At 33.0% G+C, this 72,089-nt stretch overlaps 4 protein-coding genes across 4 annotated transcripts; 3 read left to right on the top strand and 1 right to left on the bottom strand.

The window, feature by feature from the left end:
• Positions 1 to 30,198: 30,198 nt before the first annotated feature.
• On the bottom strand, positions 30,199 to 31,395 carry LOC139853573 (uncharacterized). Its single transcript, XM_071842958.1, has one exon. The coding sequence runs from the start codon at positions 31,393 to 31,395 to the stop codon at positions 30,199 to 30,201; it is 1,197 nt and encodes a 398-aa protein (XP_071699059.1).
• Positions 31,396 to 31,645: 250 nt separating this feature from the next.
• On the top strand, positions 31,646 to 35,621 carry LOC139852316 (cleavage and polyadenylation specificity factor subunit 3-I). Its single transcript, XM_071841588.1, has 5 exons — positions 31,646 to 31,872; positions 31,995 to 32,092; positions 32,760 to 32,805; positions 32,909 to 33,058; positions 33,936 to 35,621. The coding sequence occupies exons 1-5, from the start codon at positions 31,729 to 31,731 to the stop codon at positions 34,686 to 34,688; spliced, it is 1,191 nt and encodes a 396-aa protein (XP_071697689.1). The 5' UTR covers positions 31,646 to 31,728; the 3' UTR covers positions 34,689 to 35,621.
• On the top strand, positions 34,797 to 35,588 carry LOC139853572 (cleavage and polyadenylation specificity factor subunit 3-I-like). The gene has a single exon (XM_071842957.1). It carries the CDS (start codon positions 34,797 to 34,799, stop codon positions 35,586 to 35,588), a length of 792 nt encoding a protein of 263 aa, XP_071699058.1.
• A 9,589-nt stretch (positions 35,622 to 45,210) lies between the features above and the next one.
• On the top strand, positions 45,211 to 46,233 carry LOC139853571 (uncharacterized). The gene has a single exon (XM_071842956.1). It carries the CDS (start codon positions 45,211 to 45,213, stop codon positions 46,231 to 46,233), a length of 1,023 nt encoding a protein of 340 aa, XP_071699057.1.
• The last annotated feature ends 25,856 nt before the right edge of the window (positions 46,234 to 72,089 follow it).

The raw sequence follows: 72,089 nt of genomic DNA, 5'->3' as shown, positions 1-72,089 counted from the left end.
ATTGTAAAGGTTTTCCAATTATATGTAAGAATTTAAAACACTTTTTAAACCATGCATTTTAAAAAGCAATAGTAAATTAAATTGAGAAGCTTATAACTATAAATAATCTTTTCATATTCTTGGTAAAGTATTAAATAGATACTATAAATTCATTAAATTAATGGTATGTGTAATCTCTAAATACTACGGTAAATTTTATTCTCATATGCATGAACCATACAATTCAATCATATCAATCTTCATCTCAATAAGCAACAATTTGGATAGCTTTCGGATTTTATCAATCAATCATATATATTGAGGTAATTTTGAGTTGGCATTTCATTTTAATATGAATCTCTTTAATGTATTCACAGGTATAATGATTTTTTGTATCATTTTATTTTTTTACCATTTTAATCTTTTCGTGCTTGTTATACATAAAATGTTTCATATTACATAATAAAATTGCAAAACTTTTATTTGGGGAAAAATATTGCGTGAGCCAACAAGTGATCTTGGGACGGTCAGAAAACAATGGCCACCAAGGAATCATTCAAGCAGAGTACATGTTTATTAAGAATATAAACCAAAATATTATATAACTCATCTAAAAAAGGTTTTCAAAACAAAAGTCAAAATTGAAGAAAAAATGAATATATATAATATATATAATTATTTTAGCTTCTATTAATATTTGTATTGTTATGTAAAAAGTAGATCAAAAATTGGTATAATTATTATTTATATTGCGTGATTGAAAAAAAAAATGAGTAACTCATCTTACTTTTTTTTTTTCCTAACTCTCAAAGTGCATATTTTCTTGGTTTAATTGTGCGTAGCTATAAATCTAAACACCCTATCTACTTTCAAGTAAAAAATGCATTGTTAATTAACGGTTATATGTTATGAGTAGTATAGTAAAAATATTGTGTAGTTAGAGAAGTCCAAGTCTTTTAGTAAAAACTTCACTTTCTTATTTCTACACCTACTATGGCGAAAACAAATTGAGCCCCCAAATGATAAAAATGTAGTGACCCGAACTTTTCCATGTTTACATATATTAACTAAATTTGATATTTACATGATTAAGTGTTTCTAACATGTTAAACAATCAAACTTGTTAAGACTTGATAAATTGAAATAGGTTTCATATAGACAATTGACCACCCAAGTTGACCGGTGATTCACGAACGTTAAAACTTGTAAAAACTATATGATGTTATATATATGGACATATATATAGTTAACATGTTATTATGATAAGTAAATATATCATTAAGTATATTAACAATGAACTACACATGTAAAACAAGACTACTAACTTAAGGATTTCGAAACGAGACATATATGTAACAATTATCGTTGTAACAACATTTAACTGTATATATATCATACTAAGATATATTAATATATCATAATATCATGATAATGTAATAATTTAACATCTCTTTAGATATAATAAACAATGGGTTAACAACATTTAACAAGATCGTTAACCTAAAGGTTTCAAAACAACATTTACATGTAACGACTAACGATGACTTAACGACTCAGTTAAAATGAATATACATGTAGTGTTTTAATATGTATTCATACACTTTTGAAAGACTTCAAGACACTTATCAAAATACTTCTACTTAACAAAAATACTTACAATTACATCCTCGTTCAGTTTCATCAACAATTCTACTCGTATGCACCCGTATTCGTACTTGTACAATACACAGCTTTTAGACGTATGTACTATTAGTATATACACTCCAATGATCAGCTCTTAGCAGCCCATGTGAGTCACCTAACACATGTGGGAACCATCATTTGGCAACTAGCATGAAATATCTCATAAAATTACAAAAATATTAGTAATCATTCATGACTTATTTACATGTAAACAAAATTACACATCCTTTATATCTAATCCATATACCAATGACCAAAAACACCTACAAACACTTTCATTCTTCAATTTTCTTCATCTAATTGATCTCTCTCAAGTTCTATCTTCAAGTTCTAAGTGTTCTTCATAAATTCTATAAGTTCTAGTTTCATAAAATCAAGAATACTTCCAAGTTTGCTAGCTTACTTCCAATCTTGTAAAGTGATCATCCAACCTCAAGAAATCTTTCTTATTTACAGTAAGATATCTTTCTAATACAAGGTAATACTCATATTCAAACTTTGATTCAATTTCTATAACTATAACAATCTTATTTCGAGTGGAAATCTTACTTGAACTTGTTTTCGTGTCATGATTCTGCTTCAAGAACTTTCAAACCATCCAAGGATCCTTTGAAGCTAGATCTATTTTTTTCATTTACAGTAGGTTTATCTAGAAAACTTGAGGTAGTAATGATGTTCATAACATCATTCGATTCATATATATAAAACTACCTTATTCGAAGGTTTAAACTTGAAATCACTAGAACATAGTTTAGTTAATTCTAAACTTGTTCGCAAACAAAAGTTAATCCTTCTAACTTGACTTTTAAAATCAACTAAACACATGTTCTATATCTATATGATATGCTAACTTAATGATTTAAAACCTGGAAACACGAAAAACACCGTAAAACCGGACATACGCCGTCGTAGCAACACCGCGGGCTGTTTTGAATTTGATAATTAAAAACTATGATAAACTTTGATTTAAAAGTTGTTCTTCTGGGAAAATGATTTTTCTTATGAACATGAAACTATATCCAAAAATCATGGTTAAACTCAAAGTGAAAGTATGTTTTTCAAAATGGTCATCAAGACGCCGTTCTTTCGACTGAAATGACTACCTCTTACAAAAATGACTTGTAACTTATATTTCCGAATATAAACCTATACTTTTTCTGTTTAGATTCATAAAATAGAGCTCAATATGAAACCATAGCAATTTGATTCACTCAAAATGGATTTAAAACGAAGAAGTTATGGGTAAAACAAGATTGGATATTTTTTGATTGTTGTAACTACGGGAATTATTGTAACAATTCTATACAAATCATATCCTAGCTAACTTATATTATATTATACATGTATTCTAATATATTATGTAATCTTGGGATACCATAGACACGTATACAAATGTTTTGACATATCATATCGACCCATCTATATATATTATTTGGAACAACCATAGACACTCTATATGCAGTAATGTTGGAGTTAGCTATACAGGGTTGAGGTTGATTCCAAAAATATATATACTTTGAGTTGTGATCTAGCCTGAGACGTGTATACACTGGGTCGTGGATTAATTCAAGATAATATATATATCAATTTATTTTTGTACATCAAACTATGGACAACTAGTTGTAGGTTACTAACGAGGACATCTGACTTAATAAAATTAAAACATCAAAATGTATTAAAAGTGTTGTAAATATATTTTTGAACATACTTTGATATATATATATATATATATATATATATATATATATATATATATATATATATATATATATATATATATATATATATATATATATATATATATATATATATATATATATATATATATATATATATATATATATATATACATATTTGTTATAGGTTCGTGAATCGACCAGTGGTCAAGTCTTACTTCCCGATGAAGTAAAAATCTGTGAAAGTGAGTTATAGTCCCACTTTTAAAATCTAATATTTTGGGATGAGAATACATGCAATTTTATAAATGTTTTACGAAATAGACACAAGTAAATGAAACTACATTATATGGGTGAATGATCGAAGCCGAATATGCCCCTTTTGCTTGGTAACCTATGAAAGGACCCGTCCTAATCCATCCGGACGAAATCCATATCGATTATAAATGATTCATAACAGTTGATTACATCGCGAGGTACTTGACCTCTATATGATACATTTTTACAAACATTGCATTCGTTTTTGAAAAGACAATCTTCCATTACATCGAAAGTTGACGACATGCATACCATCTCATAATATATCCAATTATAATTGACTTAATAATAATCTTGATGAACTCAACGACTCGAATGCAACGTCTTTTGAAATATGTCATGAATGACTCCAACTAATATCTTTAAAATGAGCAATTACACAGCGGAAGACTTCTTTCATACCTGAGAATAAACATGCTTTAAAGTGTCAACCAAAAGGTTGGTGAGTTCATTAGTTTAACATAAATAATCATTTCCATCATTTTAATAGACCACAAGATTTTCATTTTTCATAAATATACGTCCCATGCATAGAGACAAAAATATCATTCATATGGATTGAACACCTGGTAACCGACATTCACAATATGCATATAAGAATATCCCCATCATTCCGGGATCCTCCTTCGGACATGATATAAATTTCGAAGTACTAAAGCATCCGGTACTTTGGATGGGGCTTGTTGGGCCCGATAGATCTATCTTTATAGTTCGCGTCAATTAGGGTGTCTGTTCCCTAATTCTTAGATTACCAGACTTAATAACAAGGGGCATATTCGATTTCGATCATTCAACCATATAATGTAGTTTCGATTACTTGTGTCTATTTCGTAAAACATTTATAAAAAAACAGCGCATGTATTCTCAGTCCCAAAAATATATATTGCGAAAGCATTTAAAAAGGGAATAATGAAACTCACGCATATAAATATTGTAAAACAGATAATAAAGCATTTGCATGTATTCTCAGCCCCAAAAATGTAAAGAGTAAAAGGGGATCAATGAAACTCACCATACTGTATTTTGTAGTAAAAATACATAGAACGACATTGAACAAGTATAGGGTTGGCCTAGGATTCACGAACCTATATCATTCGTATATATATTAACACACGTTATTGTAATTGAATAATTATATATATATATATATATATATATATATATATATATATATATATATATATATATATATATATATATATATATATTATTAGTTGTGATGTTTTTTTTTTTATATTACTAATTTAGCTACTTCATTATATATTCATGTTATATATGAAAATATTTATATATTTAAAATATGAGCCTTAAATATATTTTTATATAATTAATCAGTTATTTACAAAGTACCAGTTATAATAATACTAAAATAAGTATAATAATAATAAAAATAACTTTAATAGCACTAGTAAAAATAATGATAGTATTAGTAGTTTTAACAAACTGATAGATTATACGTAATGATACTTTTAATATTATTAGTAGTTTTTAATAAAAAGATAAGTTTAATAACAAGGATAATAAAAATAAAAATTTTGATAATAATACTTAATACTTACTAGTAATAATACTAATCATAATAACAATAATGATGATAATATTATTTAATCGTGACATAATAATATTCATAACTATATCCTTATATTATCTTAATCGTAATCGTGCACATAATTAATCTTCTAGGTTGTAATTTCCTAACCATGATTACAACCATAATTATTTTTATATTAATGTTTCTTATCATAAATTATATTTATTCTTTTTATTTTTCTCACAATCATACTAGTAATTAATATTAATAATAATAATAATAATAATAAAAATAATAAGGATAATAATAATTATGGACTACCTTGAAAAGCTTTTCCTAAACAAAATGGCATGAAGCGGGCTCGAACCCAGACCTCTCAGTTAAACACAACACACTCTAACCATCCCTCTATTTCCCTTTTTCTGATCAAATCCCCAAACAAATTTTATTTAACTCAACTAATTCGATTTCCTTCTTTCCTCTTTTTCTAAAAATAATATGTCACCACCTGGGATCGAACTCGCGACCTCTTGCTTAACCAAGAACACCCATAACCATTCGTCTATCTCAGTTTTTCTGAATTAATACTAACCTAATATCTATTTACCCCGTATAATACTATCTCCAGTTTATCAATGAATCAATATCGTACACCATGCATCTTTATCATCATATACGTACATATGGCCCAACAGGAAAAAAGGAAGGCCCGATTAGTAGTCTGACTTCGGCCCAACCTCACAAGCCCAACATAAATTCGAAATGGATCTCGGCCCAATACCAAAATGTAAAGGCCTACGGCCTGGGTTCCAGTAAGTAGAAAAAGAAACATTAACTAAAATTTGGCAATGAATTAGAGGGTATAATATTGGTTTTGCAATTAAACCGATAGTAGCCAACATTAGACAAGTTCACAGCTCTATCCTCAATACAAATTACGGCCCAATCATCATTAAGATTTCACGGTGCTTTTAATTTAAATGGCCTGTTAATATCTCGACTTAGATCTAGTGGAATGTATCGGTTTATTTTAATGACAAGTGGGTTAGTATGGTCATCAAGTGGCTGAAACTTGTAACCAAAATGTAGCATGCGAAAAAGAAACTCAAGTGGGGTTCGGCTAGGATAAAAGAAAACATAAAGGAGAAAGTAGGTGGAGCATAATTCATCTCATCATTATCAAGTCATGTTCCATTATCAAAAAAATTTCGGTTGTTAATTGAATATTTAAGGAGTGTGATCGAGTTGTAAAGAAAGTATCATGCTTTATCATTATTGGCTCCATTATCCCTTTCTTTATCACTACAACATGATGATAAAACAGACGAGTATCAGGAGTAATACAGCGTGAAGAAGAAGAGGAAAAATACAATAAAATTGATGGTGGTTAATCATACATGTAGCAGTAGTTATTTAGTTGATGAAGGTGGCAATTTCTCACTGGAAGACAGTAGCAACGATCCAGCGGTGTGTATAGTTTTGTGTTCGACCAGAGTCAGGAGAGTTAAGTTGAAGTTGCAGGTGGATTTCATTAAAGGAGGTAGTGGTTATAATTGTGGTGAGTTAGTAAAGAAGGAAAACAATCATAAAGGTGGTGGAAGATGAGTAGGTTGTCGATGGTTGTGGTACCCGAGAGTGATGATGGTTTAATGGTGAGTGTGGTATGGGTCGTCGAACATAGTAGGTGGGATCATGGGTTTGTGTTAGTTTCTATGATGCATATGTATCTTTGTATATCTAGATGCAGATATAAAAATATAATAAATATAATATTAATAATATTAATAATATAATATAACAATAAATTATGAATCACAAAATGATTTGAAAGATAACAGAAATAAAGTAGCCAATAGAAATCAATTAGTACTCAATCATGAATCCAATATCACGGGTAATTCGTTTTACAAAGTAATTGACAAAATAATGTTTATAATATATACTAAAATAATTATTATAATAACCAATAATAGTAATAATAATCCAAATGGAGATTTGATAGGAAACAGAACGAATAGTAAGCCATCGAGGTTTTAGTTCTTTCTACCACCGACAGTGCACAGACTACTATATCGTGTCCATTGCTAAACAGTTAATGTATAAAAGCGTTCCTAAAAATCCCAAACTTTTAGATTAAATATATTTAATTATTTCACTCATTAACTGTTTGAAACCTGATCAAAAAAGGTTCGATAATTATTTATTTTCTGTTCCAATTTATATGTACGGAGTACTAGTATTTAAACTAAAAAGGATAAAAATATTTTTAACAAATCTAGAATCTTCTAAATCAATTTACACTCCAACTTTTATTTCAATTCATCATGAACATGTACAATATCTTTATTAAAACTAACAAAACATCAACTGAGTGTTACCGACGTTTACCAATTAAGCTAAAAATCATTTATCTCTAATATATGCTCTTTCTATATATATAACCAATCTTAATTATAAAGTTTAAGTAAATAATTGTATTAATTATATCTTTTTAAATAAATAAATATAATATTATATATTTACAAGTATTATTATATATAAATATAAATATCTATATATACATATATATATTCAATAACATAATAGTTTTTATTACATCGCATATTATTTTACATATTTATTTCTACCATTAAATCATGTAATATTTCAAATAATATTTCAAATTATTATTTATATATATATATTTAATTATATATGTATTTATTTACAAATAGTTGTTCGTGAATCGTTGGGCATAGTCAAAGGGTAAATGATTACATGAATATAGATTTCAAAACTTTCGAGACTCACATTACAGATTTTTTCTTATCGTGTCGAAAACATATAAAGATTAAAGTTTAAATTTGGTCGAAAATTCCCGGGTCATCACAGTACCTACCCGTTAAAGAAATTTCGTCCCGAAATTTGAGTGAGGTGGTCATGGTTAACAATAATAATGTTTTCATGACGAATATGAGTTGATAAATAGAGTTTTATTATCATTGAGTAATATGGATAAAACGATTTGATTAATCGAAGCGTATGAATGAAGTTATCACAAAAGACCGAGATGAAGAAATGGAGATTTTCCATAACTTTTGACGTAGTCGTGATTGAATTCCGGAATTCAAGGGATTTAAAGAAAATCTTCGAAATCTAAAAGATTTGATTCTTCGGCGAATAAGGAAATTAAGATCTCTATAATTAATGCGGAAATCTGTCTTGATTTCTTTGTCTGGTATTTCCATTATAAATTTACCTTTTTCATTCCATTAGTTTCCACCACTTCTATACCTTCTTTCTCAGTTCATATATCCAAAAGATTATAATAATGCTTAATCCGATTCTAATCCTTGTTCTTATTCTGACTATCGCAATGATCGTTCTTCTTTTCCTACTCCCACCGGAAGAATCTGTTTATTTCTACTATGCTCTAGGGATTATTGTATTTATAATCCTCCCGTGTCTTTATATTGCCATACGTACTGATATCCACGGTTTGTAATTTTTGGTGTTGTCATTGGGCTTTATATTTCCTCTTATATTTTGGATCTCTTTGCCTTGTTATTATCCTCTCGAACTCTAGTAAAGCGAGCAACGGTCCAGAATTCATAGATATGAATTTCGGAATGATCATAGTTAATGTTTTAAGAAGGAAATTGTAATGGTACGATCTTGACTTGTCAAGTTACCAGAATATCACGGAAAAGATAGAACTATCAAGAAAAATATTTTCTTAATATGTTTATATATCAGATAAGATGTAAGAGTCGTGTAACATGGCACATGATGATGTCATAATCTATGAATCATCATGTCCCATTTAAAAACTCAGCATGACTTACTGTAATATAATCACGTTGATCAAGTGTCATTATATTATACTAACTCATGCATCAGTTCCCAACATTATTTCAACAACATTCATATTTTTAAGCTCGAAAGTGTACAGAATATAGAAACTAACAGTTTCTATATGATGTAACACTGATAGCACTAATAGATTAATGATTTCAGATAAGAATAGTTACGAAAATATCTTCAGAAATATGGAGGATATTTATAATGAAAGATACGATGATATCTTGAAATTTCTAAGATCGGAGGATGATGAAGAATATTGTCCGCAAGGGTTTAGAGTAAGGAGCAAGATATTCACTAAAGACTTTAGCAGACATTGAATCATTTGGATTCTTTGAAGTCAAACTTATTCTTTGTGATTTGTCTACGGCTTTCTTTATAGTTTCGCATAATCCGCTTTTCGGTACTAAATTTTCTATTGAGTGCTTTCAATATAATGATACACAGGAAGCACGAAGAGGTATATAATTTCGGACGAGAATATTTATGAAAATATCCTCAGAAATATCGAAGATATTGATGATGATATTTTGGAATTTCTAGGTTCGATGATTGATGGAGAAAGATTTTCCGCAAGATTTTAACATGACTTCGGAGCATGATATTTTCTAAAGATTTCAACGGATCCAGAATTATCTGGATTCTTTAAATATAGGGTATGGTCCTTGTATTTGTCCTTGGTCTCCTTCATAGTTAACTTTAACCGTTTTCCAGTTCCAACGTTTCCGAGCTTTTCCAACATACTATTCTTTATCATTACTCTTCCGACGATTAAGGTCGTTTACAGTTGTCTACAGTTTCTGCTACTTCATTCAGCTTTTTCAACATTCAGAGTATTGGTTTGTAGGCTGAGTGCTGTTCAGAATTTCAGAATGAAGGATCATACTTCTAAGAGACGAATGTCATACATACAACTGTTGATATAGATATGCTGTGAGTTTTTAAAGTACTGATTACTGATTCCCAGTAATTGGTATGTCAGTTCTCGTTACAAGATGCGGATGAGTATATGATAGGGTTTCAATGAATAAATATAATGATTTATTAGAGAGATTTAAGTCAAGAAGTAACGAGGTTGCTGGTACGTCTGCTGGTAATATAGTGGAATATAAATGGTTCTCCGGTAACAATAAAAAAACACACATATAAATCAAGGTTATAATATGGTTGTTTCGAATGAAAAGTCGAAGTTGTCTTGTTGGAGCTGTGACAAAATTGGCTATTTTGAAGAAGAACTGCAAAGTTATTTTGGGTAATGATAACACTAAAGGAATTAGCACAGCTACGTGTTAAACGTTTACTTAGTTGTCGAGAGTTTCTCAGGTGTATGACTATATGTATCAACCTTTTCTTCCCGTAGATGATGTGCGGTTAGTTTATCCTCTCGATTGAGGTGTTTTCAAGAATCATGAAAGGTTTGAACGCAGATTGGAATCGTCAAGATACAAATGAGGTTTAAGATGAAATCAAGTGGCAAACTTGAAGAATTGTTTAGTTTCATATATTATAATCAATATTTTAATTCATTTTAATTGTCCAATGTTATTAGCCCACAGTCGATAGTCCACAGTCGACAGTCTAATAATTCATATATAGTTTAATATAATATTCGAATTAATTAATACGTGTCGTGACCCGTATACGTCTCAGACTCGATCACAACTCAAAGTATATATATTATTATAGAATCAACCTCAACCCTGTATAGAGAACTCGATCATTACTGCATATAGAGTGTCTATGGTGATTCCAAATAATATATATAGATGCGTCGATATGATATGTCAAAACCTTGTATACGTGTCCCGGTATTTAAAGTGCGTAAAATAAATAACAGAAATTAAATAACGATAAATAAAGTGCGTAAAGTAAATGACAGAAATTAAATAACAATAAATAAAATTGCGAGAATTAAATTGCGATAATTAAATTGCGATAAATAAAATGTAATACGGAATTAACAGTTAGCTAGGAACAGTTAGCTAGGATTTTGTTAGCGTGGATTCTTAACAAAATTTCATATTGTTAATTAGTCTGTTTCTAATCAATTTTTATTGTGTCCATTTTTCTTCATTATGCCACTTGTTGGATTCTGATATGTCAAAATCCTAATAGGAAATTGAATTTGAATGAAAATAGTTATTCTTTGGTGAACGGATACGTATATCGGTGGATGTAAGTTAGGATAGTATATGACTGTTGAAACAGATTCGAAGAATGTACAGTAGAACCTATTAAAGTGAAATCTAAATATTCCTCAGGTATTACCTACCCGTTAAAATATTTTCACCATTAACAGTTTATACGAAAGCAAATTTTTTTTTTAATTACAATCTTTATGAAAATATACTTACAGATATATTTTCTTCAGATGTAATCATAGATTTAATGAGTTAGTATAATATTAATCTCATTTGATTTACCGTTAGAACTAGAATATATAATCTCTAAAACATTGAAGATTATATAATCGTCATGTCGAACGAAGATAACTGATGTAGAACGATTCGCTGATTGACGAATATGCTCGAGGTACATAATTAGATGTTGAGGTGTATGATGTGAACTTGAGTTGTTGGTGGTACTGGTATTGATGTTGGTGCTGGTGATGTTGCTGAAGCTGGAACGTTTTGCACCATATTCTCCAAATTGATTACTAGAGCGCGAAGTTCATTGACTTCTTATATTACTCCAGGATGATTGTCGGTCGGAACGAGCGGATGAATAAGGTTTAGAATCTGAGTTATGATATAGTCGTGGCGAGATATTCGAGAAATGAGGGTGAAAATGGTGTTACGAACAGGTTCGCCGGTAAATGCTTCAGGTTCTTCGCCAAAAGGCGAATTCGGTTAGTGGATGGGATCGCCTTCTGCGCGTTTCCATTAATTAAGTCGACTACAAATCCATCAAATGAATTGATAATGGCTGATTGGTTGATTCATGACGATGACGCTGTTTTCGAAGTTTAGGTGGACATCTATTTCGGAATAGCTGTCGGAATAACTATCAGAATAGCTATCGGAATCTGAGGGACTCGAACTGGTTACAGGATTCATCTCGTACGATCAGATGAAGAATTTTCGATAAGAAATAGATTATAGTATGTAGATTAGTACCCTGCAATACATAATTTACATATGCATATATAATACTAAAATCCCATAAGTTACGGAGGAATCTACGGGAGTTGTCAGACAAAGTTATAGTAACAGATACGCTAAGATATGAAGTAGCAGATACGCTAAGATATGAATTTTGTCTATACACTATTCATGCAGTCAATGCAGTAAAACGTGTGTAGACTAAGAATGATAAGCAAGTGATTCTCTAAGAATGATAAGCAGGTAATTTTTGACACAAAATGATAAGCAAAACTTTTGACATGCAGACACGGTCGAAGTCCAGACTCACTAATGCATCCTAACAACTTATCAGTTAGACACACTAATGCAGACATGGTTCGCTAAGACCACCGCTCTGATACCAACTGAAAGGACCCGTCCTAATCCATCCGGACGAAGTCCATATCGATTATAAACGATTCATAACAGTTGATTACATCGCGAGGTACTTGACCTCTATATGATACATTTTTACAAACATTGCATTCGTTTTTAAAAAGACAATCTTCCATTACATCGAAAGTTGACGACATGCATACCATCTCATAATATATCCAATTATAATTGACTTAATAATAATCTTGATGAACTCAACGACTCGAATGCAACGTCTTTTGAAATATGTCATGAATGACTCCAACTAATATCTTTAAAATGAGCAATTACACAGCGGAAGACTTCTTTCATACCTGAGAATAAACATGCTTTAAAGTGTCAACCAAAAGGTTGGTGAGTTCATTAGTTTAACATAAATAATCATTTCCATCATTTTAGTAGACCACAAGATTTTCATTTCTCATAAATATACGTCCCATGCATAGAGACAAAAATATCATTCATATAGATTGAACACCTGGTAACCGACATTCACAATATGCATATAAGAATATCCCCATCATTCCGGGATCCTCCTTCAGACATGATATAAATTTCGAAGTACTAAAGCATTCGGTACTTTGGATGGGGCTTGTTGGGCCCGATAGATCTATCTTTAGAGTTCGCGTCAATTAGGGTGTCTGTTCCCTAATTCTTAGATTACCAGACTTAATAACAAGGGGCATATTCGATTTCGATCATTCAACCATATAATGTAGTTTCGATTACTTGTGTCTATTTCGTAAAACATTTATAAAAAAACAGCGCATGTATTCTCAGTCCCAAAAATATATATTGCGAAAGCATTTAAAAAGGGAATAATGAAACTCACGCATATAAATATTGTAAAACAGATAATAAAGCATTTGCATGTATTCTCAGCCCCAAAAATGTAAAGAGTAAAAGGGGATCAATGAAACTCACCATACTGTATTTTGTAGTAAAAATAAATAGAACGACATTGAACAAGTATAGGGTTAGCCTCGGATTCACGAACCTATATCATTCGTATATATATTAACACACGTTATTGTAATTGAATAATTATATATATATATATATATATATATATATATATATATATATATATATATATATATATATATATATATATATTATTAGTTGTGATGCTTTTTTTTTTATATTACTAATTTAGCTACTTCATTATATATTCATGTTATATATGAAAATATTTATATATTTAAAATATGAGCCTTAAATATATTTTTATATAATTAATCGGTTATTTACAAAGTACCAGTTATAATAATACTAAAATAAGTATAATAATAATAAAAATAACTTTAATAGCACTAGTAAAAATAATGATAGTATTAGTAGTTTTAACAAACTGATAGATTATACGTAATGATACTTTTAATATTATTAGTAGTTTTTAATAAAAAGATAAGTTTAATAACAAGGATAATAAAAATAAAATTTTTGATAATAATACTTAATACTTACTAGTAATAATACTAATCATAATAACAATAATGATGATAATATTATTTAATCGTGACATAATAATATTCATAACTATATCCTTATATTATCTTAATCGTAATCGTGCACATAATTAATCTTCTAGGTTGTAATTTCCTAACCATGATTACAACCATAATTATTTTTATATTAATGTTTCTTATCATAAATTATATTTATTCTTTTTATTTTTCTCACAATCATACTAGTAATTAATATTAATAATAATAAAAATAATAATAAAAATAATAAGGATAATAATAATTATGGACTACCTTGAAAAGCTTTTCCTAAACAAAATGGCATGAAGCGGGCTCGAACCCAAGACCTCTCAGTTAAACACAACACACTCTAACCATCCCTCTATTTCCCTTTTTCTGATCAAATCCCCAAACAAATTTTATTTAACTCAACTAATTCGGTTTCCTTCTTTCCTCTTTTTCTAAAAATAATATGTCACCACCTGGGATCGAACTCGCGACCTCTTGCTTAACCTAGAACACCCATAACCATTCGTCTATCTCAGTTTTTTTGAATTAATACTAACCTAATATCTATTTACCCCGTATAATTCTATCTCCAGTTTATCAATGAATCAATATCGTACACCATGCATCTTTATCATCATATACGTACATATGGCCCAACAGGAAAAAAGGAAGGCCCGATTAGTAGTCTGACTTCGGCCCAACCTCACAAGCCCAACATAAATTTGAAATGGATCTCGGCCCAATACCAAAATGTAAAGGCCTACGGCCTGGGTTCCAGTAAGTAGAAAAAGAAACATTAACTAAAATTTGGCAATGAATTAGAGGGTATAATATTGGTTTTGCAATTAAACCGATAGTAGCCAACATTAGACAAGATCACAGCTCTATCCTCAATACAAATTACGGCCCAATCATCATTAAGATTTCACGGTGCTTTTAATTTAAATGGCCTGTTAATATCTCGACTTAGATCTAGTGGAATGTATCAGTTTATTTTAATGACAAGTGGGTTAGTATGGTCATCAAGTGGCTGAAACTTGTAACCAAAATGTAGCATGCGAAAAAGAAACTCAAGTGGGGTTCGGCTAGGATAAAAGAAAACATAAAGGAGAAAGTAGGTGGAGCATAATTCATCTCATCATTATCAAGTCATGTTCCATTATCAAAAAAATTTCGGTTGTTAATTGAATATTTAAGGAGTGTGATCGAGTTGTAAAGAAAGTATCATGCTTTATCATTATTGGCTCCATTATCCCTTTCTTTATCACTACAACATGATGATAAAATAGACGAGTATCAGGAGTAATACAGCGTGAAGAAGAAGAGGAAAAATACAATAAAATTGATGGTGGTTAATCATACATGTAGCAGCAGTTATTTAGTTGATGAAGGTGGCGATTTCTCACTGCAAGACAGTAGCAACGATCCAGCAGTGTGTATAGTTTTGTGTTCGACCAGAGTCAGGAGAGTTAAGTTGAAGTTGCAGGTGGATTTCATTAAAGGAGGTAGTGGTTATAATTGTGGTGAGTTAGTAAAGAAGGAAAACAATCATAAAGGTGGTAGAAGATGAGTAGGTTGTCGGTGGTTGTGGTACCCGAGAGTGATGATGGTTTAATGGTGAGTGTGGTATGGGTCGTCGAACATAGTAGGTGGGATCATGGGTTTGTGTTAGTTTCTATGATGCATATGTATCTTTGTATATCTAGATGCAGATATAAAAATATAATAAATATAATATTAATAATATTAATAATATAATATAACAATAAATTATGAATCACAAAATGATTTGAAAGATAACATAAATAAAGTAGCTAATAGAAATCAATTAGTACTCAATCATGAATCCAATATCACGGGTAATTCGTTTTACAAAGTAATTGACAAGATAATGTTTATAATATATACTATAATAATAATTATAATAACAAATAATAGTAATAATAATCCAAATGGAGATTTGATAGGAAACAGAATGAATAGTAAGCCATCGAGGTTTTAATTCTTTCTACCACCGACAGTGCACAGACTACTATATAGTGTCCATTGCTAAACAGTTAATGTATAAAAGCGTTCCTAAAAATCCCAAACTTTTAGATTAAATATATTTAATTATTTCACTCATTAACTGTTTGAAACCTGATCAAAAAAGGTTCGATAATTATTTATTTTCTGTTCCAATTTATATGTACGGAGTACTAGTATTTAAACTAAAAAGGATAAAAATATTTTTAACAAATCTAGAATCTTCGAAATCAATTTACACTCCAACTTTTATTTCAATTCATCATGAACATGTACAATATCTTTATTAAAACTAACAAAACGTCAACCGAGTGTTACCGACGTTTACCAATTAAGCTAAAAATCATTTATCTCTAATATATGCTCTTTCTATATATATAACCAATCTTAATTATAAAGTTTAAGTAAATAATTGTATTAATTATATCTTTTTAAATAAATAAATATAATATTATATATTTACAAGTATTATTATATATAAATATAAATATCTATATATACATATATATATTCAATAACATAATAGTTTTTATTACATCGCATATTATTTTACATATTTATTTCTACCATTAAATCATGTAATATTTCAAGTAATATTTTAAATTATTATTTATATATATATTTAATTATATATGTATTTATTTACAAATAGTTGTTCGTGAATCGTTGGGCATAGTCAAAGGGTAAATGATTACATGAATATAGATTTCAAAACTTTCGAGACTCACATTACAGATTTTTGCTTATCGTGTCGAAAACATATAAAGATTAAAGTTTAAATTTGGTCGGAAATTCCCGGGTCATCACAACCTAAGAATTAGTAAACCGATCTACTAATTGACGCGAATCCTAAAGATAGATCTATTGGGCCTAACGAACCTCATCCAAAGTACCGGATGCATTAGTACTTCGAATTCGTTTTTATCATGTCCGAAGGATTTTCCGGAATGATAGGAGATATTCTTATATGCATCTTGTTAATGTCGGTTACCAGGTGTTCACCATATGAATGAATTTTATCTCTATGTATGGGATGTATATTGAAATATGAAATCTTGTGGTCTATTATTATGATTTGATAATATATAGGTTAAACCTATAACTCACCAACATTTTTGTTGACGTTTTAAGCATGTTTATTCTCAGGTGATTATTAAGAGCTTCCGCTGTTGCATACTAAAATAAGGACAAGATTTGGAGTCCATGCTTGTATGATATTATGTAAAAACTGCATTCAAGAAACGTATTTTGATGTAATACATTCTTATTGTAAACCATTATGTAATGGTCGTGTGTAAATGGTATATTTTAGATTATCATTATTTGATAATCTACGTAATGCTTTTTAAACCTTTATCGATAAAATAAAGGTTATGGTTGTTTTAAAAATGAATGCAGTCTTTGAAAAACGTCTCATATAGAGGTCAAAACCTCGCGATGAAATCAATTAATATGGAACGTTTATAATCAATATGAATGGGACATTTCAGTTGGTATCCGAGCGTTGGTCTTAGAGAACCATAAATTTGCATTAGTGTGTCTTATCGAGTTTGTTAGGATACATTAGTGAGTCTGGACTTCGACCGTATTTTCTTTAAAAACGATTGCTTAACACTTTTGTTGGAAACTATATATTATTAACATGTAAATATTATGTGATATATTAACCTCTTAATGTGTTTGATATTGTGTGATAGATGTCTACCACTAGTACAAATCCCATCGACTCACCTAATAATAATGAAGAGTCGAATATAATTTGGGAAGATTCACAAATTCCAGAAGAGGAACCGGAAGAAGAGGAACCGATAGAAGAGGAATCAGAAGAGGAGGAACCGGAAGAGGAGGAACCAGAAGAAGAAGAGGTTCCGGAGGAAGAAATATTGATACCTATAGTAAATCGATTAAATAAAAGAAAATCCTCAACCAACGGACCAAAGTTAATAATGGTCAATGATGTTTCCGCCGAGGAAGCAAAATATTGGGAAGATTACCAATTTTGCGATGAATCGGATCCCGGTGAGGATTTCGATGATGTTATAGAAATTACCTCGACCCAATTTAATATGGCAAAAGAAAATAATAAGGGAAAAGGTATAAAAATAGAGAAACCTGATTCCAACCCTGATGAACTTTATATGTATCGACAACGTTCGTATTTCCTAAATTGTAACAATAACCCGGGAACCTCTAAACCACCAGATTTTTCTAAACCATTGTGAAAAACGACGACTCGTATTAGAGGAGCACCATATATCCCTAGAAAATTACGAAAACGAACCAAGTTCGAAGAAGAAGAAACCAGTGATTCAGATTAGAGGGTTGTAATCATGTTGTATATTATATGTATTGTAGTGTACTTGTACTTTTATGTTCTATGTAAAAATTGCTTGTATTGTTTGTTAATTATCTTTTACGAATCTAATCCTTGTCTATTTTACAGTATAAAAACAAAATAGACGTTAAGGGTAGACAACCGAATATTTTAGAAGACCTACCAGAGGATATGATTGAGGAAATTTTGTCTAGAGTCGGTCGGAATTCATCAGCACATTTAGTTATGGCGAAATTAACTTGTCAAACATTTGAAAGACTTTCCAGAAATGACTTAGTTTATAAATGGCTTTCCTTTGATAGGTGGGGTATATCACATTGGGGAGACTGTAAGTTACGCCGTGTTTTCTTTAAAGCGTTAAATGCAGGGGAACCCAAATGCAATTTTACGCTACTGGTTAAGAACCTATTTTGACTCAACATATCCCAACATAGGATTTCGTGAGTTAAAAAGAGCTTCTAATATGCAACATAAAGAAGCATGTTATACTTATAGGTTAGTGATGTTCGCTTCTTACCAAAGTGAGAAAAAGAATATCGGGTTACAACTTTTAAATAAAACCTTCCCACAAATGACGGATTTAGCAGTTGGGTGAGAAACAAGGTTTTTAGATTATTGCGAGGCTGTTGGACATTACGAAACCCTCGTCCTTTTGACGACATTACAACATGCTGCCTAGTCAATGGTCATAACGGTTATTTTCCACAAGACCAAGGATGGTAAGTCGTCTTAGTAAAACCAGAATGCATGACTTGTTTCTGGACTTATGAATTACGTGTCTTTATTTCCTTTGCTGAACAACTTGCGTATTAACTAGGTTTATCTTCAAAACTGTCATGTATCAAAATGTACTATATTTCATGTTATATGTAATATAGCGAAGTTGTAAGTTTGAAGAATATTTGTATGTGATATATTATTATAATCAGTTTTTCATATGGAATTATAGTAGTTAATTGTATATTAGCTACTAAGTATGAACTTAACGGGTAGGTAGTACCCGAATTTAAACTTATAAAACGCTAATATGAAGAAAAAGCTTTTATAAATGAGTTCATATTATGCTACGAAATACTATTGACTACTCTTAATATTCTGTATGATTAACTCGATTCAGTTGGCTATTTTGAAGGAAATGGCACGGACTACTCAACACACCATGAATATGAGCGAAGAGGAATTTTGTACCTTTCTTGCTGCAAACATAGCCACAGTACAGGCTGCGCTACATACCAACAATAACTCTGAATCTAGCAATGCAGCTAACGGCGCAAGAAATCGTGTATGATGCTCCTACAAAGAATTCACTGCCTGCAAACCTTTGGAATTTGATGGAACCGAAGGACCAATTGGATTGAAACTGTGGACCGAGAAAGTCGAATCGGTGTTTGCCATAAGTAAGTGTACTGAAGAGGACAAAGTTAAGTACGCTATGCATACCTTCACAGGTACTGCGTTAACGTGGTGGAACACCTATCTTGAACAGGTAGGACAAAATGCTGCTTACGCACTACGGTGGTCGGCATTCAAGCAATTGATGAACGAGCAGTACCGTCCTAGAAACGAAGTCAATAAACTCAAGGCAGAACTTAGAGATTTACCAACACAAGGGTTCGACATTACCACATATGAACGACGATTCACAGAGTTGTGCCTATTGTGTCCGGGAGCATTCGAAGATGAAGAAGAGAAGATCGGCGCATTTGTAAAAGGGTTACCAGTAAGAATTCAAGAAGATGTGAGTTCACACGAGCCCGCTTCTATACAGAAGGCAAGTCGAATGGCTCATAAACTCATAAATCAGATTGAGGGAAGAATTAAAGAGCAGGCGGCCGAAGAAAACAACATGAAACAACTCAAGAGGAAGTGGGAGGAAAACAGTGACAAGAGTCACCAATACAACAACAACAACAACAACAACAATTACAACCACAATCGCAATAACAATCCCAACAACAATCGCAACAATAACCGCAATCCTAACAATAACTACAACAAATGTCCCAACAACAACAACAACTACAACAACCGTTCCAACAACAATAACAATCCCAACAACAACCTCAATAACAACAACATCAACAAAAACCAAAAATGCCAAAGGTGTGAAGAGTACCACCAGAATGGGTTCTGCACAACATTTTGCACCAATTGTAAAAGAACTGGTCATGGTGCGAAAAAGTGTGAGGTCTACGGACCAAAGTTTAACAGAACTAAAGGAACAAATAGTGGCGAAACAAGTAATGCCGCCTTTATTTGTTATGGATGTGGAAAACTGGGCCACATTAGAAGTAATTGCCCGAATCAGGGGAATACTAATGGGTATGGCTACGGAAGAGTTTTCAATATTAATACGGCAGAAGCGCAGGAAGACCCGGAGCTTGTTACGGGTACGTTTCTTATTGATAATAAATCTGCTTATGTTTTATTTGATTCGGGTGCGGATATAAGCTATATGAGTAGAGATTTTTGTGCTAAGTTAAGTTGCCCATTGACGCCTTTATATAGTAAATTTTTACTCGAATTAGCAAATGGTAAATTAATTTCAGCAGATAATATTTGTCGGGAGAGAGAAATTAAACTGGGGGATGAAACGTTTAAAATTGATTTAATACCAGTCGAGTTATGGAGTTTTGACGTAATAATTGGCATGGACTGGTTGAAAAAGGTGAGAGCAGAGGTCGTTTGTTACAAAAATACGATTCGCATTATGCGTGAAAAAGGAAAACCTTTAATGGTGTACGGAGAAAAGAACAACGCGAAATTAAATCTTATTAGTAGTTTGAAGGGCAAAAACTAATAAGAAAAGGTTGTTACGTAATTCTAGCACACATCGAGGAAGTTAAACCAGAAGAAAAGAATATCAGTGATGTTCCCGTCGCAAAAGAATTTCCCGATGTATTTCCGAAAGAATTACCGGGATTACCCCCACATCGATCCGTTGAAATTCAAATAGACCTTGTACCAGGAGCTGCACCAATAGCTCGTGCTCCATACAGACTCGCACCCAGCGAAATGAAAGAATTACAAAGTCAGTTACAGGAACTTTTAGAGCGTAGTTTCATTCGACCAAGCACATCACCATGGGGAGCTCCTGTTTTGTTTGTCAAGAAGAAAGATGGTACATTCAGGTTGTGTATCGACTATGGAGAGTTGAACAAACTTACCATCAAAAACCGCTACCCACTACCGAGAATCGACGACTTATTTGATCAACTACAAGGCTCGTCTATTTATTCGAAGATCGATTTACGTTCTAAATATCATCAAATGCGGGTGAAGGAGGATGATATTCCAAAGACTGCTTTTAGGACGCGTTACGGTCATTACGAGTTTATGGTTATGCCGTTTGGATTGACTAACGCACCAGCTGTGTTCATGGACCTCATGAACCGAGTGTGTGGGCCATATCTTGACAAGTTTGTCATTGTTTTCATTAATGACATACTTATTTACTTGAAGAATGATCAAGAGTACGAAGAACATTTGAGAAAAGTGCTAGAGTTGCTGAGAAAAGAAAAACTATACGCTAAGTTTTCAAAGTGTGCATTTTGGTTGGAAGAAGTTCAATTCCTCGGTCACATAGTGAACAAAGAAGGTATTCAAGTGGATCCAGCAAAGATTGAAACCGTTAAAAAGTGGGAAACCCCGAAAACTCCGAAACACATACTCCAATTTTTAGGGCTAGCTGGTTATTACAGGAGATTCATCCAAGATTTATTCAAAATAGCAAAACTCTTGACTGCATTAACGCATAAAGGGAGGAAATTTGAATGGAAGAATGAACAAGAAAAAGCGTTTCAATTGTTGAAGAAAAAGTTAACTACGGCACCTATATTGTCATTACCTGAAGGGAATGATGATTTTGTGATATATTGTGACGCCTCAAAGCAAGATCTTGATTGTGTATTAATGCAACGAACGAAAGCAATTGCTTATGCGTCTAGACAATTGAAGATTCACGAGCAAAATTATACGACGCATGATTTGGAATTAGGTGCGGTTGTTTTTGCATTAAAGACTTGGAGGCACTACTTATATGGGGTCAAAAGTATTATATATACCGACCACAAAAGTCTTCAACACATATTTAATCAGAAACAACTGAACATGAGGCAGCGCAGATGGATTGAATTGTTGAATGATTACGACTTTGAGATTCGTTATCACCCGGGGAAGGCAAATGTGGTAGCCGACGCCTTGAGCTGAAAGGACAGAGAACATATTCGAGTAAAAGCTATGAATATAATGATTCAAACTAACCTTACTACTCAAATAAAGGAGGCGCAACAAGGAGTTTTAAAATAGGGAAACTTAAGGGATGAAATACCCAAAGGATCGGAGAAGCATCTTAATATTCAAGAAGACGGAATCCGGTATAGGGCTGAAAGAATTTGGGTACCAAAATTTGGAGATATGAGAGAAATGGTACTTAGAGAAGCTCATAAAACCAGATACTCAATACACCCTGGAACGGGAAAGACGTATAAGGATCTTAAGAAACATTTTTAGTGGCCAGGTATGAAAGCCGATGTTGCTAAATTTGTAGGAGAATGTTTGACGTGTTCTAAGGTCAAAGCTGAGCATCAGAAACCATCAGGTCTACTTCAACAACCCGAAATCCCGGAATGGAAATGGGAAAACATTACCATGGATTTCATCACTAAATTGTCAAGGACTGCAAGTGGTTTTGATACTATTTGGGTAATAGTTGATCGTCTCACCAAATCAGCACACTTCTTGCTAATAAGAGAAGATGACAAGATGGAGAAGTTAGCATGACTGTATTTGAAGGAAGTCGTCTCCAGACATGGAATACCAATCTCTATTATCTCTGATAGGGATGGCAGATTTATTTCAAGATTCTGGCAAACATTACATCAAGCATTAGGAACTCGTCTAGACATGAGTACTGCCTATCATCCACAAACTGATGGGCAGACCGAAAGGACGATACAAATACTTGAAGACATGCTACGAGCATGTGTTATTGATTTCGGAAACAGTTGGGATCGACATCTACCGTTAGCAGAATTTTCCTACAACAACAGCTACCATTCAAGCATTGAGATGGCGCCGTTTGAAGCACTTTATGGTAGAAAGTGCAGGTCTCCGATTTGTTGGAGTGAAGTGGGGGATAGACAGATTACGGGTCCGAAGATAGTACAAAAAACTACCAAGAAGATTATCCAAATTCAACAACGGTTGAAAATCGCCCAAAGTCGACAAAAGAGCTACGCCGACATTAAAAGAAAAGATATAGAATTTGAAATTGGAGAGATGGTCATGCTTAAAGTTGCACCTTGGAAAGGCGTTGTTCGATTTGGTAAACGAGTGAAATTAAATCCCAGGTATATTGGACCATTCAAGATTATTGATCGTGTCGGACCAGTAGCTTACCGACTTGAATTACCTCAACAACTCGCGGCTGTACATAACACTTTCCACGTCTCGAATTTGAAGAAATGTTTTGCTAAAGAAGATCTCACTATTTCGTTAGACGAAATCCAAATCAACGAAAAACTTCAATTCATCGAAGAACCCGTCGAAATAATGGATCGTGAGGTTAAAAGACTTAAGCAAAACAAGATACCAATTGTTAAAGTTCGATGGAATGCTCGTAGAGGACCCGAGTTCACCTGGGAACGAGAAGATCAGATGAAGAAGAAATACCCGCACTTATTTCCAGAAGATACGTCAACACCTTCAACTGCTTAAAATTTCGGGACGAAATTTATTTAACGGGTAGGTACTGTAGTGACCCAAACTTTTCCATGTTTACATATATTAACTAAATTTGATATTTACATGATTAAGTGTTTCTAACATGTTAAGCAATCAAACTTGTTAAGACTTGATTAATTGAAATAGGTTTCATATAGACAATTGACCACCCAAGTTGACCGGTGATTCACGAACGTTAAAACTTGTAAAAACTATATGATATTATATATATGGACATATATATAGTTAACATGTTATTATGATAAGTAAATATATCATTAAGTATATTAACAATGAACTACACATGTAAAACAAGACTACTAACTTAAGGATTTCGAAACGAGACATATATGTAACAATTATCGTTGTAACAACATTTAACTGTATATATATCATACTAAGATATATTACTATATCATAATATCATGATAAGGTAATAATTTAACATCTCTTTAGATATAATAAACAATGGGTTAACAACATTTAACAAGATCGTTAACCTAAAGGTTTCAAAACAACATTTACATGTAACGACTAACGATGACTTAACGACTCAGTTAAAATGAATATACATGTAGTGTTTTAATATGTATTCATACACTTTTGAAAGACTTCAAGACACTTATCAAAATACTTCTACTTAACAAAAATACTTACAATTACATCCTCGTTCAGTTTCATCAACAATTCTACTCGTATGCACCCGTATTCGTACTTGTACAATATACAGCTTTTAGACGTATGTACTATTAGTATATACACTCCAATGATCAGCTCTTAGCAGCCCATGTGAGTCACCTAACACATGTGGAAACCATCATTTGGCAACTAGCATGAAATATCTCATAAAATTACAAAAATATTAGTAATCATTCATGACTTATTTACATGTAAACAAAATTACACATCCTTTATATCTAATCCATATACCAATGACCAAAAACACCTACAAACACTTTCATTCTTCAATTTTCTTCATCTAATTGATCTCTCTCAAGTTCTATCTTCAAGTTCTAAGTGTTCTTCATAAATTCTATAAGTTCTAGTTTCTGAAAATCAAGAATACTTCCAAGTTTGCTATCTTACTTCCAATCTTGTAAAGTGATCATCCAACCTCAAGAAATCTTTCTTATTTACAGTAAGATATATTTCTAATACAAGGTAATACTCATATTCAAACTTTGATTCAATTTCTATAACTATAACAATCTTATTTCGAGTGGAAATCTTACTTGAACTTGTTTTCGTGTCATGATTCTGCTTCAAGAACTTTCAAGCCATCCAAGGATCCTTTGAAGCTAGATCTATTTTTTTCATTTACAGTAGGTTTATCTAGAAAACTTGAGGTAGTAATGATGTTCATAACATCATTCGATTCATATATATAAAACTACCTTATTCGAAGGTTTAAACTTGAAATCACTAGAACATAGTTTAGTTAATTCTAAACTTGTTCGCAAACAAAAGTTAATCCTTCTAACTTGACTTTTAAAATCAACTAAACACATGTTCTATATCTATATGATATGCTAACTTAATGATTTAAAACCTGGAAACACGAAAAACACCGTAAAACCGGACATACGCCGTCGTAGCAACAACGCGGGCTGTTTTGGGTTTGATAATTAAAAACTATGATAAACTTTGATTTAAAAGTTGTTCTTTTGGGAAAATGATTTTTCTTATGAACATGAAACTATATCCAAAAATCATGGCTAAACTCAAAGTGGAAGTATGTTTTTCAAAATGGTCATCAAGACGTCGTTCTTTCGACTGAAATGACTACCTCTTACAAAAACGACTTGTAACTTATATTTCTGACTATAAACCTATACCTTTTATGTTTATATTAATAAAATAGAGCTCAATATGAAACCATAGCAATTTGATTCACTCAAAATGGATTTAAAACGAAGAAGTTATGGGTAAAACAAGATTGGATATTTTTTTATTGTTGTAACTACGGGAATTATTGTAACAATTATATACAAATCATATCCTAGCTAACTTATATTGTATTATACATGTATTCTAATATATTATGTAATCTTGGGATACCATAGACATGTATACAAATGTTTTGACATATCATATCGACCCATCTATATATATTATTTGGAACAACCATAGAGACTCTATATGCAGTAATGTTGGAGTTAGCTATACAGGGTTGAGGTTGATTTCAAAAATATATATACTTTGAGTTGTGATCTAGCATGAGACGTGTATACAATGGGTCGTAGATTGGTTCAAGATAATATATATCAATTTATTTCTGTACATCTAACTATGGACAACTAGTTGTAGGTTACTAACGAGGACAGCTGACTTAATAAAATTAAAACATCAAAATGTATTTAAAGTGTTGTAAATATATTTTTGAACATACTTTGATATATATGTACATATTTGTTATAGGTTCGTGAATCGACCAGTGGCCAAGTCTTACTTCCCGACGAAGTAAAAATCTGTGAAAGTGAGTTATAGTCCCACTTTTAAAATCTAATATTTTGGGATGAGAATACATGAAATTTTATAAATGTTTTACGAAATAGACACAAGTAAATGAAACTACATTATATGGGTGAATGATCGAAGCCGAATATGCCCCTTTTACTTGGTAACCTAAGAATTAGTAAACCGATCTACTAATTGATGCGAATCCTAAAGATAGATCTATTGGGCCTAACGAACCCCATCCAAAGTACCGGATGCTTTAGTACTTCGAATTCATTTTTATCATGTCCGAAGGATTTTCCGGAATGATAGGGGATATTCTTATATGCATCTTGTTAATGTCGGTTACCAGGTGTTCACCATATGAATGAATTTTATCTCTATGTATGGGATGTATATTGAAATATGAAATCTTGTGGTCTATTATTATGATTTGATAATATATAGGTTAAACCTATAACTCACCAACATTTTTGTTGACATTTTAAGCATGTTTATTCTCAGGTGATTATTAAGAGCTTCCGCTGTTGCATACTAAAATAAGGACAAGATTTGGAGTCCATGCTTGTATGATATTATGTAAAAACTGCATTCAAGAAACGTATTTTGATGTAATACATTCTTATTGTAAACCATTATGTAATGGTCGTGTGTAAACGGTATATTTTAGATTATCATTATTTGATAATCTACGTAATATTTTTTAAACCTTTATCGATAAAATAAAGGTTATGGTTGTTTTAAAAATGAATGCAGTCTTTGAAAAACGTCTCATATAGAGGTCAAAACCTCGCGACGAAATCAATTAATATGGAAGATTTATAATCAGTATGAACGGGACATTTCAAAAAGATACTAATAGATGTTAAAAATGTCAAGAATTGATGTTTTAGATAATAGATTCAAAGATACTTGATTTTAAACAAGGCATTCAAAACAATAAAGGGGACCTTCACTTCAATTCGTATTTAGTGCTACACAAATTTCCTTAAATCTACAAAGTATTCGACATAAGCCTTTTAGTATTGTATAGATGTAGCCATGTAGGATTAAGATACACTTACAAGGAAAGTTAAGAAATGATTTAATATAAAGAGATTTCAATAGTTGTCCGTGAATTATTTTTCTAAATATTGCATTTAACATTTTATGTATAAAGTGTAAGTTCAACTAAGAATTATATTTTAAATAACCCGATATAAATTTAAATATTATATAAGTGTATACAACACATATTTCATACCCTAACCAATACAAGTACTTCAAAAACATATGACTCTTTATATGAATATGGTAATCGAATCTAATTACATGTTTATGTAACTTTTGAAATGTCGACGGTGTTGTTAATTTTAAACGTGAGTTCAAAAATAAATTTGTTCTTTTACTGATATTATGTATAATGAGAATGGAATTTTAGTAGCAAATTGACCAAATTTTTGAAAAAAAAATGATTTATAATATACATGCTTTTATGTGATTATTTACATTTGCAAATTGATTTTAGTGTTCGTAATAGTCTAACTGTTGGTGTTGTGCTTACAAAATGTTTCTCATCCATTTCCACGATGAGTATACGCATTGCAACTTTTTTTTTTTAACGGCAAAAAGTATATATTATATATATTAATACGAATATTACAATATTGTCATAGATACAAAACAAAAGCGAAAGAGACAAATAAATATAACAAAACGGTAATTTAAGAAAATGATATGGTAATACTCCACAAGTGTGCAGGAAAACGCCTTAGTCCGTTCATTATCGATAAGACCGAGATTGGACTTGAGAAGAATTAACTAAACAAGCTGGAGCGGGGACGGAGCACAGTGTTGGCAATTCAACGACAAAGCACCCCGAACCACCCCAAATTCTCTCGACCAAAACGACTACTCCTGGAGTGGGGCAAAAAACCTGCATGGTGGACAAATTAACCAATCCCGGTTCTTGTAGAAGATAACGCAAGTGAATCATAAAATCTAGGATTTGTTAGCCAAACATCCCATTCGATATTGAAACCTTTGACTCTATTTGAGAACCATTCAAAACATTTGAGTTGGATGTCCTTAAAGACCATGGCACATGTCGGTTTTGACTTGGTAAAGGTAAAAGCATTCCTACTTTTCCAAATCAGGTAACCTGTAACCCATTCCGTGGCTTGCCACAGCTTCTTTCCCAAATCAGAGTTGAAATTAAAACCATTCCCAATAAAACATTCATTAATGCTCAAATTTGTGAAAGGCCCTAGTTTCCACCAATCAAAAACCCGATTCCAAATTTCCAAAGCGAACGAACATAAGATTATCGAGTGTTCAACTGATTCCAAACTATTATCACAGACCGGACAACGAACAGTACCCAAGTCCAATCCTCTCTTATCAAGTTCAACTCTAGTAGATAATCTTTTATGTCGAGTACGCCAAATAAATAATTCGACCTTGAGGGGGACCATGTTGTTACGGATCGTCTTTAAACCTCCGTTAACCATGGGAAGGTTGCTCCTAACCAAAATATCCGTAAGCTTATGAACCGAAAACGAGCCATCATTGCTCCACGACCATGACCATTTTTCTCGACCTGTGCTGCATGGGATAAAACTCGATAAAAGATTAGTAAGGGTGGTGAGGTCCCCGACCAATCTCCCCGAGATCGTGCGGGACCAACACCAAGTCGCAAGAAAGTATCCACCCACCCATCGAGCCCGGTCAAAAATATTGGCCCCACTATTAGAGTCAAGTCTATAAAGTCTATTGAATTTGTCCTTAAGAGCCATATCCCCAATCCAAAGATCCTCCCAAAAATGTGTTTTAGACCCGTCAACAATCCTTTTTTTGAAAGAATTAGAAAAATTGGAGTCAGTATTAAACATGTTTTTACCCACCTTAAGGATACCCGCCCAAGTGGAAGAAGTCCGTGAGGTAGGGATAGAAAACGATGAACTAAACCCCCCATCCTCACCGTAAATGTTTTTAACAATAGAGACCCAAAGAGAATCATTTTCATGTTTAAAACGCCACCACCATTTTGCCAGAAGGGCACGGTTTTTTAAAACAAGAGGGGCAATGTCTAACCCACCAAGCTCGCGAGGCATAAGACAAGTATCTCATTTAATCCATACCATTTTTGAGACCTCGAAGGACCCGCCCAAAAAAAAAACGACGTCTCAATCCCTCAAGTTTTTCAATAACACACGACGGGGATAAATAAAGCGAAAAGAAATAAAGAGGTAGACTAGATAGTACCGATTTAATTAGTGTAAGTCTACAGCCGTAAGAGAGAGATCTAGCTTTCCAATCCGCCAACCTTTTGCCAAACTTTTCGAACACCGGATCCCATGATTTCGAAAATTTCATTGACGACCCGAGTGGGAGCCCAAGATAGGTGATAGGAAGTGTACCTGTTACGCACCCAAGCCATGCCGCCATATTTTCTGTTTCTACTTTTGAGACCCCAAGTCCATAGACACAACTTTTATGAAAGTTTATTTTTAACCCCGATGTTGATTCAAAACATTTAAGAATTTTTGTGAGATTTTGTAGGTTACGTCTATTCCATTCCCCGAAAAATAAAGTTTCATCCGCATATTGCAAGTGCGTGACACGAACATCCCCCCGCCCGATTGGAATTCCCGAAAACCGGTTATGAGAAACGGCTAATTTAGTAAGGTGGTTCAAGACCTGACGCCTCAGAGTCGCAAAGCCGGTTGCTCAAGGGACCACGAATTTTGAGGGTGCGATGGTTGCTTTCACTAAAACGATTTTTGAAGTAAGTAAAAGCCGCCATTTTAATCTCATCCGGGTTCTCGATCCATAAACCGTTCAAATTAACACCCCTTATGTTATTTTTGTTTTGTCTTCTTTTAATGCACGAATGAAAGAACTTACTATTTTCATCCCCGTCCGTTACCCATTTGATTCTAGCTTTTTGTTTCAATATGTCAGCTTTCTCCTTATCTTTTTGGAGCCACTTTTTTTTCGAGTCTATCCAAGAGGTAATTTCAGCGTCCGTAAGATCACGAGTCCCAATGATGTTTTCCCAATCGGAAATTTCTTTGTGAAGCAAGTCGATTTCAGCATTTAGAGCGTTGTATTTAGGATTACACATTTCTTTCAACACCGTTTTAACATTCTTTAACTTGTCACGAAATATACAATCAACCCTTGGATTACGAATGGTGACATTCCATGCATCTCTTATCAAATCGGCACGTTTTTCATCCTCTAACCAATTATTAAAAATTCTAGTTGGTTTCGGCCCAAAATCATTATTCGTATTTTTCAAGACAATAGGGCAATGGTCTGAGTAATCTCTATCTAGAGTACATGCGGATATTCCTTCCCAAGATGCATAACACGTTTCTGAGACCAAGAACCTGTCAAGTTTACTATATTTCAAACCGTCGTCACTAATTCTAGTAAACTTCATCCCGCCTAATGGAATTTCAATGAGATTTGCCTTGTCAATGAAATCGTTGAACATCTTAGCTCTACTTTCGATAAATTCACAATTTTTCCTTTCCGATCTGCGCCTTACTTCATTTAAATCGCCGCAAATAACCCAATCATCGATATCCACCTGCATAATATTTTCAAGACTCTCCCAAAAATTATGTTTCAAATGATCATTATGCGGTCCATATACATTTAGAATAATAGAATCACCCGTTTTGCCCGCCCAACGACCACGCAAACCCAAAAAGAAGTCTCTTTCAACCGCCCCGGAGACACAAAATTTAGAAGGATCCCAGATTAAAATTAACCCACCCGATTGCCCTACCGAAGGTTTAAAGATGTATTCAAAATTTTTATTTCCCCATAACAACTCAATCATAAAGTCGGTAACCATCCCAAACATGATTAGCAAAAAATTAAAATTTAGGACAAGTCGTGCAACGCACGGCTTTGCCCACTAGTTGAATTTAGTTTTCGATTTTGGCAAAAAAAAAAATTAGCACCGAAAAAACCGAACTGAAAAAATTGAAAACCGGACCATGAACGCAAATATCGATAGTGACTTGAATTTAAACGGAGTCGACCACGAGTCACGTCTGGGATTTTCACTCCAACCTCACCATCCCATCCGAGCGCGCGCACAATTGGTTCTCACATCCCCAAAACCCATCGTCTCTGTACAAACAAAACCCTAGGTTTTCAATCACTTTAGATTACGTAGGTCATTAACTGCAAAATGGCTTCACAACAATCGTCATTAAAGAGACGCGATTCAACTCTAACTCGAGAATCAGACGTAATGACTATCACTCCTTTAGGCGCTGGTAGTGAAGTCGGTAGGTCGTGTGTTTTCATGACCTTCAAAAGCAAAACTATTATGGTATGTTCACTCCAGTTATTAATCATTTGATTAATTATTTGTGTTTTATTATTCTGTTTGCAGTCTAGGGTTTGATTTGTGTATTAATATATATATTCTATATTTTATTTGAATGTTGTTAGTTTGACTGTGGAATTCATCCTGCGTTTTCTGGAATGGCTGCTTTGCCTTATTTTGATGAAATCGATCCGTCTACAATTGATGTTCTTCTCATCACTCAGTAAGCTAATTACTTAGAATTTGTGTATTTCTTTCATCAATGAATAGTCACAATTATACACAAATTAGTATCCCACAGCTATCGTACTCAAAAGTTACCTCACCGTTTTTATGTGGTTATGCACTAATTAGCAGTCCTTAGTTATCAGTGTATAGTTACTGCAAAGTGTTTATATGATTACACAAATGCCAGTAGATCATATATGTCATAGTGCACAGTACCTTTTATTTAGTTATATACTCCAGTTAGTAGTCCGTATATCAGTATTGTAACGGCATTGTGGTTATATATTTGATCATGAATCAGTAGAGAGTACCTAGTAATTATGTTAGTGCAGTCGCTGCATTATGTTTATATAGTGATTCACAAATTAGTTGTCCGTTAGTCCTTAGGTATTTTACCGAACAGTTCTTGCGTCGTGGTTATATAATTTAAATGGTTAATTAATATTGCTTTGTTAATGATTGTATTTTTTGCATTAGGGGAAAGTCATTTCATTGTGTGTATATTATTATTTAGCAGTCAATATATATCATTTTCCGAATGAAAGGGCTAGAGGTTTTTGGTGCTGCAAATTGTTGGTCCAGCTTCTGTGGCTTTTAGGAATTCTTTTTATTTATCCATCTTTTATTAATAACTATATAAATAAATTGTAATGTATGTACAGTTTTCACTTGGATCATGCTGCGTCCCTACCCTACTTTTTGGAAAAGGTTTCTTACTTTTAACGAGCTTCAATTACTTTTATCTGTTATTTTATTGTTCTGTAAATATATATGCTTTAGTATTGGTTAAATGCAATTGGTTTCGTTTCAGACTACATTCAAAGGAAGGGTCTTCATGACGCATGCAACAAAGGCTATATACAAATTGCTTTTGTCAGATTACGTGAAAGTGAGCAAAGTTTCAGTTGAAGACATGTTATTTGATGAACAAGACATACTTAGTTCCATGGATAAAATTGAGGTTCATATTCATCTCCTTGCTGTCTCTAGTAGATACTAAGATGCCGGATTTGGACAAATGGGAAACAGTCAGAATTATATAATTAGTGAACAAAAAGCACACAAACTAAACAAAACTTATTAATTGGTGAACTACCTTTATCTGCGAGATGGATCCAATATTTTTTATCAGAGTTTTTCGAGAGGAAAACCAACTGTCTGGAAATTACACACACTTATTTTCATAATAATAAAAGGCATGTCAATCTAATCCCATGTCAACTATCAATCTAATTATTGACCTAGTAAAAAATATGAACATATAATTACCACTTTACTATAAAAAAAAATGGAGTACAATTTTGGTGCAGTTGAGTTTGTTTTGTAGGTGACTACTTCTGTTGTTCCATTTGTAATAATAATATTATTATTATTATTATTATTATTATTATTTTTAAAAGCACTTGTAATATTACTAAGAATAGACCTAAATGATTACCTTCTAGTTGAAAAAGGTTAAGCAATTACTCCATGCTTTCCAACTCTAATCCTAGCTTTTTTATGATCTTCCATTTTATTAACATTATATTGCTTGTCATTGAACCAGGTATTTAGTATACCATATGTACATGCTCTATAATGTCTCATTAATAAAGCTGTGTTTCGTGTTTGAGTGTACTCATTGTTTTGCGATTGAGTTCCAAGGTTCGTTTATGTGCTCCATATGCTCTTTTCTCTCAGAAAAGGTTCTCCCTAAACAAAGATACCATTCTAGGAGATGCTTACATCATCATTAGTTTGGACTATGAATCTAGAGCTACAAATTGATTTAGGCTGTATTTTTTTTATGCATTTACATAATTATGGTATATTGGTATTAATAAACTAAATTATTGCAGGTAATTGACTTTCATCAAACCCTAGAAGTCAACGGCATCCGCTTCTGGTGTTACACAGCTGGACACGTTCTTGGTGCCGCTATGTTCATGGTAGACATCGCCGGTGTTCGTGTACTCTACACCGGTGATTACTCACGCGAAGAAGACCGCCATCTTCGTGCCGCAGAGCTACCTCAATTCTCACCAGACGTTTGCATAATCGAGTCAACATACGGAGTCCAACTTCACCAACCAAGATACATTCGCGAAAAACGTTTCACCGACGTCATCCATTCAACCGTCTCCAATGGCGGCCGTGTCTTAATTCCCGCTTTTGCCCTTGGCCGTGCCCAAGAATTACTCTTAATCCTTGATGAATACTGGTCAAACCACCCCGAATTACATAACGTTCCAATTTACTACGCGTCCCCTTTAGCTAAACGTTGTATGACTGTTTACCAAACATATATAAACGCTATGAATGAAATAATTCGAAACCAGTTCGCGAGTTCAAACCCGTTTGACTTCAAACATATATCACCTTTGAAAAGTATCGATGAGTTTAACGATGTGGGCCCGTCTGTTGTAATGGCTAGCCCAAGTAGCCTTCAAAGTGGGCTCTCTCGACAATTATTTGACAAGTGGTGTGCTGATAAGAAAAATGCTTGCGTGATACCTGGTTATGTAATTGAAGGCACATTAGCAAAAACGATTATTAACGAGCCTAAAGAAGTAACTCTTATGAACGGGTTAATGGCCCCACTTAACATGTAAGTCCACTATATTTCATTTTCAGCCCATGCTGACTGTGCGCAGACGACTACGTTCCTCGAAGAACTTATGCCCCCGAATATTATTCTTGTCCATGGAGAAGCTAATGAAATGGGCCGGCTTAAACAAAAGCTCGTTTCCTCGTTTGCTGATCGAAACACAAAATTGTACACACCGAAAAACTGTCAATCTGCTGAGATGCCGTTTAACGTAGAAAAGATGGCGAAAACGATCGGGAGATTAGCTGAACGGGTCCCGGAAGATGAAGGTGAATGTGTAAGTGGATTATTAGTGAAAAAAGGGTTCTCGTATCAGATAATTGCACCCGATGATCTTCACGTTTTCTCTCAACTTTCAACTGCTAATGTTACTCAAAGGATCACCATCCCGTATTCCGGTGCGTTTGGTGTAATCAAACATAGGCTGAAACAGATTTACGAAAGTGTTGAGTCATCAACTGATGAAGAATCGGGGGTGCCAAGTTTGAAGGTCCATGATAAGGTTACGGTGAGGCAGGATTCAGAGAATCATCTCTCGTTGCAATGGACAGCTGACCCGATAAGTGACATGGTGTCTGATTCAGTTGTGGCACTGGTGTTGAATGCCAGTCGAGAAATGCCAAAAGTGGTTGTGGAAACTGAGCCGGCGAAAGATGAAGCAGAAGAGCAAAAGAAAACAGGGAAGATTGTGGACACGTTGCTTTGGAATATGTTTGGAAATGTTAAGCATGGAGAAGATGGTCGGTTGGTAATTAGTGTGGATGATAACGTTGCATATCTTGATAAACAGAAAGGGGAAGTTGAGAGTGAACATGAGGGACTGAAAGAACGAGTGAAGTTAGCGTTTACGAGAATTCAAACTGCAGTGAAGCCAATACCTCTTTCTGCTAACGGATCATCGTAGTCTGCTGCTGTTATGTTTTTTTTGCTGTTTAGATGTTGGTTGTATCATGTATGTATTAAGTAGCTGTTTCGAGTGTCGAAAATGTGGACCGGACTCTACAACCATGTCTTGTTACATTGAGTTGTATGAATGCTATGTGGTTCTTACTTTTACTAGTTAAGCAATTGTTTTAGTTTCAAATTTTGGTTTAAATTCTTATTCTAATTACGAGTATGCTACCTTGAAATTTTGTGATATCTAATAGTATCTGATTATTAACAGCATTTTTATAATTCTAGCTTACCCTTAAATGAAAAACTTCTTTATTTGGAATAAAGTAGTACTGGTATTTATAAGTCCCAACACATTTATATAAATTTTATTATCAAATATTCCAACAACAACAACAATAATCCCACGAATGTAGGGTATGGGGAGGTGGAGTGTAGACAATCATTCCTCGAACCCTAGATTAGAAGGAAGTCACTACTCCACTCGCGGGTATAGAACCCGTGAATAGATAAGATCGTCCCTCCCTCTACTCGAGAGCCAAGAGATTGCTTCCTAAAGGACCTCCGGCCAGAAAATGCTCCTCAAAACGAAATAGTGCGGGCATACGTACCTGTAAGAGTTATGAGCAGAAAAAGCAACCATACAAAGTATCCATAAAAGAAAACACAAATAGCAGTAATGCACCACAGTATGACAAATAGCATGGATAATATAATGCGCAGAAATATGTAAAATCAAGTAGACATGCAAACAATCAAAATGCACAGCCACAACCCCCCTCCCCCACACCCCACACACACACACCCACCCCCACCCACCCACCCCCACCCAATATATATGTATATAAATATCTATAAAAACACCCACACACACATAAGCATGTATAAATAACTATACATACACAAGTATACATAGATCAAAACGACGTTTCAACTTCGTGCGGAATTATATTATGTTTAATTTAATCTAGATCGTGAGGATCCGATTATAGTTTGCTTGAACGTTGAATAAGATTGTTACATATGAATTCATGTATGAGTAAATTGATGTGCCTAACTTTTGATGATGACATATGCCTAACTTTAATGGACGATTGATATAATGAAGGATTTGTGTGCTAAACGTATACTGAGATTATGAATATATATAATGCTTAGATAGGTGTCGCTATTCAGAATCGGTTAAGACTCAACGACGGTGTCGCTATTCAGAATCAGTTAGGACTCAACGACGGGGGCTCTGCTATTCAGAATCTAAAAGACTCAACAGAAAGAAACCAGTGAGGTTTATTATCAAACTTAACCTGATTACAAATGACAACCGAGGCTTCCTTTTATAGGCGAGCCATAATACTATTTACAGATGCTCTGGGACCCACGCACTACGATCGATTACATTATTGATCGTTTACATTATTGCTGTAGCCCGCGCACTTATTTAACTTTAAACATAAACCATACACGTTACCTTACATGATTGGTTCTTATGGCCCACATGGCCAGTACATTAAACACACGTATTTACATACAATAATTACAAGGACACATTACATAATGTTACACTATTGATGAGGTCCACTGGGGTCCACTTATATATTCGTTGTTATCTTTAGTCTACATCCTTCCCACGCTGAAAAAAGACGAATGTTGAAAATTATGATGCTAGGAATGTGTCTTCTTCTTGACAGTATTCGCAACTTTGCCTTGGTGCCCTGGATATCTGTTTAAATAAACGCCTTTTTATATCTTCTGGAAGAGCAGAAAGTTGTCCTGTGAATGCTTCAAAGGGTTCTTCAAAATTGTTGATTAGATTGAGACCTTTTTCATCAATTTTTTCATTAGTGCTTGAGTAGATTAAGACATTTTTGTGAACGTAATTGATTCTCACATTTTCTTGCTGTTCTTGGCCATTTCCTATTTTTGAGGATCCGAAATAAACTCCTGCTAGTGATGACACCAGATGGTCGATTGTTGGAGTTATTTTTAATGCTTCGTCTCTTGTTGGATAATTACCATTGCTTACTCCGAGATATGTTATTGTAAATGATGGGACAAGTAACTGTTGGTCTTCGTTAAATATTGGATAGCTTGAATGCATTCTAAGAAATATTTCTCTTTCTTTTGCAAAATTGTCTCTGTATCTGGTTATTGCTTCTTGCATTCTTTGAGGGAGTTCCTTGATTTCATGAAGTGTTCTTCCATCGATATATAAGGTATCAATTAATCCATGGACGAAATATTCTGATATTGTTAATGGTGATGCTTCTGGTAAGAAAACTGCTTTAGGGCCAGTTTTCCTATTTTTGGGATAGAACATCATTGTTGCGTAATTTTCGTTGTAATTCACAAGGTTATCCCATAACCTTTGAAAACTGTGTGTGGATGGTTTCTTCTTATCTTCTTTTTCTGTTGTAGAGAGAATACTTTTCATCCTATTCATGGCATTTAAACTTGCTGTTTGACCATAAAGATAATGGTTAAGATTAACCATTCCCGATCCTAAATGTTTTGCTTCATTGGCTGGTTGAGTTGCTATTGTTTTATATGCTTCATTGAATGCTACCTTTGCTGCTTCTAGAGTTTTGTAACTTTTATGCGTTACGCTTCTGCCTAATATAAACTGATTTGCTGTTGCCCAGTTGTTGTATATTCCTTTGGATGGTCCGTCAAAAATGACATACCATTTTTTCTTTGGTTCTTCTGGATACGATGTTTGTTGAGATTGTTCTTCTTCTTCAGTCATTTCATACCAGCTTTGTTTTTTGGGTGTTTCTGGTTCTTCTAAGTTAATGATAGTTGGTTTATGTGGTGTTTGTGAATTTGGTGTTTGTGTTGATGTGGATGATGAGGGTGTTGTTAACGAAGGTGATTCTTCCTTGATTTTTTCTGGGGTTTCTTTTTTGACTGCTTTTTGTTGGGTTAAAATGTTTAAGGTTTCTAGTAATTCCTCCTCCTCCCTCTGAAAAATTGATAGTTGTCGTTGCTGTGTTTGAATCTGTTCTCTTTTTTGTTGTAATTGGTGTTGAATCTGCTTGATGACTGCTTCCATTGTTGAAATACCTGCAGAAATATTTTGTATGCTTTTGGTGCTTTTTACTTTAAAAAGCTATTTCATGTACTCGTAAGAGTTGTTTGCTTTTCATATACTCAAAAGAGTTGTTTTCATGAATATGATCTTGTCTTCATCGAGCTTATAATTCATAATGAATATTACTTGAAGATAGATTTTGCCTAGAATGTTTGCCCAAAGCAATGTGTGTTTAACAGATTACTAGCTTTGCTGAAATTTCTTTAATATTTTTTAAAGAGCTGTTTACTAATTGTTTGTGTATGCTAATAATAGATGATAAAAGTTCTATACCTTCAGCGTCTTTTTCTTCTTCAAGATATTTTTCATATTCTTCAATATTTTTAGTTGATTGTGAAATTCTTTCCCAGCTTTCTTTTATAAGATTCTTCCAAAGTTTATTTGAAAAATTATTCATTTGAATTTTAGAATCCATGGTAAAACTTTTTTATTATGTTATGCGAAGAGGTGGTACTATTTTATGCCTTTTTCTTGAACTCGATTCTTCTTGATCTGCATAAAATTCTTCTGTATCTTCATATTTTATAGCACTTGTGCTGGCATGTTCATGATTAGTGTCTTGTTTTACTATTTTTATTTTGTTTATATTTTCTAAAATTGTTTCTTTTATTTCTGGAAGTTGTCTTAACGCTAGAAAACTTAGAATTTCTATAATATTATTTAATGTGGAGTTTAATATTTCTACTTTTTCTCCTATAGGTTTTTCTGAAATATTTTCTACATCAATCTTGTAAATTGATTCATCGGGTAAATTTTTTGGTATTTCGAAAAGTGTTTGATTAAATGGTATAAATGGTTTGTTGGATGTGATTCCTTCTTTTCCAATTTTAATATTTGATAAATCCATGAATTTTTAACAAGTTGAATATGACAACGTGGATGAATGGTCTTTAATCATTATATGTAGAGATTTAATAGCTCGTTTATAAAAAAGAATCTGTGTTTCTAGATCTTTAATTTTTTCTATATGTCTGTAATATGGATATGATTTTTCTTTAATTAAGGTTTTTTCGATTTCTTCAATATTTTTATACATTCTAGAAATTATTTCCCAATAATTTTTTATAATGGAATTTAGTACTGAATTTTTTGATGAACAACTAATTTGTCTTTTAGAACTCATGATTTTTTAAGTCTAATTTTATTTGTTGGTTTCATATTTTCTTCTGAAATCTTTTTCTTGCTTCGTTGTTATAATAATCAACTATGGATAATTCTTCATCTTTTTTAATTTTTTTAGATATTTTAGAATATAATATTTCGAGTTTATTTTTATCGTAATTTTCAGCCTTTATATATTCTAGTTGATAAGTTTTATGTTCGTGGATAATTACTTCTAATTCTAATTCTAGTGTTTCACTATATATTATTTTAGGAGTTATGTTTCTGAATTTACTAAAAACTATACTACCAAGTTTATTCATTAAATTCGTTGACTTAGAGTTCGTATCATTTGTTTTAAATCTTTTATTTCATTATTTTCACTAGATGTTTCACCTGTTGTAATGGAAATTGGTTTTTCTATACGTGGTATCCAAACAGATGGTAATTCTAAAGTTGATTTCCCTTTTTCGATATATCTTTGGCTAGTAAATACTTTTGGTGTTTCTAGGCTTAATAGAGGTTCAAAAAGTTAATCTATATATATATATTCTATCATCAGTTTTAAATGTAATACTGTGATGAGAATTTGTTAATGCATAATTAATTTGATATGTAACCGTAAAAGGGTGATTTCCTTTATACATAAAATTTCTTCTTAATAATTCATATCTTATTGTAACGCTTTTGTTTAGATCTTTATCTTTCAGACTTAAACCTAATTGAATGTTTACATCGAACTTAATTTTTCCTTCAGCTAAATTTCCTTTTCCTTTTGCTATTATACTTTCATGTTTATCAATTATTCTATCGTCTCTTAATTCTAATTCAATAGGTGTATTACATCCCATGAAGGTACTTTTGAATATAATTTGTATGGTTGATATGTGTACATAAGCTATTTTAGTTCTATCTTTTTCATTCATTTGTTTAATTCTATCGCTTATTTGTTTTCTATTGATTATAGGAATTAATATATCTCCTTTTGTTTGCTCAATAGGTACAGGTTCTTCTCCAATCATTTTTCCAAAATAAGTAATATTTTTTCTTGAGAAAATATCTTTAATTTTTCTATTATTATCAAAGTTATGTTTTTTAGATAATGTAAAATTTGCTCTTCTTATTGCTTTTCTGTTTATCATGATATCAGCCATGAAATCAGATTCATCTTCGATATCATTAATAGTGGTAATACCTTCTATTATTTCATTAGATGCTTCCTCTTGAGTTTTAGTCATTTTGTTATTTAAGAATAAGTTTGTAAGTATACCTGAGTGTTTTTTCTTGATTGCTTTTGATGCAGAATTCTAAAGGTGCAACTGCTTCTCTAGAATCGTGCTGCTAGCTCTGATACCAGGATCAAAATGACGTTTCAACTTTGTGCGGAATTATATTATGTTTAATTTAATCTAGATCGTGAGGATCCGATTATAGTTTGCTTGAACGTTGAATAAGATTGTTACATATGAATTCATGTATGAGTAAATTGATGTGCCTAACTTTTGATGATGACATATGCCTAACTTTATCCTTTTGGATAAGTAAATGGACGATTGATATAATGAAGGATTTGTGTGCTAAACGTATACTGAGATTATGAATATATATAATGCTTAGATAGGTGTCGCTATTCAGAATCGGTTAAGACTCAACGACGGTGTCGCTATTCAGAATCGGTTAGGACTCAACGACGGGGGCTCTGCTATTCAGAATCTAAAAGACTCAACAGAAAGAAACCAGTGAGGTTTATTATCAAACTTAACCTGATTACAAATGACAACCGAGGCTTCCTTTTATAGGCGAGCCATAATACTATTTACAGATGCTCTGGGACCCACGCACTACGATCAATTACATTATTGATCGTTCACATTATTGCTGTGGCCCGCGCACTTATTTAACTTTAAACATAAACCATACACGTTATCTTACATGATTGGTTCCTATGGCCCACATGGCCAGTACATTAAACACACGTATTTACATACAATAATTACAAGTATACGTTACATAATGTTAATACGTGTGTTTAATGTACTGGCCATGTGGGCTATAGGAACCAATCATGTAAGATAACGTGTATGGTTTATGTTTAAAGTTAAATAAGTGCGCGGGCCACAACAATAATGTAAACGATCAATAATGTAATCGATCGTAGTGCGTGGGTCCCAGAGCATCTGTAAATAGTATTATGGCTCGCCTATAAAAGGAAGCCTCGATTGTCATTTGTAATCAGGTTAAGTTTGATAATAAACCTCACTGGTTTCTTTCTGTTGAGTCTTTTAGATTCTGAATAGCAGAGCCCCCGTCGTTGAGTCCTAACCGATTCTGAATAGCGACACCGTCATTGAGTCTTAACCGATTCTGAATAGCGACACCTATCTAAGCATTATATATATTCATAATCTCAGTATACGTTTAGCACACAAATCCTTCATTATATCAATCGTCCATTTACTTATCCAAAAGGATAAAGTTAGGCATATGTCATCATCAAAAGTTAGGCACATCAATTTACTCATACATGAATTCATATGTAACAATCTTATTCAACGTTCAAGCAAACTATAATCGGATCCTCACGATCTAGATTAAATTAAACATAATATAATTCCGCACAAAGTTGAAACGTCGTTTTGATCCTGGTATCAGAGCTAGCAGCACGATTCTAGAGAAGCAGTTGCACCTTCAGAATTCTGCATCAAAAGTAATCAAGAAAAAACACTCAGGTATACTTACAAACTTATTCTTAAATAACAAAATGACTAAAACTCAAGAGGAAGTATCTAATAAAATAATAGAAGGTATTACCACTATTAATGATATCGAAGATGAATCTGGTTTCATGGCTGATATCATGATAAACAGAAAAGCAATAAGAAGAACAAATTTTACATTTTCTGAAAAACATAACTTTGATAATAATAGAAAAATTAAAGATATTTTCTCAAGAAAAAATATTACTTATTTTGGAAAAAATGATTGGAGAAGAACCTGTACCTATTGAGCGAACAAAAGGAGATATATTAATTCCTATAATCAATAGAAAACAAATAAGCGATAGAATTAAACAAATGAATGAAAAAGATAGAACTAAAATAGCTTATGTACACATATCAACCATACAAATTATATTCAAAAGTACCTTCATGGGATGTAATACACCTATTGAATTAGAATTAAGAGACGATTGAATAATTGATAAACATGAAAGTATAATAGCAAAAGGAAAAGGAAATTTAGCTGAAGGAAAAATTAAGTTCGATGTAAACATTCAATTAGGTTTAAGTCTGAAAGATAAAGATCTAAACAAAAGCATTACAATAAGATATGAATTATTAAGAAGAAATTTTATGTATAAAGGAAATCACCCTTTTACGGTTACATATCAAATTAATTATGCATTAACAAATTCTCATCACAGTATTACATTTAAAACTGATGATAGAATATATATATAGATTAACTTTTTGAACCTCTATTAAGCCTAGAAACACCAAAAGTATTTACTAGCCAAAGATATATCGAAAAAGGGAAATCAACTTTAGAATTACCATCTGTTTGGATACCACGTATAGAAAAACCAATTTCCATTACAACAGGTGAAACATCTAGTGAAAATAATGAAATAAAAGATTTAAAACAAATGATACGAACTCTAAGTCAACGAATTTAATGAATAAACTTGGTAGTATAGTTTTTAGTAAATTCAGAAACATAACTCCTAAAATAATATATAGTGAAACACTAGAATTAGAATTAGAAGTAATTATCCACGAACATAAAACTTATCAACTAGAATATATAAAGGCTGAAAATTACGATAAAAATAAACTCGAAATATTATATTCTAAAATATCTAAAAAAATTAAAAAAGATGAAGAATTATCCATAGTTGATTATTATAACAACGAAGCAAGAAAAAGATTTCAGAAGAAAATATGGAACCAACAAATAAAATTAGACTTAAAAAATCATGAGTTCTAAAAGACAAATTAGTTGTTCATCAAAAAATTCAGTACTAAATTCCATTATAAAAAATTATTGGGAAATAATTTCTAGAATGTATAAAAATATTGAAGAAATCGAAAAAACCTTAATTAAAGAAAAATCATATCCATATTACAGACGTATAGAAAAAATTAAAGATCTAGAAACACAGATTCTTTTTTATAAACGAGCTATTAAATCTCTACATATAATGATTAAAGACCATTCATCCACGTTGTCATATTCAACTTGTTAAAAATTCATGGATTTATCAAATATTAAAATTGGAAAAGAAGGAATCACATCCAACAAACCATTTATACCATTTAATCAAACACTTTTCGAAATACCAAAAAATTTACCCGATGAATCAATTTACAAGATTGATGTAGAAAATATTTCAGAAAAACCTATAGGAGAAAAAGTAGAAATATTAAACTCCACATTAAATAATATAATAGAAATTCTAAGTTTTCTAGCGTTAAGACAACTTCCAGAAATAAAAGAAACAATTTTAGAAAATATAAACAAAATAAAAATAGTAAAACAAGACACTAATCATGAACATGCCAGCACAAGTGCTATAAAATATGAAGATACAGAAGAATTTTATGCAGATCAAGAAGAATCGAGTTCAAGAAAAAGGCATAAAATAGTACCACCTCTTCGCATAACATAATAAAAAAGTTTTACCATGGATTCTAAAATTCAAATGAATAATTTTTCAAATAAACTTTGGAAGAATCTTATAAAAGAAAGCTGGGAAAGAATTTCACAATCAACTAAAAATATTGAAGAATATGAAAAATATCTTGAAGAAGAAAAAGACGCTGAAGGTATAGAACTTTTATCATCTATTATTAGCATACACAAACAATTAGTAAACAGCTCTTTAAAAAATATTAAAGAAATTTCAGCAAAGCTAGTAATCTGTTAAACACACATTGCTTTGGGCAAACATTCTAGGCAAAATCTATCTTCAAGTAATATTCATTATGAATTATAAGCTCGATGAAGACAAGATCATGTTCATGAAAACAACTCTTTTGAGTATATGAAAAGCAAACAACTCTTACGAGTACATGAAATAGCTTTTTAAAGTAAAAAGCACCAAAAGCATACAAAATATTTCTGCAGGTATTTCAACAATGGAAGCAGTCATCAAGCAGATTCAACACCAATTACAACAAAAAAGAGAACAGATTCAAACACAGCAACGACAACTATCAATTTTTCAGAGGGAGGAGGAGGAATTACTAGAAACCTTAAACATTTTAACCCAACAAAAAGCAGTCAAAAAAGAAACCCCAGAAAAAATCAAGGAAGAATCACCTTCGTTAACAACACCCTCATCATCCACATCAACACAAACACCAAATTCACAAACACCACATAAACCAACTTCATTAACATAGAAGAACCAGAAACACCCAAAAAATAAAGCTGGTATGAAATGACTGAAGAAGAAGAACAATCTCAACAAACATCGTATCCAGAAGAACCAAAGAAAAAATGGTATGTCATTTTTGAAGGACCATCCAAAGGAATATACAAAAACTGGGCAACAGCAAATCAGTTTATATTAGGCAGAAGCGTAACACATAAAAGTTACAAAACTCTAGAAGCAGCAATGGTAGCATTCAATGAAGCATATAAAACAATAGCAACTCAACCAGCCAATGAAGCAAAACATTTAGGATCGGGAATGGTTAATCTTAACCATTATCTTTATAGTCAAACAGCAAGTTTAAATGCCATGAATAGGATGAAAAGTATTCTCTCTACAACAGAAAAAGAAGATAAAAAGAAACCATCCACACACAGTTTTCAAAGGTTATGGGATAACCTTGTGAATTACAACAAAAATTACGCAACAATGATGTTCTATCCCAAAAATAGGAAAACTGGCCCTAAAGCAGTTTTCTTACCAGAAGCATCACCATTAACAATATCAGAATATTTTGTCCATGGATTAATTGATACCTTATATATCGATGGAAGAACACTTCATGAAATCAAGGAACTCCCTCAAAGAATGCAAGAAGCAATAACCAGATACAGAGACAATTTAGCAAAAGAAAGAGAAATATTTCTTAGAATGCATTCAAGCTACCCAATATTTAATGAAGACCAACAGTTACTTGTCCCATCATTTACAATAACATATCTCGGAGTAAGCAATGGTAATTATCCAACAAGAGACAAAGCATTAAAAATAACTCCAACATTCGACCATCTGGTGTCATCACTAGCAAGAGTTTATTTCGGATCCTCAAAAATAGGAAATGGCCAAGAACAACAAGAAAATGTGAGAATCATTTACGTTCAAACAAATGTCTTAATCTACTCAAGCACTAATGAAAAAATTGATGAAAAAGGTCTCAATCTAATCAACAATTTTGAAGAACCCTTTGAAGCATTCACAGGACAACTTTCTACTCTTCCAGAAGATATAAAAAGGCGTTTATGTAAATAGATATCCAGGGCACCAAGGCACAGTTGCGAATACTGTCAAGAAGAAGACACATTCCTAGCATCATAATTTCCAACATTTGTCTTTTTTAGCGTGTGAGGGATGTAGACTAAAGATAACAACGAATATATAAGTGGACCCCAGTAGACCTCATCAATAATGTAACATTATGTAACGTGTCCTTGTAATTTTTGCATGTAAATACGTGTGTTTAATGTACTGGCCATGTGGGCCATAGGAACCAATAATGTAAGATAACGTGTATGGTTTATGTTGAAAGTTAAATAAGTGCACGAGCCACAGCAATAATGTAAATGATCAATAATGTAATCGATCGTAGTGCGTGGGTCTCAGAGCATCTGTAAATAGTATTATGGCTCGCCTATAAAAGGAAGCCTCGGTTGTCATTTGTAATCAGGTTAAGTTTGATAATAAACCTTACTGGTTTCTTTCTGTTGAGTCTTTTAGATTCTGAATAGCAGAGTCCCCATCGTTGAGTCCTAACCGATTCTGAATAGCGACACCGTCGTTGAGTCTTAACCGATTCTGAATAGCGACACCTATCTAAGCATTATATATATTCATAATCTCAGTATACGTTTAGCACACAAATCCTTCATTATATCAATCGTCCATTTACTTATCCAAAAGGATAAAGTTAGGCATATGTCATCATCAAAAGTTATCGTGAGGATCCAATTATAGTTTGCTTGAACGTTGAATAAGATTGTTACATATGAATTCATGTATAAGTAAATTGATGTGCCTAACTTTTGATGATGACATACGCCTAACTTTATCCTTTTGGATAAGTAAATGGACGACTGATATAATGAAGGATTTGTGTGCTAAACGTATACTGAGATTATGAATATATATAATGCTTAGATAGGTGTCGCTATTCAGAATCGGTTAAGACACAATGACGGTGTCGCTATTCAGAATCGGTTAGGACTCAACGACGGGGGCTCTGCTGAAATGTCCCGTTCATATTGATTATAAACGTTCCATATTAATTGATTTCGCTGCGAGGTTTTGACCTCTATATGAGACGTTTTTCAAAGACTGCATTCATTTTTAAAACAACCATAACCTTTATTTTTTCAATAAAGGTTTTAAAAACATTACGTAGATTATCAAATAATGATAATCTAAAATATACTGTTTACACACGACCATTACATAATGGTTTACAATAGAAATATATTACATCGACATATGTTTCTTGAATGCAGTTTTTACACAATATCATACAAACATGGACTCCAAATCTTGTCCTTATTTTAGTATGCAACAGCGAAAGCTCTTAGTATTCACCTGAGAATAAACATGCTTAAAACGTCAACAAAAATGTTGGTAAGTTATAGGTTTAACCTATATATATATATCAAATCGTAACAATAGACCACAAGATTTCATATTTCAATACACATCCTATACATAGAGATAAAAATCATTCATATGGTGAACACCTGGTAACCGACATTAACAAGATGCATATATAAGAATATCCCCATCATTCCGGGACACCCTTCGGATATGATATAAATTTCGAAGTACTAAAGCATCCGGTACTTTGGATGGGGTTTGTTAGGGTGTCTGTTCCCTAATTCTTAGATTACCAAACTTAATAAAAAGGGGCATATTCGATTTCGATAATTCAACCATAGAATGTAGTTTCACGTACTTGTGTCTATTTTGTAAATCATTTATAAAATCTGCATGTATTCTCATCCCAAAAATATTAGATTTTAAAAGTGGGACTATAACTCACTTTCACAGATATTTCCTTCCTCGGAAATAAGACTTGGCCACAGATCGATTCACGAACCTATACAAATATGTACATATATATCAAAGTATGATCAAAATATAATTACAACCATTTTTATTATGTTTTAAAGATTTGAGTGTATTAAGTCAGCTGTCCTCGTTAGTAACCTACAACTAGTTGTCCACAGTTAGATGTACAGAAATAAATCGATATATATTATCTTGAATCAATCCACGACCCAGTGTATACACGTCTCAGGCTAAATCATAACTCAAAGTATATATATTTTTGGAATCAACCTCAACCCTGTATAGCTAACTCCAACATTACTGCATATAGAGTGTCTATGGTTGTTCAAAATAATATATATACATGGGTCGATATGATATGTCAAAACATTTGCATACGTGTCTATGGTATCCCAAGATTACATAATATATTATAATACATGTATAATACAATATAAGTTAGCTAGGATATGATTTGTATAGATTTGTTAAACATTTCCCGTAGCTAAAAAGATCAAAAATATCCAATCTTGTTTTACCCATAACTTCTTCATTTTAAATCCGTTTTGAGTGAATCAAATTGCTATGGTTTCATATTGAACTCTAATTTAAGAATCCAAACATAAAAAGTATAGGTTTATAGTCGAAAATTTAAGTTACATATCAATTACTAAAGAGGTAGTCATTTCCGGTGAAAGAACGACATCTTGAAGACCATTTTAAAAAACATACTTTCACTTTGAGTTTAACCAAGATTTTTGGATATAGTTTCATGTTCATATGAAAAATCATTTTCCCATAAGAACAACTTTTAAATCAAAGTTTATCATAGTTTTTAATTATCCAAACCAAAACAGCCCCAGGTTTCACTATGACGGCGTATATCCGATTTTATGGTGTTCATCGTGTTTCCAGGTTTTAAATCATTAAGTTAGCATATCATATAGATATAGAACATGTGTTTAGTTGATTTTAAAAGTCAAGTTAGAAGGATTAACTTTTGTTTACGAACAAGTTTAGAATTAACTAAACTATGTTCTAGTGATTACAAGTTTAAACCTTCGAATAAGATAGCTTTATATGTATGAATCGAATGATGTTATGAATATCATTACTACCTCAAGTTTTCTGGATAAAACTACTAGAAATGAGAAAAATGGATCTAGCTTCAAAGGATCCTTGGATGGCTTGAAAGTTCTTGAAAGTTCTTGAAGCAGAATCATGACACGAAAACAGTTCAAGTAAGATTTTCACTCGAAATAAGATTGTTATAGTTGTAGAAATTGAATCAAAGTTTGAATATGAATATTACCTTGAATTACAAAGATAACCTACTATAAATAACAAAGGTTTTCAACCTACGTATTTAGCAACATCGGCTTTCATACCCGGCCACCAAAAATGTTTCTTGAGATCCTTGTACATCTTCCCCGTTTCAGGATGTATTGAGTATCTGGTTTTATGAGCTTCTCTAAGTACCATTTCTCTCATATCTCCAAATTTTGGTACCCAAATCCTTTCAGCCCTATACCGGCTTCCGTCTTCCCGAATATTAAGATGCTTCTCCGGTCCTTTGGGTATTTCATCCTTTAAATTTCCCTCTTTTAAAACTCCTTGTTGCGCCTCCTTTATTTGAGTAGTAAGGTTATTATGAATCATTATATTCATAGATTTTACTCGAATGGGTTCTCTGTCCTTCCTGCTCAAGGCATCGGCTACCACATTTGCCTTCCCCGGGTGGTAACGAATCTCAAAGTCGTAATCATTCAATAATTCAATCCACCTACGCTGCCTCATATTCAGTTGTTTCTGATTAAATATGTGTTGAAGACTTTTGTGGTCGGTATATATAATACTTTTGACCCCATATAAGTAGTGCCTCCAAGTCTTTAATGCAAAAACAACCGCGCCTAATTCCAAATCATGCGTCGTATAATTTTGTTCGTGAATCTTCAATTGTCTAGACGCATAAGCAATCACCTTCGTTCGTTGCATTAATACACAACCGAGACCTTGCTTTGATGCATCACAATAAATTACAAAATCATCATTCCCTTCAGGCAATGACAATATAGGTGCCGTAGTTAGCTTTTTCTTCAATAACTGAAACGCTTTCTCTTGTTCATCATTCCATTCAAATTTCTTCCCTTTATGCGTTAATGCAGTCAAGGGTTTGCTATTCTGGAAAAGTCTTGGATGAACCTTCTGTAGTAACCAGCTAGTCCTAAAAACTGGCGTATGTGTTTCAGAGTTTTCGGGGTTTCCCACTTTTCAACAGTTTCTATCTTTGCCGGATCCACCTTAATATCTTCTTTGTTCACTATGTGACCTAGGAATTGAACTTCTTCCAACCAAAATGCACACTTTGAAAACTTAGCGTACAATTCTTCCTTCCTCAATACTTCTAACACCTTTCTCAAATGTTCACCGTGTTCTTGGTCATTCTTTGAGTAAATAAGTATGTCATCAATGAAGACAATGAAAAACTTGTCAAGGTATGGTCCACACACTCGGTTCATAAGGTCCATGAACACAGCTGGTGCATTAGTTAAACCATACAGCATGACCATAAACTCGTAATGACCGTAACGTGTTCTGAAAGCAGTCTTTGGAATATCATCTTCTTTCACCCGCATTTGATGATACCCGGAACGTAAGTCAATCTTTGAATAAACAGACGAGCCTTGTAGTTGATCAAATAAGTCGTCGATTCTCGGTAGTGGGTAGCGGTTCTTGATGGTAAGTTTGTTCAACTCTCGGTAGTCGATACACAACCTGAATGTACCATCTTTCTTCTTGACAAACAAAACAGGAGTTCCCCACGGTGATGTGATTGGTCGAATGAAACCACGCTCTAAAAGTTCTTGTAATTGGCTTTGCAGTTCTTTCATCTCGCTGGTTGTGAGTCTGTAAGGAGCACGAGCTATTGGTGCAGCTCCTGGTACAAGATCTATTTGAAATTCAACGGATCGATGTGGGGGTAATCCCGGTAATTCTTTCAGAAATACATCGGGAAATTCTTTTGCAATGGAAACATCATTGATGCTCTTTTCTTCAGTTTGTACTTTCTCGACGTGTGCTAGAACAGCATAGCAACCTTTTCTTATTAGTTTTTGTGCCTTCAAATTACTAATAAGATGTAGCTTCGTGTTGCCCTTTTCTCCGTACACCATTAAGGGTTTTCCTTTTTCTCGTATAATGCGAATTGCATTTTTGTAACAAACGATCTCTGCTTTCACTTCTTTCAACCAGTCCATACCGATTATCACATCAAAACTCCCTAACTCTACTGGTATCAAATCAATCTTAAATGTTTCGCTAACCAGTTTAATTTCTCGATTCCGACATATATTATCTGCTGAAATTAATTTACCATTTGCTAATTCGAGTAAAAATTTACTATCCAAAGGCGTCAATGGACAATTTAATTTAGCACAAAAATCTCTACTCATATAGCTTCTATCCGCACCCGAATCAAATAAAACGTAAGCAGATTTATTGTCAATAAGAAACATACCCGTAACAAGCTCTGGGTCTTCCTGTGCCTCTGCCGCATTAATATTGAAAACTCTTCCGCGGCCTTGTCCATTCGTGTTCTCCTGGTTCGGGCAATTTCTAATAATGTGGCCCGGTTTTCCACATTTATAACAAACTACATTGGCATAACTTGCTCCGACACTACTTGCTCCACCATTACTCGTTCCGACACCATTTGTTCCTTTCGTTCTATTAACCCCTGGTCCGTAGACCTCACACTTCGCCGCGCTATGACCATTTCTTTTACACTTGTTGCAAAATTTGGTGCAGAACCCCGAGTGATACTTTTCACACCTTTGGCATAGCTGCTTCTGATTGTTGTTGTTATTGCGGTTATTATTGTTGTTGGGATGATTGTTGCAGTTGTTGTTGTAGTTGTTGTTGTTGTTGTTGTTGTTGGGCCGTTTGTTGTAGTTGCGATTGATGTTGCGATTGTTGGGATAATTGTTGTGATTATTGTTGTAATTGCTGTTGTTGTTGTATTGGTGATTCTTATCACCGTTTTCCTCCCACTTTCTTTTGACTTGCTTCACATTGGCCTCTTCAGCCGTCTGTTCTTTAATTCTTTCTTCAATCTGGTTCACTAGTTTGTGAGCCATTCTACATGCCTGTTGTATGGAGGCGGGCTCGTGTGAACTTATATCTTCTTGGATTCTTTCCGGTAATCCTTTCACAAACGCGTCGATCTTCTCTTCCTCATCTTCGAATGCTCCCGGACACAATAGGCACAATTCTGTGAATCGTCTTTCGTACGTGGTAATATCAAATCCTTGGGTTCGTAACCCTCTAAGTTCTGTCTTGAGCTTATTGACCTCGGTTCTGGGACGGTACTTCTCGTTCATCAAGTGCTTGAATGCTGACCATGGTAGTGCGTACGCATCGTCTTGTCCCACTTGCTGTAGATAGGTATTCCACCATGTTAACGCAGAACCTATGAAGGTATGCGTAGCGTACTTCACTTTGTCCACTTCAGTACACTTACTTATGGCAAACACCAATTTGACCTTCTCAGTCCACCGTTTCAATCCGATCGGTCCTTCGGTTCCATCAAATTCCAAAGGTTTGCAGGCAGTGAATTCTTTGTAGGTGCATCCTACACGATTTCCTGTACTGCTAGATCCAAGGTTATTGTTGGTATGTAGCGCAGCCTATACTGCGGCTATGTTTGAAGCTAGAAAAGTACGGAATTCCTCTTCATTCATATTCACGATGTGTCGAGTAGTCGGTGCCATTTCCTTCAAAATAGTCAAATGGAACAAGTTAATCATACAGAATATAGTAGTTAATAGTATTTCGTAGCATAATATGAACTCATTTATAAAAGCTTTTTCTTCATATTAGCGTTTTATAAGTTTAAATTCGGGTAGTACCTACCCGTTAAGTTCATACTTAGTAGCTAATATACAATTCAACTACTACAATTCTATATGAAAAACTGATTATAATAATATTTCGCGTTCAAACTTTTACACAATATTTTACAAACTTACAATACCGCTTATTTTACATATAGCATGAAATATAGCACACAATAAATTTGATACAAGATGGTTGTGAAGATAATTCTAGCTAATACACAAGTCGTTCAACAAAGGCAATAAAGACACGTAATTCATACGTCCAGAAACAAGTCATGCATTCTGGTTTTACTAGGATTACTTCCCATCCTTGGTCTTGTGGAACATAACCGTTATGGCCGTTGATAAGACAGTGTGTTATAACGTCGTCAAAGGGACGAGGGTTGCGTAATGTCCAACAGTCCCGTAACAATCTAAAAACCTCATTTCTTACCCCAATTACCGACTCCGTCACTTGTGGGAACGTTTTGTTTAATAGTTGTAGCCCGATGTTCTTGTTCTCACTTTGGTGAGAAGCGAACATTACTAATCCGTAAGCATAACATGCTTCTTTATGTTGCATGTTAGCCGCTTTTTCTAAATCACGAAGTCCAATATTCGGATATATTGAGTCAAAATAATTTCTTAACCCATTGCGTAAAATAGCATTTGGGTTCCCCGCAATATATGCGTCAAAGTAAACACATCGTAACTTATGGATTTCCCAATGTGATATCCCCCATCTTTCGAACGAAAGCCTTTTATAAACCAAGGCATTCTTGGAACGTTCTTCGAATGTGTTACAAACTGATCTCGCCTTAAATAGTTGTGCCGAAGAATTCTGACCGACTCTAGACAAGATTTCATCAATCATGTCTCCGGGTAGGTCTCTTAAAATATTGGGTTGTCTATCCATTTTGTGTTTTTATACTGTAAAATAGACAAGAGTTAGATTCATAAAAAAAAATACTTATTAATACAAGCAATTTTTACATATATCATAAAGCATAAGCACACTATATTACATATATTACACCACACGAATACAACTATCTTATTCCGACTCGCTTGTTTCTTCTTCTTCGGTTTTGGTTCGTTTTGCCAAGTTTCTAGGGATATATGATGTTCCCCTAATACGAGCCGTCGTTTTCCACATTGGTTTAGAAAAACCTGGTGGTTTAGAGGTTCCCGGGTCATTGTTACAACTTAAGGACTTCGGGGGTTGACGATACATATAAAGTTCATCGGGGTTGGAATTAGATTTCTCTATTTTTATGCCCTTTCCCTTATTATTTTCTTTTGCCTTTTTAAATTCAGTTGGGGTAATTTCTATAACATCATCGGAATTCTCGTCGGAATCCGATTCATCGGAGAATTGGTAATCCTCCCAATATTTTGCTTCCTTGGCGGAAACACCATTGACCATAATTAACCTTGGTCGGTTGGTTGAGGATTTTCTTTTACTTAACCGTTTTATTATTTCCCCCACCGGTTCTATTTCTTCATCTGGTTCCGATTCTTCTTCCGGTTCCGACTCTTCTTCCGGTTCCGACTCTTCTTCCGGTTCCTCTTCGGGAACTTGTGAATCAGTCCACGAATCATTCCAATTTACATTTGACTCTTCATTATTATTAGGTGAGTCAATGGGACTTGTTCTAGAGGTAGACATTTATCACATAATATCAAACGCGTTAAGAGATTAATATATCACATAATATTCACATGTTAAAAATATATAGTTTCCAACAAAATTTGTTAAGCAATCATTTTTCAAGTAAACACGGTCGAAGTCCAGACTCACTAATGCATCCTAACAAACTCGATAAGACACACTAATGCAAAATTCTGGTTCTCTAAGACCAACGCTCGGATACCAACTAAAATGTCCCGTTCTTATTGATTAAAAACGTTCCATATTAATTGATTTCGTTGTGAGGTTTTGACCTCTATATGAGACGTTTTTCAAAGACTGCATTCATTTTAAAACAAACCATAACCTTTATTTCATCAATAAAGGTTTAAAAAGCTTTACGTAGATTATCAAATAATGATAATCTAAAATATCCTGTTTACACACGACCATTACATAATGGTTTACAATACAAATATGTTACAACAAAATAAGTTTCTTGAATGCAGTTTTTACATAATATCATACAAGCATGGACTCCAAATCTCGTCCTTATTTAAGTATGTGATAGCGGAAGCTCTTAATAATCACCTGAGAATAAACATGCTTAAAACGTCAACAAAAATGTTGGTGAGTTATAGGTTTAACCTATATATATCAAATCATAATAATAGACCACAAGATTTCATATTTCAATACACATCCCATACATAGAGATAAAAATCATTCATATGGTGAACACCTGGTAACCGACATTAACAAGATGCATATATAAGAATATCCCCATCATTCCGGGACACCCTTCGGATATGATATAAATTTCGAAGTACTAAAGCATCCGGTACTTTGGATGGGGTTTGTTAGGCCCAATAGATCTATCTTTAGGATTCGCATCAATTAGGTTGTCTGTTCCCTAATTCTTAGATTACCAGACTTAATAAAAAGGGACATATTCGATTTCTATAATTCAACCATAGAATGTAGTTTCACGTACTTGTGTCTATTTTGTAAATCATTTATAAAACCTGCATGTATTCTCATCCCAAAAATATTAGATTTTAAAAGTGGGACTATAACTCACTTTCACAGATTTTTACTTCATCGGGAAGTAAGACTTGGCCACTGGTTGATTCACGAACCTATAACAATATATACATATATATCAAAGTATGTTCAAAATATATTTACAACACTTTTAATATATTTTGATGTTTTAAGTTTATTAAGTCAGCTGTCCTCGTTAGTAACCTACAACTAGTTGTCCACAGTTAGATGTACAGAAATAAATCGATAAATATTATCTTGAATCAATCCACGACCCAGTGTATACGTATCTCAGTATTGATCACAACTCAAACTATATATATTTTGGAATCAACCTCAACCCTGTATAGCTAACTCCAACATTCACATATAGAGTGTCTATGGTTGTTCCGAAATATATATAGATGTGTTGCCATGATAGGTCGAAACATTGTATACGTGTCTATGGTATCCCAAGATTACATAATATACAATACAAGTTGATTAAGTTATGGTTGGAATAGATTTGTTACCAATTTTCACGTAGCTAAAATGAGAAAAATTATCCAATCTTGTTTTACCCATAACTTCTTCATTTTAAATCCGTTTTGAGTGAATCAAATTGCTATGGTTTCATATTGAACTCTATTTTATGAATCTAAATAGAAAAAGTATAGGTTTATAGTCGGAAAAATAAGTTACAAGTTGTTTTTGTAAAGGTAGTCATTTCAGTCGAAAGAACGACGTCTAGATGACCATTTTAGAAAACATACTTCCACTTTGAGTTTAACCATAATTTTTGGATATAGTTTCATGTTCATAATAAAAATCATTTTCTCAGAATAACAACTTTTAAATCAAAGTTTATCATAGTTTTTAATTAACTAACCCAAAACAGCCCGCGGTGTTACTACGACGGCGTAAATCCGATTTTACGGTGTTTTTCGTGTTTCCAGGTTTTAAATCATTAAGTTAGCATATCATATAGATATAGAACATGTGTTTAGTTGATTTTAAAAGTCAAGTTAGAAGGATTAACTTTTGTTTGCGAACAAGTTTAGAATTAACTAAACTATGTTCTAGTGATTACAAGTTTAAACCTTCGAATAAGATAGCTTTATATTTATGAATCGAATGATGTTATGAACATCATTACTACCTTAAGTTCCTTGGATAAACCTACTGGAAAAGAGAAAAATGGATCTAGCTTCAACGGATCCTTGGATGGCTCGAAGTTCTTGAAGCAGAATCATGACACGAAAACAAGTTCAAGTAAGATCATCACTTGAAATAAGATTGTTATAGTTATAGAAATTGAACCAAAGTTTGAATATGATTATTACCTTGTATTAGAATGATAACCTACTGTAAGAAACAAAGATTTCTTGAGGTTGGATGATCACCTTACAAGATTGGAAGTGAGCTAGCAAACTTGAAAGTATTCTTGATTTTATGTAACTAGAACTTGTAGAATATATGAAGAACACTTAGAACTTGAAGATAGAACTTGAGAGAGATCAATTAGATGAATAAAATTGAAGAATGAAAGTGTTTGTAGGTGTTTTTGGTCGTTGGTGTATGGATTAGATATAAAGGATATGTAATTTTGTTTTCATGTAAATAAGTCATGAATGATTACTCATATTTTTGTAATTTTATGAGATATTTCATGCTAGTTGCCAAATGATGGTTCCCACATGTGTTAGGTGACTCACATGGGCTGCTAAGAGCTGATCACTTGTGGGAACGTTTTGTTTAATAGTTGTAGCCCGATGTACTTGTTCTCACTTTGGTGAGAAGCGAACATTACTAATCCGTAAGCATAACATGCTTCTTTATGTTGCATGTTAGCCGCTTTTTCTAAATCACGAAGTCCAATATTCGGATATATTGAGTCAAAATAATTTCTTAACCCATTGCGTAAAATAGCATTTGGGTTCCCCGCAATATATGCGTCAAAGTAAACACATCGTAACTTATGGATTTCCCAATGTGATATCCCCCATCTTTCGAACGAAAGCCTTTTATAAACCAAGGCATTCTTGGAACGTTCTTCGAATGTCTTACAAACTGATCTAACCTTAAATAGTTGTGCCGAAGAATTCTAACCGACTCTAGACAAGATTTCATCAATCATGTCTCCGGGTAGGTCTCTTAAAATATTGGGTTGTCTATCCATTTTGTGTTTTTATACTGTAAAATAGACAAGAGTTAGATTCATAAAAAAAATACTTATTAATACAAGCAATTTTTACATATATCATAAAGCATAAGCACACTATATTACATATATTACACCACACGAATACAACTATCTTATTCCGACTCGCTTGTTTCTTCTTCTTCGATTTTGGTTCGTTTTGCCAAGTTTCTAGGGATATATGATATTCCCCTAATACGAGCCGTCGTTTTTCACATTGGTTTAGAAAAACCTGGTGGTTTAGAGGTTCCCGGGTCATTGTTACAACTTAAGGACTTCGGGGGTTGACGATACATATAAAGTTAATCGGGGTTGGAATTAGATTTCTCTATTTTTATGCCCTTTCCCTTATTATTTTCTTTTGCCTTTTTAAATTCAGTTGGGGTAATTTCTATAACATCATCGGAATTCTCGTCGGAATCCGATTCATCGGAGAATTGGTAATCCTCCCAATATTTTGCTTCCTTGGCGGAAACACCATTGACCATAATTAACCTTGGTCGGTTGGTTGAGGATTTTCTTTTACTTAACCATTTTATTATTTCCCCCACCGGTTCTATTTCTTCATCCGGTTCTGATTCTTCTTCCGGTTCCGATTCTTCTTCCGGTTCCGACTCTTCTTCCGGTTCCTCTTCGGGAACTTGTGAATCAGTCCACGAATCATTCCAATTTACATTTGACTCTTCATTATTATTAGGTGAGTCAATGGGACTTGTTCTAGAGGTAGACATCTATCACATAATATCAAACGCGTTAAGAGATTAATATATCACATAATATTCACATGTTAAAAATATATAGTTTCCAACAAAATTTGTTAAGCAATCATTTTTCAAGTAAACACGGTCGAAGTCCAGACTCACTAATGCATCCTAACAAACTCGATAAGACACACTAATGCAAAATTCTGGTTCTCTAAGACCAACGCTCGGATACAAACTGAAATGTCCCGTTCTTATTGATTAAAAACGTTCCATATTAATTGATTTCGTTGCGAGGTTTTGACCTCTATATGAGACGTTTTTCAAAGACTGCATTCATTTTAAAACAAACCATAACCTTTATTTCATCAATAAAGGTTTAAAAAGCTTTACGTAGATTATCAAATAATGATAATATAAAATATCCTGTTTACACACGGCCATTACATAATGGTTTACAATACAAATATGTTACAACAAAATAAGTTTCTTGAATGCAGTTTTTACACAATATCATACAAGCATGGACTCCAAATCTCGTCCTTATTTTAGTATGCGACAGCAGAAGCTCTTAATAATCACCTGAGAATAAACATGCTTAAAACTTCAATAAAAATGTTGGTGAGTTATAGGTTTAACCTATATATATCAAATCATAATAATAGACCACAATATTTCATATTTCAATACACATCCCATACATAGAGATAAAAATCATTCATATGGTGAACACCTGGTAACCGAAATTAACAAGATGCATATATAAGAATATCCCCATCATTCCGGAACACCCTTCGGATATGATATAAATTTCGAAGTACTAAAGCATCCGGTACTTTGGATGGGGTTTGTTAGGCCCAATAGATCTATCTTTAGGATTTGCGTCAATTAGGGTGTCTGTTCCCTAATTCTTAGATTACCAGACTTAATAAAAAGGGGCATATTCGATTTCGATAATTCAACCATAGAATGTAGTTTCACGTACTTGTGTCTATTTTGTAAATCATTTATAAAACCTGCATGTATTCTCATCTCAAAAATATTAGATTTTAAAAGTGGGACTATAACTCACTTTCACAGATTTTTACTTCGTCAGGAAGTAAGACTTGGCCACTGGTTGATTCACGAACCTATAACAATATATACATATATATCAAAGTATGTTCAAAATATATTTACAACACTTTTAATATATTTTGATGTTTTAAGTTTATTAAGTCAGCTGTCCTCGTTAGTAACCTACAACTAGTTGTCCACAGTTAGATGTACAGAAATAAATCGATAAATATTATCTTGAATCAATCCACGACCCAGTGTATACGTATCTCAGTATTGATCACAACTCAAACTATATATATTTTGGAATCAACCTCAACCCTGTATAGCTAACTCCAACATTCACATATAGAGTGTCTATGGTTGTTCCGAAATATATATAGATGTGTCGACATGATAGGTCGAAACATTGTATACGTGTCTATGGTATCCCAAGATTAAATAATATACAATACAAGTTGATTAAGTTATGGTTGGAATAGATTTGTTACCAATTTTCACGTAGCTAAAATGAGAAAAATTATCCAATCTTGTTTTACCCATAACTTCTTCATTTTAAATCCGTTTTGAGTGAATCAAATTGCTATGGTTTCATATTGAACTCTATTTTATGAATCTAAACATAAAAAGTACATGTTTATAGTCGGAAAAACAAGTTACAAGTTGTTTTTGTAAAGGTAGTCATTTCAGTCGAAAGAACGACGTCTAGATGACCATTTTAGAAAACATACTTCCACTTTGAGTTTAACCATAATTTTTAGATATAGTTTCATGTTCATAATAAAAAATATTTTCTCAGAATAACAACTTTTAAATCAAAGTTTATCATAGTTTTTAATTAACTAACCCAAAACAGCCCGCTGTGTTACTACGACGGCGTAAATCCGATTTTACGGTGTTTTTCGTGTTTCCAGGTTTTAAATCATTAAGTTAGCATATCATATAGATATAGAACATGTGTTTAGTTGATTTTAAAAGTCAAGTTAGAAGGACTAACTTTTGTTTGCGAACAAGTTTAGAATTAACTAAACTATGTTCTAGTGATTACAAGTTTAAACCTTCGAATAAGATAGCTTTATATGTATGAATCGAATGATGTTATGAACATCATTACTACCTTAAGTTCCTTGGATAAACCTACTGGAAAAGAGAAAAATGGATCTAGCTTCAACGGATCCTTGGATGGCTCGAAGTTCTTGAAGCAGAATCATGACACGAAAACAAGTTCAAGTAAGATCATCACTTGAAATAAGATTGTTATAGTTATATAAATTGAACCAAAGTTTGAATATGATTATTACCTTGTATTAGAATGATAACCTACTGTAAGAAACAAAGATTTCTTGAGGTTGGATGATCACCTTACAAGATTGGAAGTGAGCTAGCAAACTTGAAAGTATTCTTGATTTTATGTAACTAGAACTTGTAGAATATATGAAGAACACTTAGAACTTGAAGATAGAACTTGAGAGAGATAAATTAGATGAATAAAATTGAATAATGAAAGTGTTTGTAGGTGTTTTTGGTCATTGGTATATGGATTAGATATAAAGGATATGTAATTTTGTTTTCATGTAAATAAGTCATGAATGATTACTCATATTTTTGTAATTTTATGAGATATTTCATGCTAGTTGCCAAATGATGGTTCCCACATGTGTTAGGTGACTCACATGGGCTGCTAAGAGCTGGTCATTGGATTGTATATACCAATAGTACATACATCTAAAAGCTGTGTATTGTACGAGTACGAATACGGGTGCATACGAGTAGAATTGTTGATGAAACTGAACGAGGATGTAATTGTAAGCATTTTTGTTAAGTAGAAGTATTTTGATAAGTGTATTGAAGTCTTTCAAAAGTGTATAAATACATATTAAAACACTACATGTATATACATTTTAACTGAGTCGTTAAGTCATCGTTAGTCGTTACATGTAAGTGTTGTTTTGAAACCTTTAGGTTAACGATCTTGTTAAATGTTGTTAACCCAATGTTTATAATATCAAATGAGATTTTAAATTATTATATTATCATGATATTATCATGTATGAATATCTCTTAATATGATATATATACATTAAATGTCTTTACAACGATAATCGTTACATATATGTCTCGTTTAAAAATCATTAAGTTAGTAGTCTTGTTTTTACATATGTAGTTCATTGTTAATATACTTAATGATATGTTTACTTATCATAGTATCATGTTAACTATATATATATCCATATATATGTCATCATATAGTTTTTACAAGTTTTAACGTTCGTGAATCACCGGTCAACTTGGGTGGTCAATTGTCTATATGAAACATATTTCAATTAATCAAGTCTTAACAAGTTTGAATGCTTAACATGTTGGAAACATTTAATCATGTAAATATCAATCTCAATTAATATATATAAACATGGAAAAATTCGGGTCACTACACATAACACGTCCTAAAAGCAGTTTTTGGAATATCATCCTCCTTTACTCGCATTTGATGATATCCAGAACGTAAATTGATTTTCGAATAAACCGAAGAGCCTTGTAGTTGATCAAATAAGTTGTCAATTCTCGGCAGTGGATAACGGTTTTTGATGGTAAGTTTATTCAACTCTCTGTAGTCAATACACAACCTAAATGTACCATCCTTCTTCTTGAAAAACAAAACAGAAGCTCCCCATGGTGATGTGCTTGGTCGAATGAAACCACGTTCTAATAGTTCTTGCAGTTGGCTTTGCAGTTCTTTCATCTCGCTGGGTACGAGTCTGTAAGGAGCACGAGATATTGGTGCAGCTCCTGGTACAAGATCTATTTGAAATTCAATAGATCGATGTGGAGGTAGTCCCGGTAATTCTTTCGGAAATACATCGGGAAATTCTTTTGCGACGGGAACATCATTGATGCTCTTTTCTTCAGTTTGTACTTTCTCGACGTGTGCTAGAATAGCATAGCAACCTTTTCTTATTAGTTTTTGTGCCTTCAAATTACTAATAAGATGTAGCTTCGTGTTGCCCTTTTCTCCGTACACCATTAAGGGTTCTCCTTCTTCTCGTACAATGCGAATTGCATTTTTGTAACATACGATCTCTGCTTTCATCTCCTTCAGCCAGTCCATGCCAACTATTACATCAAAACTCCCTAACTCTACTGGTATCAAATCAATCTTAAATATTTCGCTACCCAGTTTAATTTCTCGATTCCGGCATATATAATCTGCTGAAATTAATTTACGTTTGCTAATTCGAGTAAAAATTTACTATCCAATGGCATCAATGGACAACTTAATTTAGCACAAAAATCTCTACTCAAATAGCTTCTATCCGCACCCGAATCAAATAAAACGTAAGCAGATTTATTGTCAATAAGAAATGTACCCGTAACAAGCTCCGGGTCTTCCTGTGCCTCTGCCGCATTAATATTGAAAACTCTTCAGCGGCCTTGTCCATTCGTGTTCTCCTGATTCGGGCAATTTCTAATAATGTGGCCTGATTTTCCACATTTATAACAAACTACATTGGCATAACTTGCTCCGACACTACTTGCTCCGCCATTACTCATTCCGACACCATTTGTTCCTTTCGTTCTGTTAACCCCTGGTCCGTAGACCTCATACTTCGCTGTGCTATGACCATTTCTTTTACACTTGTTGCAAAATTTAGTACAGAACCCCGAGTGATACTTTTCACACCTTTGGCATAGCTGCTTCTGATTGTTGTTGTTGTTGCGGTTGTTATTGTTGTTGGGATGATTGTTGTAGTTGTTGTTGTTGCTGTTGTGCCGTTTGTTGTAGTTGCGATTGATGTTGCGATTGTTGGGATAGTTGTTGTTGTTCTGGTGACTCTTATCACCGTTTTCATCCCACTTTCTTTTGACTAGCTTCACGTTGGCCTCTTCGGCCGCCTATTCTTTAATTCTTCCCTCAATCTGGTTCACTAGTTTGTGAGCCATTCTACATGCCTTTTGTATGGAGGCAGGCTCGTGTGAACTTATATCTTCTTGGATTCTCTCCGGTAACCCTTTCACAAACGCGTCGATCTTCTCTTCCTCATCTTCGAACGCTCTCGGACACAATAGGCACAATTCTGTGAATCATCTTTCGTACGAAGTAATATCGAATCCCTGTGTTCGTAACCCTCTAAGTTCCGACTTGAGCTTATTGACCTCGGTTCTAGGACGGTACTTCTCGTTCATCAAGTGCTTGAATGCTGACCACGGTAGCGCGTAAGCAGCATCTTGTCCCACTTGCTCTAGATAGGTATTCCACCATGTTAACGCAATACCTGTGAAGGTATGCGTAGCTACTTCACTTTGTCTCCTTCAGCACACTTACTTATGGCAAACACCGATTCAACTTTCTTGGTCCACCGTTTCAATCCGATTGGTCCTTCGGTCCCATCAAATTCTGAAGGTTTGCAGGCAGTGAATTCCTTGTAGGAGCATCCTACACAATTTCTTGCGCCGTTAGCTGTATTGCTAGATTCAGAGTTATTGTTGGTATGTAGCGCGGCCTGTACTGCGTCTATGTTTGTAGCAAGAAAGGCACGAAATTCCTCTTCGCTCATATTCAAGGTGTGTCGAGTAGTCGGTGCCATTTCCTTCAAAATAGTCAAATGAAACAAGTTAATCAAACAGAATATTAAGAGTAGTCAATAGTATCTCGTAGCATAATATGAACTCATTTATAAAAGCTTTTTCTTCATATTAGCGTTTTATAAGTTTAAATTCGGGTACTACCTGCCCATTAAGTCCATACTTAGTAGCTAATATACAATTCAACTACTACAATTCCATATGAAAAACTGATTATAATAATATATCACATACAAATATTCTTCAAACTTACAACTTCGCTATATTACATATAACATGAAATATAGTACACTATGATACAGGATAGTTTTGAAGATAAATCTAGTTAATACGCAGGTTGTTCAGCAAAGGAAATAAAGACACGTAATTCATAAGTCCAGAAACAAGTCATGCATTCTGGTTTTACTAAGACGACTTCCCATCCTTGGTCTTGTGGAAAATAACCGTTATGACCATTGGCTAGGCAGCATGTTGTAATGTCGTCAAAAGGACGAGGGTTTCGTAATGTCCAACAGCCCCGTAATAATCTAAAAACCTTGTTTCTCACCCCAACTACTGAATCCATCACTTGTGGGAAAGTTTTATTTAAAAGCTGCAATCTGATGTTCTTTTTCTTACTTTGGTAAAAAGCGAACATCACTAACCCGTAAGCATAACATGCTTCTTTATATTGCATGTTAGAAGCTCTTTCTAATTAACGAAATCCTATGTTGGGATATGTTGAGTCAAAATAGGTTCTTAACCCGTAGCGTAAAATTGCATTAGGGTTCCCCGCATTTAACGCTTTAAAGAAAACACGGCGTAACTTAAAGTCTCCCCAATATGATATACCCCACCTATCAAAGGAAAGCCTTTTATAAACTAAGGCATTTCTGGAAAGTCTTTCAAATGTTTGACAAGTTAATTTCGCCATAACTAAATGTGCTGATGAATTCTGACCTACTCTAGACAAGATTTCCTCAATCATATCCTCTGGTAAGTCTTCTAAAATATTCGGTTGTCTACCCTTAACGTCCATTTTGTTTTTATACTGTAAAATAGACAAGGATTTGATTCGTAATAACAAACAATACAAGCAATTTTTACATAGAACATAAAAGTACAAGCACACTACAATACATTTATTACACAACATGCTCACACCCCTCTAATCTGAATAAGTGGTTTCTTGTTCTTCGGACTTGGTTCTTTTTCCTAATCTTCTAGGGATATATGATGTTCCTCTAATACGAGTCGTCGTTTTCCACATTGGTTAAGAAAAACCTGGTGGTTTAGAGCTTCCCGGGTTATTGTCACGATATTGAAAATACGGGTGTTGACGGTACATATAAAGTTCATCGGGGTCGAAATCAGATTTCTCTATTCTGATGCCTTTTCCCTTATTATTTTCTTTTGTCTCATTAAATTGGGTCAGGGTAATTTCTATAACATCATCGGAATCCTCATCAGGATCTGATTCATCGGAAAATTGGTAATTTTCCCAATATTTTGCTTCCTTAGCGGAAACACCATTGACCATTATTAACTTTGGTCCATTGGTTGAGGATTTTCTTTTATTTGACCGGTTTTCTGTGGTTCCTACTATTCCCCCTCCGGAAACTCTTCTTCTTCCGGTTCCTCTTCTTCTGGATCCTCTTCTTCCGGTTCCTCTTCTTCCAGTTCCGTTTCCTCTTCTTCAGGTTCTTCGGGAACTTATGAATCTTGCCAATATATATTCGACTCTTCGTTATTATTAGGTGAGTCAATGGGATTTGTGCTAGAGGTAGACATCTATCACACAATATCAAACATGTTAAGAGATTAATATATCACATAATATTTACATGTTAATAATATATAGTTTCCAACAAAAATGTTAAGCAATCATTTTTAAAGAAAACACGGTCGAAGTCCAGACTCACTAATGCATCCTAACAAACTCGATAAGACACACTAATGCAAATTTTCTGGTTCTCTAAGACCAACACTCGGATACCAACTGAAATGTCCCGTTCATATTGATTATAAACGTTCCATATTAATTGATTTCGTTGCGGGGTTTTGACCTCTATTTGAGACGTTTTTCAAAGTCTGCATTCATTTTTAAAACAACCATAACCTTTATTTTATCAATAAAGGTTTTAAAAATATTACGTAGATTATCAAATAATGATAATCTAAAATATACTGTTTACACACGACCATTACATAATGGTTTACAATAGAAATATATTACATCGACATATGTTTCTTGAATGCAGTTTTTACACAATATCATACAAATATGGACTCCAAATCTTGTCCTTATTTTAGTATGCAACAACGGAAGCTCTTAGTATTCACCTGAGAATAAACATGCTTTAAACGTCAACAAAAATGTTGGTGAGTTATAGGTTTAACCTATATATATCAAATCATAACAATAGACCACAAGATTTCATATTTCAATACACATCCCATACATAGAGATAAAAATCATTCATATGGTGAACACCTGGTAACCGACATTAACAAGATGCATATATAAGAATATCCCCATCATTCCAGGACACCCTTCGGATATGATATAAATTTCGAAGTACTAAAGCATCCGGTACTTTGGATGAGGTTTGTTAGGCCCAATAGATCTATCTTTAGGATTCGCGTTAATTAGGGTGTCTGTTCCCTAATTCTTAGATTACCAGACTTAATAAAAAGGGGCATATTCGATTTCGATAATTCAACCATAGAATGTAGTTTCACGTACTTTTGTCTATTTTGTAAATCATTTATAAAATCTGCATGTATTCTCATCCCAAAAATATTAGATTTTAAAAGTGGGACTATAACTCACTTTCACAGATATTTCCTTCCTCGGAAATAAGACTTGGCCACGGATCGATTCACGAACCTATAAAAATATGTACATATATATCAAAGTATGATCAAAATATAATTACAACCATTTTTATTATGTTTTAAAGATTTGAGTGTATTAAGTCAGCTGTCCTCGTTAGTAACCTACAACTAGTTGTCCACAGTTAGATGTACAGAAATAAATCGATATATATTATCTTGAATCAATCCACGACCCAGTGTATACACGTCTCAGGCTAGATCACAACTCAAAGTATATATATTTTTGGAATCAACCTCAACCCTGTATAGCTAACTCCAACATTACTGCATATAGAGTGTCTATGGTTGTTCCAAATAATATATATACATGGGTCGATATGATATGTCAAAACATTTGCATACGTGTCTATGGTATCCCAAGATTACATAATATATTAGAATACATGTATAATACAATATAAGTTAGCTAGGATATGATTTGTATAGATTTGTTAAACATTTCCCGTAGCTAAAAAGATCAAAAATATCCAATCTTGTTTTACCCATAACTTCTTTATTTTAAATCTGTTTTGAGTGAATCAAATTGCTATGGTTTCATATTGAACTCTAATTTAAGAATCCAAATAGAAAAAGTATAGGTTTATAGTCGGAAATTTAAGTTACATGTCAATTACTATAGAGGTAGTCATTTTCGTCGAAAGAACGACATCTTGATGACCATTTTGAAAAACATACTTTCACTTTGAGTTTAACCAAGATTTTTGGATATAGTTTCATGTTCATATGAAAAATCATTTTCCCAGAAGAACAACTTTTAAATCAAAGTTTATCATAGTTTTTAATTATCCAAACCAAAACAGCCCCCGGTTTCACTATGACGGCGTATATCCGATTTTATGGTGTTCATCGTATTTCCAGGTTTTAAATCATTAAGTTAGCATATCTTACAGATATAGAATATGTGTTTAGTTGATTTTAAAAGTCAAGTTAGAAGGATTAACTTTTGTTTGCGAACAAGTTTAGAATTAACTAAACTATGTTCTAGTGATTACAAGTTTAAACCTTCGAATAAGATAGCTTTATATGTATGAATTGAATGATGTTATGAACATCATTACTACTTCAAATTTTCTGGATAAAACTACTGGAAATAAGAAAAATGGATCTAGCTTCAAAGGATCCTTGGATGGCTTGAAAGTTCTTGAAGCAGAATCATGACACGAAAACAGTTCAAGTAAGATTTTCACTCGAAATAAGATTGTTATAGTTGTAGAAATTGAATCAAAGTTTGAATATGAATATTACCTTGAATTAGAAAGATAACCTACTGTAAATAACAAAGGTTCCTTGATCTTAGATGATTACTTGGAATGGATTAGAAAGCTTGGAAGTAGACTTGCAGACTTGGAAGTATTCTTGATTTTTATGAAACTATACTTATGGAATTTATGAAGAACACTTAGAACTTGAATATGGAACTTGAGAGAGATCAATTAGATGAATAAAATTGAAGAATGAATATGTTTGTAGGTGTTTTTGGTCATTGGTATATGGATTAGATATAAAGGATATGTAATTTTGTTTTCATGTAAATAAGTCATGAATGATTACTAATATTTTTGTAATTTTATGAGATATTTCATGCTAGTTGCCAAATGATGGTTCCCACATGTGTTAGGTAAATCACATGGGCTGATAAGAGCTGATCATAGGAGTGTATATACCAATAGGACATACATCTAACAGCTGTGTATTGTACGAGTACGAATACGGGTGCATACGAGTAGAATTGTTGATGAAACTGAATGAGGATGTAATTGTAAGCATTTTTGTTAAGTAGAAGTACTTTGATATGTGTCTTGAAGTCTTTCAAAAGTATAAGAATACATATCAAAACACAACATGTATATACATTCTAATGGAGTCTTTAAGTCTTCGTTAGTCGTTACATGTAAGTGTTGTTTTGAAACCTTTAAGTTAACGATCTCAATTAATGTTGTTAACCCAATTTTTATTATATCAAATGAGATGTTAAATTATTATATTATCATGATATTATAATGTATGAATATCTCTTAATATGATATATACATTAAAATATCGTTACAACGATAATCGTTACATATAAGTCTCGTTTCGTAATTCTTGAGTTAGTAGTCTTGTTTTTACATATGTAGTTCATTGTTAACATACTTAATGATATATTTAAATATCATTTTATCATGTTAAATATAGTGTATCAATATCTTAATATGATACATATATATTTAGTAGACGTTATCATAACGATAATCGTTATATATATCATTTCGAGTTTCTTAACTTAGTAATCTCATTTCTTATGTATATCACACATTGTTAATATACTTAGTGAGATACTTACTCATCATAATCTCATGTCAACCATATATATATGTATATATATACCACAACATGTAGTTTTTACAATTTTGTAACGTTCGTGAATCGCCGGTCAACTTGGGTGATCAATTGTCTATATGAAACTTATTTCATTTAATCAAGTCTTAACAAGTTTGATTGCTTAACACGTTGGAAACATTTAGTCATGTAAATATCAATCTATATTAATATATATAAACATGGAAAAGTTCGGGTCACTACATCTGCTATTCAGAATCTAAAAGACTCAACAGAAAGAAACCAGTGAGGTTTATTATCAAACTTAACCTGATTACAAATGACAACCGAGGCTTCCTTTTATAGGCGAGCCATAATACTATTTACAGATGCTCTGGGACCCACGCACTACGATCGATTACATTATTGATCGTTTACATTATTGATGTGGCCCGCGCACTTATTTAACTTTAAACATAAACCATACACGTTATCTTACATTATTGGTTCCTATAGCCCACATGGCCAGTACACTAATCACACGTATTTACATATAATAATTACAAGGACACGTTACATAATGTTACATTATTGATGAGGTCCAATGGGGTCTACTTATATATTCGTTGTTATCTTTAGTCTACATCCCTCCCACGCCGAAAAAGACAAATGTTGGAGATTTAAATGCCTCTTTCTGAATCCGCGAAATCTTTCCATTCTTCTGGTAATTTGTTTGCTGTTTGTTCATCTTCTAATTTCCATCCTGTTGGAGTTGGAGTTGGATCGTCGACTTTATGTTGTGTTCCGTAATTTGCCCAAAATTTGAATCCATTGTTTGATTCTGCATGTACTGCCCATATATTGCCTCTTTTATCTACATACGAATCTTGACTATATCGTTTTAAAAATTTTAGAACTTGAGCATCTGTTTCTTCTTGAGGTTTGTTGAATGATTTTGAGGGTGCCGTTTCTTGAAAAGTAATATTTGATGCTTCATTTTTTAATTGTAGTTTTTCTGAAAGGAGTGAAAAAATTTGTTGTAATTCCTCCTCCTCCCCATGAAAAATTGACATTTGTTGTTGAAGTGCTTGTATTTGTACTTGTCTTTGCTGTATCTGAAGAAGGACATGTTCTAAGACGGCTTCCATTCTCTGGTGAGAGTGTCTGCAATAATGTTATTATCAATTTTTATGTAACAAATATATGGATAACACTGGTGTAATTGTAGTTGCCAACGTATTAGGCGTCCTCTACCAAGATCTGCTTGTAATTTGTATCGCCAGAATCCAGTTACATATTTGGAGTCTGTTCGTAACTCGAATCTTGTTTGTAATAAATCAATTTTCTATTTTTTAAGAGTGTTAAGACAAGCTAATGTCTCTTTTTCATGAGTGCTGTATCTTGGTTCTGTAGATGTGAATGTTCCTGAAATATATTTGCATAATTTTTGTTCGTGCTTATCTATTTTAAAAACAGAGGATTGTCCAATGCTCGATTGAGCTAATGCATGAGTGGGGTTGACTTGATTTCCATCAATGTCTAGCCCAAGTAGTTGCTTGCCATTTTTAATTGCTTTCATACATCCTGCCCATGTATCATCTGATGCATCAGTTTCTATGATCAAAAAATCTTTTGTTTCTGGATTATATAATGCTGGAAGATATTGTACTGATTTTTTAATTTTTTGGACCAATTCTGTGTCAGATTGTGTCCAATTCCATTTAATTTTTTCAGAAAGTTTTTTCTGCAAAATCTTCCTATCTTTTGCTAAATTTTTCAGAAAGCCTTGTTCAGCAATATAATTTAAACATCCAAGAAATCTTTGGATTTGTTTTCGATTCTCTAACTTATCTGGAAAAAGGTTTAGCTTTTCTTGTGTGGTATTAATTAGAGATATTTCCCCATTTTTTGAAATATTTAATCCTAGATATTCAACTTCTGTTTGTAAAAGTTTTGATTTTTTCTGAGATAAAATTATTCCTTTTTCTTTTATCCTTTGTAGGACTCTGAAAACAGCATCAATGTGTACCTGTTTATTTCCACTAGTAAAAACAATAATATCATCGATATAAACGAGACATATGTCTTCTAATCCCTGTAAACTGTTATCCATAAACCTTTGATAAATTGATGGTGCTTGTTTTAACCCAAAAGGTAAAACATTCCATTCGTAATGTTTTTGCGGAGGACAAGAAAAAGCTGTTAAAGGTTTAGTACTTTCATCAATTCTTAATTGCCAATAACCAGATTTTGCATCGAAAGTGCTAAAAAGAGTACTTCCTTTTATTTTTTCTAAAATATAGTCTTTTCGAGGTAATTTATATGAATCACCAATTGTAGCATCATTCATTTTTTTATAATTTATAACCATTCTTCTTTTGCCTCGTTTTATTTCATTTTTATTTTCTACATAAAAAGTGGGTGCCGAATGAGGACTTTTGCTTTCTCTTATAATTCCTTTTTCAAGAAGTTGTTGACATTCTTCTTTGAATTCTTTAACGTCCTTTATGCTATAAGGAATTTTATTAGATACGTTTATTTCATCATGTGGATTTTTTAATTTAATAGTGATTAACTGATCGTTAGTAATTTTTTATATCTAAAGGGTTTTCGCTACATACATCTTTTAGGGTTTCTTCAAGGTTCTCTTTTGTTAAAAGATAAATCATTTCTATTTGAAATTTTATATTTTGTGCTATAGATCGTATGACTTCTTTTGTCTTTTTAATTGGTATGGAAACCATTTTTTTTGTTTTAGGATGCCTTAGGCTAATGCTTTCAGTGGTTTGTATAAATGATTGATATAATTTTAAGAAGTTATTTCCAATTATTAGATC

The sequence above is a fragment of the Rutidosis leptorrhynchoides genome, chromosome 6 (genome assembly GCF_046630445.1).
Source record: "Rutidosis leptorrhynchoides isolate AG116_Rl617_1_P2 chromosome 6, CSIRO_AGI_Rlap_v1, whole genome shotgun sequence".
Classification (NCBI taxonomy): Eukaryota; Viridiplantae; Streptophyta; class Magnoliopsida; order Asterales; family Asteraceae; genus Rutidosis; species Rutidosis leptorrhynchoides.
This window is presented reverse-complemented; position numbering and strand designations above follow the sequence as displayed.

What these genes read in the sequence shown, in the direction of transcription:
- LOC139853573 (XM_071842958.1), bottom strand. Translation starts at nt 31,395, where the DNA reads ATGTTTGGGATGGTTACCGACTTTATGATTGAGTTGTTATGGGGAAAT.
- LOC139853572 (XM_071842957.1), top strand. Translation starts at nt 34,797, where the DNA reads ATGGGCCGGCTTAAACAAAAGCTCGTTTCCTCGTTTGCTGATCGAAAC.
- LOC139852316 (XM_071841588.1), top strand. Translation starts at nt 31,729, where the DNA reads ATGGCTTCACAACAATCGTCATTAAAGAGACGCGATTCAACTCTAACT. An exon ending in GATGTTCTTCTCATCACTCA is followed by an intron (nt 32,093 to 32,759) that starts GTAAGCTAATTA and finishes ATGTATGTACAG; the next exon opens with TTTTCACTTGGATCATGCTG. An exon ending in TACCCTACTTTTTGGAAAAG is followed by an intron (nt 32,806 to 32,908) that starts GTTTCTTACTTT and finishes GTTTCGTTTCAG; the next exon opens with ACTACATTCAAAGGAAGGGT.
- LOC139853571 (XM_071842956.1), top strand. Translation starts at nt 45,211, where the DNA reads ATGACTGAAGAAGAAGAACAATCTCAACAAACATCGTATCCAGAAGAA.